This window comes from Haemorhous mexicanus, chromosome Z (genome assembly GCF_027477595.1).
Source record: "Haemorhous mexicanus isolate bHaeMex1 chromosome Z, bHaeMex1.pri, whole genome shotgun sequence".
Taxonomy (NCBI): Eukaryota; Metazoa; Chordata; class Aves; order Passeriformes; family Fringillidae; genus Haemorhous; species Haemorhous mexicanus.
This window is the reverse complement of record NC_082381.1, coordinates 29,920,300-29,991,054: the sequence shown is the minus strand read 5'-3', so window position 1 is coordinate 29,991,054 and position 70,755 is coordinate 29,920,300. Positions and strand designations below refer to the sequence as shown.

Below are 70,755 nucleotides of genomic sequence, written 5' to 3'. Positions count from 1 at the left end.
TGGTGCCTTAGAGCACCTAACTGCTCTTTGGAGCTACATCTTCAGAGTCCTGAATTCTCATTTCTGGCTGCCAGCAAATACCTCTGAAAGTTACTGGTAGCTCCCTAGCCACCTGCAGTGCTGCACTTGGGAACTGCACGTAGGGAGAGATCTGCAAGGCGTCCCTAAAAGCCCTAAGCCCTGCCCATAGCCCAAGATATATCCACAGAGTATTAAGGCATGGATTACATCTTCTGAATCCCAAACAAAGCAGCAGAGAGTGTGATCAGAGCTTTGGGGGTGATAGCTGAGACACCGCTGTTATCAAGTGGACAAGGCAAAACATCAATGGCCCCGTGTGTCCTGTAACTGCCCCCAAGGAAGCAGAGAAATGGCTGTTGGAATGTCAGTCCCTAATTACTGCAGTGCCTAATCACTAGGCAGTTTGGCACAGCCCAGCTGTGTCATTGCAAAATCACTTGCTCCATGTGCATTGTGGTCTCGTGCCACCAGCTTCTCAAGTTACTGATTTTCCATGTCATTTTAGGTGGCCATAAAGAAAATAAATCTAAAAGGGTGGAGGAAGAAGGAACTAAAAGTCAATGAACTCATGGTCATGAAAATTAATAGGAATCCCAACCTGATCAACTGTTTAGACAGGTGACTTTTTGTGACTGTTTCTTTACATATAGCAAACATGCAAGGTAAAATTCCACTTTGGTCACTGGCAGAAAATAGAGCTGTAATTATTGGCTAATTATTATTGCTGTGCTCATCTCTAATGGATGGGAAAAGAGTGCATCTTGCCTGCATGAGTCTTCCCTGGCATATATAGTTTGATAATTATTTTAAAACCTGGATCAGTCATATCTTTCTAAACCAATAGCCTGTAAATTCACAGCCACCACTGTGTTTTGGGGCTTGATTTTTTTCAAGTGTCTTTTTATGACCGGATAAACTAACATGGATTTCCCTTGAATTGTCCCCTCTTTTTCATTGCTTTGCATGCCAGGAAGACTGGGTGCTTATTTCCAGAAACACACAGTGAGACAGGTTTTTTGTCTGTTACTAAAGTGCATTTTTTACTTGCAGGCCATTTAAGACATCTCCTTTTTCACAGCTGTGCCTTTCTTCTTGAGACTGCACAGATTGCAAACAATGCACAGCTGAGAGGGAATGTCTATTTCTTTGATTCTGGCCTTGTCACAAAGGGATCTGGAAACAAGAATCAATCAAGAAAACAATCTAACCAGGCATGTTCATCTCCATGCCCTCGTTTCCTTTTTTCAGCTACCTTCTGGGTGAGGAACTCTGGCTGGTTATGGAGTACATGGATGGAGGCACTCTGAGCGACATCATCAGCAAGACCCATCTGTCTGAAGATGAGACAGGAGCCATCAGTCGGGAGGTCAGCAATCCCATCTGTGCTTCCGAGGGCTTGGGCAGGATTTTCTGGGAAACAAGGGCTCAAAACAGGAGAGGTTTCACGTGCCAAGCTTTGTTTCTGTGTTGCTGGTGTGCTATGGGCAAGTCAAAGCATCTCAAGTGAAATGCCTGCCAGTGCCCTTGCGCTCACTGTACTCAGTTCTTGTACTCTTATCTCCTGCTGTTGTACTCTTGCTCTGCCTCTTGTATTTGCTGTGGTCCACCTTGCCTCTCTAAATATTTGCCTGGAGCCTGTCTTCACTTTATTCCTTGCCTGTGAAAGCAAAGGTGCTGGTGGCAGGATTTGAAACGAACAGCAAAGAAAACAGACAGACTCATTTCTCACAGTCCTCAGCTGAAGAGGATAGTAGTGCAGCCAAAATGCTTTTTGCTTCGGGAAGGTGACTGATGTGATACTTCCAAGTCTGTGCTGAGGCCAGCAGTAAAACCTTTTTCATGCAGCCTCCCACCCAAAAGTGATCTGCTTCACACCAAAGGGAGGGACTTCTTCTTTCTTGGCAAAACCCCTTCTTTGTCTTCTGCATGGAGATAGCAGATCCACTGCAGCAGGAGTCATCCTGGCTGCTTTGCAGGGGACAGTCTACAAGAGCAGGTGCTGTTGCTCTTTCAAAAGCTGACATGCCTTTCCCTAGAAAGGTCCTGCTCTGCAAATGTTGGAGCAGCAAGCTCTTCCTCTCAGTGGCATTGTGTTCCGCCATTACTCCCCATTTCCCTGGGGAAAGGGAATGATTTAGATTCTTTGTTTCTTTTCTTGTGCGATGAAATCACATCACTTCTTTTTGCCCTCCTGTTTCTGTTTTCTCTCTCAGTGCCTGAGAGGACTGGATTTTCTCCACTCAAACCATGTGATCCACCGAGATATGAGGAGCCGCAACATCCTTCTCCGAACCAACGGCTCTGTCAAGCTGGGTCAGTATATTCTTGGTCAGGGGCAGCGTTCCAGGGATGTGGGCTGTGGCGCTGCTTTGAGTGACTGCCAGCTCCCCAGAAATGGTGCTGGTGGCAGTGCAGGGATCCCTGCTGTGAGCTGAGGGCACAGTTGCAATGTGCACGGAGGTATGACAAGGAACCCCAAGAAGTCAAGACTGCGGTTGGTTTGTGTGTGTCCCTTCCAGAGGGAGGCAGCTACAATCTAAAGCTGTAGGGGAATAAAGTCCACTGCTGTGAGTAGCGTTAAAACACCTGGGATTTTTTGGAAGTGGCCAATTCCATACTTCCTTGGCTAAAACCCCTAGGAAACTGAGCGTGGACAGTTCTCCAGGAGATTCAACAGCACATTCTTAGCCTGAGAGGGGGGAATTCTTTTGCTTGGTTTCCTAATTGGAGCTGGCTTTCATGGTTTGTTGTTTTCTCCACAGCTGACTTTGGCCTCTTTGCTCAGCTCACCCCTGAGCAGAGCAGGTGGAGCACCGTGGCCAGCACTCCTGGGTGGATGGCTCCTGAAGTGCTGACAGGTCAACCATATGGCCCCAAAGTGGACACATGGTCTTTTGGAATCATGGGCATCGAAATGGTGGAACGAGAAGTTCCTTACAGGAATACAACTCTTGTCTTGGTAAGGTGCAAATACTCACTGATTCCGCTGTCTTTTTCACCTGTCCCACGTTCTGTGTGCCATTGGACAAAATCCCATTGCCATCTGCTGGCACCACTTCCACCAAGGTCCCCTTCTAAAAATGTCCCGGCAGCACATAGGCATCCACTGTAGATTCAGTTGCATCAGAAGAGAAGTGGCAATTCAGAAACCTAACAAGTTGAACCAGTTCAGAAACTTGCCATTTTGGCCTCCAGCCATGCCTGACATTTCTCATTTGCTTTTTGAACCCTGTTGGAGCTCTGACTCTGAAGGACCAGAATTTTTCAGTGGAACGGTTCGATGTGTGATAAATATCCTCTAAAATGGAGGTTGAGTCTTCCCAGTTTCAATTTTATAGGAAAACAAAAAGCGAAAAAGAACAGCCACCAAAGCAATGCCCAAGTAGTCCTGCTTTCTTTTTCCTTTTTGAACCACAGCACATCAATTTTCCTCCATTCTGGAGCATCTTTTCCAAGTCCTGTGGGTTTTATAAACTTTCAGGTTTTTAAGTCATCTGTACATTGTTCAGTCATGTGTGTGGGTGGCCTGGATAAGTTTAGGATGTGTTTTTCTCCACCTGCAGTTAGAATTTTATGCTAAAGCCTTGGCTGTTTCTTGGTACTGTAACAAGATGATGAGCTTGCAGCCAGGTGCCTGGGCTGGGATCCAGCGTGGGCAGCGGACACCGGCGCTGTGTTCCTTCACCACAGGAGCAGGACCATCCCTGGCCTGCACAGTTCCAATGACAGTGAGGACTCCAGCTCCCCACCATGTCCAGTGGCTGAGCACAGCTGCAGAGGGACAGGATAAAACCCCCTTTGTGACCTCTGGTGGTGTGGGTAAAGGAAAGAAAAAGAAAGCTGCCATAATTATTTATACTCAAGTGGAGTGTGTTTGTTGTTATAGGCTTGGAAATTTTCCTTTGGGTTGAAGAGGATAAAAACAAAGTCTCTTTGGTCACCATCCATTTCAGTGCCACCCGCACAGAGCTGTTAGTATTGTGATGGGCATTTTTATGGAGACCAGGCTGCAGCCTGGGGTCATGGAGATCCTGCCAAACCTCCCATTTCTTACCCAACACTTTACACAATGGGCACACCATTAACGCATTGACTTGAGTATCCAAATGAGCAGAGGGTAACCATAGGGACGGCACTTCTTCTGATTTGACCATGAAAAGGTTTCCTTTTGCCACATAAAGCTGAAACTTACAGCTGAGAGACAGAGCTACAGGTGGCTCCTGTGCACCAAGGCAGGCATTTTTATCTCAATATATTTGTGCTTGCATCTTAAAGTGTCTGTGTTGGATATAAGATTCCAAATGTTTGCTTTCCTTTCCTGAGGAACAGCTGGTGGATTTCCTTTCTTTCCTTTCACTTACCACTGTTTTCTAGAAGAGGAAAAGAAGCTCAATGAGATTTGTTTTATGGCAGTTGTGCTTCAGGGACCAACAAGCACTGCAGAGATACCTTTCATGTACTAATCCTTGGAAATAGAGTTAGTATAGCAAAGACTCTCTTCCAAAAAGCCTCTCTAGATAGTATGAATCCTCAGGGAAGGAAATGTTCTTTGCTGATGTAGCTCCCACTAACTCGGCCAGTCAATGAAATCACCTGCCAAGGCAAGATGATGCCCAGCAGCCCGGCTCCCTCCCCCGGTGCCCAGAGCGCTGCACACACTGCTGACCTTTCCCAGGAGTTACAGGGCAGCCGGCAGAAGAGGAGGAATGCTCAGCCAGCCCAGCGGCCCTCGGCTGCCCTTCGCCTTGCTCTGCTCCTGGGCACACTCCAGACAGCCAAAGCCTCCAGTCCGGGCTGTGCCCAGCACGGCTGCGCTTCCCCTCGGGAGCAGCCAGCTGCCAGCCGGGCTCTGAGAGCGGAGCATTCGCCCGCTCCCAGGAAGAGGCACCCAGGGCCCGGCTGCTGCCTCTCGCAGCTACAAGGGCCTCCTTCCAGCCTGCCTCTGCCGAGGCTCAGGCTGCTCCGGCCTCTGCCGGGCTCTGCTGGGGCTCCGCCCCGGGCAAGGCAGGGCCGCTCTCACCTCACAGGCGCTGACAGCTCTGCGCCACAGGAGACCTTCCCGAGCACCCTCTCTGATCTTTCTGCTTTCTCACTTGAGCAAGGCTCTCCTTCCGCCAAAGACATTGCACTTAGGGATCCAAATCCAAGTGGTAAGAATCCACCAAATGCTCTTAAGTCATGACTGAAGGCCTGCATCTGCACAGGATGTCTTGGCTGCCCCTCTCCTCCTTTGGTCTTCCTGCAAATGCCATTGCCTTTTCTGCCTCATCTAGAAATGCCACACATGGGCAAAAATTGGCCCGGGAGCCATATTCTAAAGAGGCCATAAATTTCTCTTTGCATCTTTAAGAAAAAACTGACAATTCAGAAGGAAATGTTTAGCTTTCTCACAGGGTCAGAAGGAGAGGAATCTTCTCAAGGAGTTGAGGTTTCAGAAGTCTTATTTATTTGCAGTCCTACTCTACAATCCTACTCTAAACTGGTATTGGAGAAAATGGTCTCCTGAATGGTTTGTACTCCATCTTGTCTCCTCCTCCTTCCACTTCTTCAGTGGCAGGATCAATGGCATCAGGCTGGATGCAGGCTTGGCTGAGGTTACAAATTGATGCTGCACAAAGGGGGAAAAAAATCCAATAAAAGCAATAGAATGTGATTAAAGGGATGACAGGCACTGCCTTGGTATTTAAAATTATAAAGAGGGGGAGATGGGGTGTCCTCATGAGCTAAACCCTTATACGTCCTCAGTTTTTAAATTGCAATGAGACGGGAAAAACTGTGTGTGAAAGGCAGTATTCTTTTGACAGAAAGAATAAAACCTCCTGTGATGGTAAAGGACTTACTGACTGCAGAATGGAAAGGACCACTGGACTTGTTGACATGAGAAGAGGCTATGCCTGCATCTCCACAGGCCATCTTGGGAAGCGGATGCTGTCGTGGTCTTTGTGTGGCCTTCTGTCGCAGGGTCCTGAATCAATGTGTATATAGTTAATTTATTATAAGCCTATGTTACAGTTTTTGAAAAATTCTTCTAGTTATTATTGTCGTCACTGTTATTAATGTCTTAGGAGTTGTTTAGGTTTTTCCTAATAGGTTTTTGTTGCTTTTGAAAAAAAGAGGGGGTAGATGTAGGGTAGGGGTTTAAATTATTAGAATGGTTAAGGCTGATGCCACCCAGAATTCCCATGGGAAAGGCACAGCTGCGGGCTGGACAGGCAGAAATCGCTTGGGGGGCGAGAGGCGGTAAGGAGTGAGGAGAGAGACAGCGGAGTGACAGCTGGAAGTGGGATTGTGATTGGCTGGAGGCGCGCGTGGACAGCGTTTGAGCAGGAAGCTGATTGGATGGTAGGACGTGCAGACAGCAGCACTGCAGCTGAGCCAGCCAATGGGTGACTTCTTTCTGCTCAGTTCTGTTAGGTCTGGGTTTGGTTTCAGTTTTGTCAGGTTGAGATTAAAGGCATAAAAAGGGTGTGATTTTTACAAAAAGGGATCTCCTTTGCATGCATGAGGGGCTCCAAGTCGCTTTGTTCCCCACTGCTGCATGCAAATCTGCCTTTTGGGAGTGCTAATTCAATAAACAGTCACAATACATAAACAAAGCATGGGCCTTAATTCTCAAAAATCTTAGAATTGTCTCAAGGTATTTTGTTTTATGTGTGGGGTAGAGAGTTATATTTTACAGGCTACCTTAAAAGAAGAGATACTGCAACCCCAAAAAATCAGATCAACCAAAGCACTCCTAATCAATTAGTAAGAATTAACAAAGTCTGAACTTGTATTTTCTATCTCAAGGCTTTGTACATACATCCATCCACACAATACCGCTGTGATTAAGTACACTGACATACAGGTTTGCAAAAAATATAATTTTCCCAAATATATTGGAGCATGGTGGAGCAAAATAAAACATTGATTGCACTGTCTGAAGATAGTGCATGTAGTTAAATATTCAGTTTGTGTTCACAGCTTTAAATTACAATGAATAGCAATCTTTAAAAATAAAGGCACTAAAGGTATTATAAATAAAAGTTCTAGAGGTTCCCATGAACTCCATAGATCTTAGAGAGATGTTTAAAGGCTAGGTCTGTAGAAAGAGAGGTGTTTCATTAGCAGGTTTCAGTTGCAGAGTTTTCTGACTATTTGCCACCTCTCACTTCTGATTATAAAATGTCTATAAAATGTCAGATATATAAAATATAAAATGTCTATAAAATAATTTTCATGCTGAAAATCACTGACAACTACCTTCCGTATTAATTCATGGGTAAGCACTCATGCCAACTCATGACAATATTGAAGTCAATATTTTCTGATTTTTGAACCAAAATATGACCATGGCTTTTAACACTAGGGTTTTGCAGCTAAGTATGCAGATGCAGTAATCACAGAACTGAGATAATTTGAGATTACAGAAAGATTAAAACTATGCAAGGGAAGGTAATAACAGGAATTTCCAACTAACAAAAAATGGTTTGTCCTGCAGCCTTGAGGTCGTGTCATTTTACCCTTCCCAAAAGAAAACCCATTCACTGAAGATGCATCATCATCTCAAAAACATGTTTAAATTAATTGGAACTGTTGATTAGCCCATGTCAATTAGCATCTTCCTTTTTCTTTTCATTGACTAACTCTGACTCAATTTCAAATCATAAATCTTCAAGGAAAAAATATACCATGCAGAGGAAGACCCAAGGCACAGGCTTCTATACATGGTATTGCCAATCCCTGTGTGACAGCCTCCTGCTAGCTTCCTACATCAGACACGAGGCAACTTCGCTGCCACTTAGACTTTAATGTTGGTGACATTTGAAAAATCCAAAGCCACTGCTTGTTTTAAAAGTCCTAAATAGATCATTCTAAGCTCCTGAAAGCAAACATAGAGGCACTAATTTGGTTTAGGAGAGAAGGTGTTTGTGCAGTTGGATAACAGCTTGCTTGCTGACATGCTTGAGGCAATGAGCGCAATGTCACCTGTGCAAACCCATTACCGTGGTTCAAGACTATATGCCTTGAAGGTGCGATGCTTTATTCGTAATCAAAGAGGAAATGTGTCTAAACTTATTAGGATAAAAACTTTGCAAATAGACTGATCTAGAAATGTAGCAATTTTTAAGGAGTAAAATCCCAAAGTTATAAGGAAAGTGCAGAGAATTCACAGAATTCACAGAATTACTAGGTTGGAAGAGACCTTAAAGATCATCGAGTCCAACCCATGCCCTAACACCTCAACTAAACCATGGGACTGAGTGCCACATCCAGTCTTGTTTTAAACACATCCAGGGATGGTGACTCCAGCACCTCCCTGGGCAGACTAATCCAGAACTTTATCACCCTTTCGGTAAAAAACTTCTTCCTAATATCCAACCTATATTTCCCTTGACACAGCTTGAGATGCAAGCACATGAGCTTTTCATTGCTTTACAGAATTTCCTTTGACACAAATTGATTTTTCTGAAGCTTGACTTGTACATTCTAAGGCGCTTGTTAAATTTATTTCAAAGGTATTTCAAAGGTATTTCAGACAGCGGGAGTAGCAGTAACATTCTGCATTTCATTTCAACAATGCTTGTTTGTTTCTTTTGTAGATTAACTCCTAGGCTACTAATTTCCTTAAAATAGTATTTAATTTATACAGAGATATGTTATTGTTTTAGTCTACAGCTGTTACTCAAAATTGAGTTTTGCAAAATGAATGCTCATATAAGTGCTGATCTGACAATCTTAAGCACTGCAGCATTTAAAAGAGATAACTGTCTATTCCAATAGATGTGGAATAGAGACCCCATTACCTGTGACTTCCTTTCTCAGTTAAAAAGAAAAATAATGGAGAAATATCTGGGCTTTAGCTGTATGTCTGCATATGAAGCCACAGGAGATTTTTGAATGGCTCTACACAAGTTTTTCAAGTTTTCTCTAAGCCTCTAGGCTCCCCAGCCCCAGGACCACCACTGGCCGGTTTTGTTGGTTTTGCATGGCTTAATTTTTGGAGAGGAGGAAAGAAGGCAGCCACCAAAGTGGCATTTCTCTGAGGAGCTGCTATAAGCTTTCTCCGTGCAGGCAAAACCAATCACTGACTGGCTCTGAAAATAGGTCCTTAGCAAAAAATTGCTAAGCCAATTAGAAAAGCTGGTGACGCCTCTGGGGCAACATATTCAAGAGAGGAAAAAAGGTGCAGGAAGCTCTCTTTCTTTCTTTCTGCCTTCCGAGGGGGGTTGCAGGGACAGCTGATCCCCTTCCCGGTGGGGTGGGGAGCTCTTTCCCATCAGGGCCGCCAGGCCCTGCTGCCGGGCTCATCCCATCTGCAGACAAAGCCAGGAGTGAATGATTTTTTTGTAGGTGCACTGACATTTGGCCAGCATTAACCCCCAACGCCAGTGCAAGAGCCCACAAAGTGCAGTGGAGGGAGCAACTGGCCAAACTCAGGCTGTGGAATCTGGGAGACTGCACATTGTCCTAATGCAAATCCTCTGTGGGCATCAGACTGAAAGGCAGGACAGTTCACAAGAAATGCTTGACTAGATGCCTGGAACAATCAATTTGTTTGAAATTACAGGCATCACTTTTCCTGCTTATTAATGTCATCATCTCCAAAATTTAACTTTTCAGAGGGTGACCATGTTTTCCTCTAGATCAGGGATCAGGAATCAGTTTCAAACACAAAAAACACTCCCCGAAGCCCTGCTAAACACACTTCATCCTCCATTAGAAAATGAAGCTATTTCTTCAAAAGGAAGGAACTGAAAACTCTACCAATCCAGTTCCCACTAAAGAGTTTCCAAACCATTTCTTTTCTGTGCTTTCTTGGAGCAACCACATGTCCTACTTCGTAGCAAATGTGGTTGCTCCAAGCACAGTGACATGGAGACAGAACAGTCACTCATGAGGAACAACACAGCTTGGTGCTTCAGCCTGAAAGCTGGAACCTGGAGCCCACAAAACCCTGCTTTGAGGTGCAACTGACAGCAACCAGGGAATGCAGCCAGGGGTGACTGCTGGGGTCAGAGAAGGGCCCAAGGCATTGCACAGAACCAGGAGAAAAGGCAGTATTGGTTTAACAGCTGTAATGATTCCTAAGAAATCCTCCCACATTTTTGCATATTTATTGGACATTCCCAGGACTCCTGCTCATGTCAGTCTGCACCTCTGCCCCTCTGGAAGCAGTCAAACTGGCAGCATCTGCCTGCCAGCAGCAGCCACTCCAGGCTGGGAACGCAACTTGCAGTGCTGATTTCCAGAGGTTTCTGTGTCCCGGGGGAAGCCAAGGCAGGAGCGGTTGAACGGTGCTGGCGCTGCTGCTGCTCTGTGCCAGAGAGCCCCAGCTGGGCAGGGCACTCTAGTAAATCAAGGCAACCCTGATGAGGGGGAGAAATGGTGCATCTGATTCCATCGATATCAGAATGCTAATTTATTACTTTATTATACTATATTATTCTGTACTATATTACACTACATCTAAACTGAATCTGCACAAGCACCCAACTGCACACCATCTCGTGATTGTCTGCCAACAGTCCTGACACACACACCTGGATTCAATTGGTCAATGAATCAAAACACTCCCTCCAGAATCCAATCAAGCAAATTCCTTTAGGTAAATAATCTTCCACAATGCATTCCACTTCTGAAGAACAAGAGGAGCAGCAATTGAGATAAGAATTATTTTTTCTTTCTCTGAGGTTCAGAGAATGTGAATCCCAGAAATATCCTTGGGAAGTTGTGCCTTGCTTTTCTCTGTGAAGAGAAATGCAACTACAGGGCACGGTGCCCACTGCGCTGCAGGCCCTTTCTCCCACCAGAGCTGGGCACACCTGGGAACAAGGCATGGCAACTTGTGGGCAAACCAAGGGGTTTGTGGGGCTGCACTGCTCTGCACACACCTGGGCCACCTGTGGCACAGAGCTTTGGTGCCTAAAAAGGATAAAGCAGAGGAAAACAGTTGGAAACTGTTTCATTTTGACCTGTCTTACTTGCTCAACAGAAGTCACCAAAATGAAAGTTACCAAGCAAGGCCTGATCCCTTCTCCTGCAGGAGTGGCCCTGCACTGGCTCCTGCCCAGGGCTGGTGCCCTTGTGCTGACATCCAGCTGACTGGGAGCAGAGCTCCTGGGGCCCCACAGGGAAACACCAAGCCCAGCCCAGTTACCTGGTACTCGTGCAAATCTTGGGAAAGAAAAGATTAGAGTGAAGAAATGTAACTGTCATGATCATGATATTTTACTATGTTTACATGCTGCATCGGAATGCAGTTTTACATATTTGTAGTATTTTCACACATTTTAGTCTCTGAAATACTGTCAGATACAGTTTGATTCCTAATGGAAAGTCTTAAACTTTTAATTTTGCTTATAAAGTGAAGTTACTGATAGTAAATCATATGTACTTTGTAGTGTAGAAAGTTACAGTAATAATGTGAGTGATTATGATTGCTTAGGCACAATTGGCTTGGGTCTGTAAAGGAATGTGAATTTTGCAAGAGAACATTTTCCCTAAGTTTTGTAAAATATTTGAGAAACGCTTCTTGTTTGAAGTAATAAGTTGCAAACAACTTTTTATTTAAAAGCCTGAGGAAGGTTCTTACTTTTGAGAGCAGTACAATTTTACATTTTAGGAACAGAAAAATGTAGGCAGCTGATGAACTTCAGAATTAGTGCAGACCAAATTTAGTCTTTCAGAAAGTAATAGTGATATATATCTGATTTAATGCATCTTTTTGGCCAGGTTTATTTCATACATATCTTTTCTTTTTATTGGCTATTGAATTTATCTAGTATGCATCAGATAAATCAGGCAGATGCTAAATCCAAAGTTGCAGCTTCAAGCAGATTTTAACAGTACTAAGACACATGGTTTCCTGTGTAATGTAAAAAGTAGCTGAAGCCTTTAACTATGATTAACTTTGATATCATAACTTAATTGAATGTGATTTTGTTCTGGGAGCTGTTAAGTAGGTAAGTGGTTAAGTGGTTATTGAGCTAGTTAGATATGAAAATAACTGACTTGATGGCATGAAAGAAGTGGTTTTTTAAAGACACTGGAAATTGGAGACTGGAGGAGTGTAATCAAAGCCTCATTAGTAGAAAGCAACTGGTTTTATACCTTGCTTTCCTTTTTTTTGTTTTTATATCAGTTCCCTGTGGCCAACAGGCAAGAGAATCTAGATTTTGAAACTGGAGAAAATCCTCTCCTCCTGGGGCTGGTCCTGCTCTGCAGCGACAAACAGGCACAGAAGTGGGTTTGCTGGGAGCCCTGGTGGGGGTAGCCTCCCATGTGCCAGCTTCTTCCTGCATCTCTGCCACTGTACTGTGCAGGATGCTGCTCTCCATGGCCCTGCCAGCCACTACCAGCCCCAGTGTATTCCATCCTGCCTTTGTGTCAGCCAGGGCCACACAGTGTCTGGAAGATGCTGTTTTCAATGGATTAGTCCTTCCCAGCCCCTGGGCATGAGGCCACCTAGGAGCACTGGGCAATGAGGGCTGTTTTCAGGGCACTGACCCAGCCTGGCTGCTGGCCTCTGGCAACCCTCCCATGTCTGTCCCCATGGCGATGTCTGCCACTACTCCCAGACCCGTGTGCCGAGGTGTGAGGAAATGAAGGTGTGCCCTGATGTCCCATTGTGATGTCACTGGATGGTAGAGGATAACATCGCTGGGCGGTGGATCATGATGTCACATGGGAGTGGTTTGTGACCTTCCACTCCTTTCTGTTTATATTCACGTGCTAGATGTCCCTCTGTGGCATCCGCCATTGCATGGTGGATTGTGATATCACTGAGGGATGGATATGAGGTCTCATCCTTCACTACTTGAATTTTGGTGCAAGCCGAGCTTGGGTTCAGACTGGCTTGATCCTTGACTCCTGCCAAGCATGCCTGGTCCTCATCTCTCCCCTCCTGCTGTGACAGGCAGACATGGCGACGGAGACAGAGTGGAGTTGCCCCATCTGCCGGGACACTCAGAATGACGTGGCTTCTGCTCTGCCCTGTCACCACCAGTTCTGCCTGGGCTGTATCCTGCGGTGGTCCAAAAGAAATCCAGTGTGCCCTCTCTGCAGCAGTCCACTAGAGGCTGTCAGGTTTTCTGAGCGGGGGGGACAGGATTACATACAATTTGCCATCAGCTATCCTGAAGAGTCACCAGAGACCAACAGACAGGCAGGGAGAGCTCCTGGAGAGCTGTTGGAGACCAACAGACAGGCAGGGAGAGCTCCCGTCCACCTTGCCGGAAACAGCCTCCATGGCCCTTTCATGTCTCCTCCATCTTCCCCACAGGGAGCACTATCCCGAACTGAGCAGGGGGATGCAGAGCCAGAGCCTGTAGGTAGCCTTCTGCCCCAGGTGTGGGCAGGACTGTTCCAACAACAAGAGCACCTCCTGGAACCTGTGCAGCCCTGGCTTTGCCAGAGGCTGGCAGAAATCTATGGGGACCAGTGGTGGAGGGCAGAGGCTGCAGAGGCCTCCATCCTGCACAGCCTATGTACCCATGGTCCAAATGCAGAGGCCTTGGTGGAGGTGCTGCAGCCTCTCCTCAGCAGGCATACGGCACCACTGGTCCATGGCATCATCAGCGCCATTGTGGGCCAGTGCAGCGAGGAGGCCCAGAGGCTGCTGCGCTTCCATCACACCAGAAAGGACAACATGTCTGTAGCCAGCACCAGCTCCAGCAGCTCCAACTGCACTGGCTTGCAGGAGAGAACTCCTGCCACTGGCCCCGCAAGCTTCAACATGGATGAGGAAGCTGGAATGTCACAGGCCAGCCTCCGAGGGAGTCACAGCTGTCCCCAACACGTGCCTGACCCTGTAGAGTGGGACCAGCCCCAGGAAGACCTGGGGCAACCAGCAGTGGCAGGTCCATCTGCCCAGGGCAGCATCTGCAGCCTCTCTGCTCCTGGCCAGGCCAGGAACCACTCTCTCAGGGATTCCCAGCATGCCCAAAAGAGGAGAGCCCCGAGATCCCAGGATTCTCCTAAGCCAAGCAAGAGGCTGCCCTGATGGTGGCACTAGCAACATTCCAGGAACTCTTTAGCCAAGAAAAAGTAAATAAATTCTTTTTCTCTGACAAAATTCCTGCTTCCTCCTCCTTCTAATGCCTTTGCCTGACCCCCACACTCCACCATCAGCTGAGAGCCTCTGGAGCCCCAGTTCAATTTTGGCAACACCTCCTCACACAGGAAATCTTGCTGCAGCTGTGATGGTGGAAGAAAGTGGGTGCTGTGCACCACATGGTTATCCTGGAAGATGTGTCAGAGCTGTCTGCTGACTTACCTGGATTTCCACAAGTCTTTTGACACAGTTCCCCCCCAAGATCCCTCCCCTCAATGAGAGAGAAATGGATTCGGACAAAGCAGAAATCAAACTGACTAAGTAGATCTATAAGCCGAAATCCTGCTTAAAATAAGGAATCAAAATTCATTCTGAAAAGCAGGACCAGCCCCAAGAGCAGCCGTAGCCATGGAAATAGGCCTGGAAAGGTCACCAGAAGCCACCAGCTAGGCAGGGACAGCTGGCAATGCCCTGAAAACAGCTTCAGAGAGCTCAGTGTCTTCAGTTTGTCTGTTTGTGGGTTCTTTGGTTGGTTGGCTGGTTATTTGGTTGTTTAGTTATGTCTGGACTGGTTCATTCCACATGATTTTAATTTTCATTAGAATTTGTTAACTACTGACATTCTGCTTCAGATGTGTAAAAGAAACATTTTCAATAATATTTTCCTCAAAACAGTCATTTTAATCTTCTTTCTAATTAAATGTCTAAATGTTCATTTTAAAAGGTATAATCTCTCAACTACTGCTGAAGAGAGCAGAGTTTTTTGCATTGGAAAACAGCTGATGACACAGTCCCTGGTGAATAATTTCCAAATGTTATATACACTCACAACAAAGAAATCTATTATTATATTGCAACCAGTTCTAGCATCTGTGACTTTGCCATTTTTAAATCCTAAGGATATTGGTATATTTTAAATTGGCAAGTCAATGTGATCGGAGAATAATTTTTGCCCTCTGTCCTGTCACTGTAAGGCTAGCAACCTTTCTCTTTTAAGGTTTTTTTTTTTCTTTCTCTGTGGTTTTGTCTGTTCTTGAAGGACTTTGCAAATGAGACTCCACACTGCTTTTCCACGAGAATCTCATTGCAGCTCTACACTCACCATTTCAGCAGCACTGCGTCATACTTTGAACTTCATTAATAGTGACCACTCTCATTACTTTTCACACATTTTTATTTTGGTTCATAAATACTGTTTTTCCTGTTGTATTTTTCTACTCCCCTAACCCAAATCAATTAACATCAAATTCACTTTATAAAGTGATCACATCTTTGAAATCTGTGTTCACATTCACTACACTGAAGGTCCACCATTCTTCCTGCTCTCTGTTTAATAGCTTATTTGTTATGTTGATTTCAGAGATAGAAAGGTTGCATTAAAAAAAAAAAAAAACAGCAGGCAAAACTCTATGTACTTGCAGAACATTTTTGTCATTACTGCAGGTATTCAGAAACTGAAAGGAAAAATCCAAATTTAGTTCTCAGTGACCAACTGGTAGCTCTAACCCCCAAGATTCAGTTAATAAATGTGAGCTACATGTTGATGGACCAGAAGATAACTCTGTTACTGTAAAATGCTAAAAAGCTGATGTTATTTGGTTCTGGTTTGAAAGCAAAACCAGTGAAAGACTCCAACTCAAAAATACAATTTATTAGGAAAAGGGGGCAAAAATACATGCAATAATACAAAAGAAAAACCACTGACAGAATCAGAATACAACCTGACACCCTGCTAGTTATGGTGGTGGTAGCAGTCCAGATGAAATGGTCTTGTTGAAGTGGTGATGCCATAGAAAAGATCTGGTAGCTCTTGTGGTTCTGGAAACCAGTGGGTAAGGGCAGCTTGTTCTGTCCCAAACCCCAGGCTATATCCAGGAGGGGATGCTTAGCTCCTCTCCCCTGGGCAGAGCATCTCACAATGGGCTGATATCATTCTGAGTCATGTGGTGGGCCCCGATTGCCAAGGAGCATCCTCCTGCAAGCCTGACTCCCTACATCGAGTTCCTTTACTCTTGTGGGTAGTTAAGGACTCCGAAGGGCAGTCTAGGGGAATGGAACTGGCTGCTGTTAGACCAGACTTAGTGGAGTCTGCCGCTGTGCTAGGAACACTCAAACTGAAGTCATGAACTGGAATCACATAATAAGGTGGGAAAGAACCTCAGGAAGTCTTTATCCCAGCCTCCTCCTCAACACTGCATCAGCCATTGCTCAGGGCAGATTGCTCAGGGCTTTGTCCAGTTTCTTTTGGAAATGCAAAGCAAGGAGAATGCACAGCCTCTCTAGGTCTGCACAGGAACTCCCAGAATCTGGTTAGTTGCCGAAAATGTCTGGCCTGCTGAGCACTAGTTTCCCATCTTAAAATAAAAAAACAAACCAAAACCAACAAAACCCCAGCCAACCTCCAAACCAAACCAATGCTCTGATTGAATAGTGGCATTACAAAAAAATTAGACTAGTATTTTCTATCAAGAGTAATCACCACATGATCAACCTTTCTACCAGATGAAGAGCTGTTTGCACAGCTGGTGGGCTGATACAATGCTTATTCTTCAAAAATCACTGGCCTATGGAACTGCACAATGCTTATTCTAGGACCATGTTGAACTTTAAACAAGAAGAACAGGAGAGTAAACAGCCCAGTTATGCCAACTTTTCTGCTACTTTGGAAAGAAGTACCCAATTTTTGGGCAGTCAGTTATGACTTGGGGGTCACTGACCACCAGGGACCAAGAAAGAGATCCTTGGGACAGAAGATTACATGGAAAGAGTGGAAGAATCACATTAATGATTAGGGAAAAATTATTATGAGATATATGTTTATTCCAATAAAATCAATGATTATGTACATAAACTATAATATATTAACTGCTGTTTGCACAGAATTGGGATGAATTTAAACGGACAGAGCCATGAATGGGATGTCCAGCTTGTCATGAACACTCACGTGGCAAGACACAACATAGAGCTCTCAAATCACAATACCACAGGTCCTTTAATACAGTTTGGGCACTAAGGAACTCTAAAAAGCATCAAAGACACAGAAAAGAGGTGGAAAAAACTGGCATCACTGCTGCTATCCTCCTGGAGGAAAATCTCCTGGGTTTCTTAAGGTTGTAGCTTTCCAAAAACTAGAGGAGAAAACCTACTGCTCAGCACCAGTGGCCCTATTGTGAACGGTTTTCTTGACTTGGCAAAACTGGGCTGTTAACAATGGACTCTGTCCTCGGTTCAAATCACCTGCCCTTACCTGCAGACAAAAGCACCACCAGCAGCAGAAGCTACATCAGTCAATTTTCTCAAAAAGCTGTGTTAAATTTGGGAGAGGAAAGGAAAACACGTCAGACACTGTGGATTAATGACAAGACTCTGAGGAACAGTTCAAAACAAAGGGCAGCAGCTTCTCTCTGGGACACTCCTTGTGCTCCAAGTCAGCCGGGCTGCCCTGGCTGCCCAGGACCCTGTGCTCCACGGGCTCTGCAGAGCTGCACAGCGGGGAGGCAGCTTCGGGCACCTCAGCCCCCGGGCAGGAGTGGCTTCTTGCTCTGGAGGGCTGCCTGTGGGCAAATGCAGGGTGCTGGCCTTCTGCTCTTGGCCCTAGCCTGACCCAGCAGGGAAAATCCTGTTCCCTGTCTCAAATGTGCTAAAGACAGACTTGTTTGTTTCCAGCTCTGCACGGCATTGATTTGCACCACAAAATACTGAAGGACTGAGGCCTGAACAACAGACCCTGACTGAAGCCTCAACAACAAGACCTGAGCCAAAGCTGCCCTACAGATGATCTTTTCAACCAAATGTTCTATGTATCTGCTCCTTAACCAAGTATAACTATCAAAAGGATCGATGCATCCATTCACTGGTGAAACACATCTTCACCTTTCGGCATTAGGGAAATGGACAAGGCCACACCTGGCCTTGGTTCTTCCTTGAGCCCTGGGCAAGGTCAGAGAGAAAACCAAAAGAAGAATGAAACCAAATGTCCCCCAGAAGAAGCTCTGGCACATTGCTCATCCAGCACTATCAAAGCTGGGCTACTCTCACAGCGCAGTCGGAAGCCTCGAGGCCGGCAAAGGCGGAGGCACCGCAGGGTTTCCCGGTTCCCGGCCATGGCTCTGCGGGGCTTGGCTGGAACAGCTTCCTCCAGCTGATGTGCAGCTCTGGATGAAGGGCAAAGGATTGGGGTATCTGGTGATGTATCCTTCTTAATCACCAGAGGCAACCTTATGTAATAATGCTGAGGTGCATTGCTTAGCCTTTCCTTTCCTGACCCTTTTTTGCACTTTTGTATTACAGTAAATTACACTGTTCCTTCAGCTGGTGTCTGTGTCTGCATCTCTGACCCTCCCCACCAGCAAAACACACAGCCACTTTAGCACAAGACCTGCCTCTCTGCCAGCCCATCTCTTGGCAAACACCCCTGGTAGCCATCCCCAGAAATGAAATTCCCACTTTGCAACTTCCTTTTCTACAGATAGGTGAGAAAAGGAGCCACTCCAAGCTCTGGACACCTCCGGTAATCAACTGCTTTCAGCAGTCACAACCCTGGAATATCAACCTTCTTCCTTATCCTGCCACTGGGAGCTCACACCAAGAGGCTGTTTTTCCAAGGATACCCACAGAAGAGCTCGAGGAGGGAGCAGTTTGAAACACAACTGCTTCAGAGTTTAAACCTGCCTTTATCAAAGGAGCACACACCAACATGTCCCAAAGGGAAAGCAGGCAGGAAAGAGAAGCTCCTCTCAAACAACAGCAACCTCTGTGCTTCCTTCTGTTCCAGCTGGAGAGTGGAGGCCATGGGCTACATCTCAGTTTGGGAAAGAACCCTGGGAATTGGCCTGATCTGGGAGGGCAGCAAAAGGAATTCCCCAACAAGTAGGAAAAGATTCTCTGGAAGCAATAGTTGATGACAATATTTCTGAAGAAAAGCCAAAAAAAAAAAAAAAATTGAAACATTTCAAAAAGTCCCCGGACTGAAATTTGTTTGCCAGCACAACAACCCCAAAGTCTCTGTGGTGTGTCAGGAAGCTCAGCAATGAACCTGCAAGGCTTGGATAAACATCATTGGTGTCCATCCCCCAGAGCCCAAGCTGCTCCCCAACAAGACTTCAAGACTAAGGGACAAAGCTTCCCCCTTCAGCTCTCCACAGCACCTCTAGGGAGTCTCTCTCCACTGCAAGATCTCCCTTGGCAATCTACAGTGACAAGAGTTGGCTGCAGGAGGCATTTGCATGGAACTCTCCCCAGATGGGGGTAGAAAAAGAAGAGGTGATTCCCGAGGAAAGAAAAAGGCAATCCCATTTGGGAAGACACCAGCATGAGTTTGCTACAACTCTAGGCCAAAATCCCTTGAATGAAGCAACATCCATCCATGGGGCAGCACTTTAGCTTTGATATCAATGCTGACAAAATTGCTACCCCTTCCTGCTGCTGGAGCTGACTCCAAATCACCAGAAATGTGCCAACTCTGACAAAGACAGGCAGACATGGTGAGATGAAACCAGCTAGTCTGCTGAAAAGGAGACCAAATGAATGTTTTCTATCCCTCCTTTTCATCCTTTCCCCAGCCAAGACAAAGCAATGTCCTTCCTCTCTGTCACCACTGGAGCCCCAGGCAGTGTGGGGACAGAGCCCGTCACTGCTCCCAGTCCCCTGCCCTGCCCTTCCCTGCTTGTCCTGCCCTCACCAAGTCCAGCCGTAACGTGCCGCGCTGTGCCGAGCGGAGCCGAGCCCAGCCCGCGCCGGGGCCGCGCTGGGCGCGCGCGGGCCCGAGCGCAGCGCCCCCCTCAGGCCGGAACAGCCGCGGCCGTTGTGCCGCGGGCGTTGCGCCGACAGTCGGCGATCGACGCCATGGCGGAGCTGCCGCTGCCCGCCGGGCTCAGCGCCAGCACCTTCCCCGCCAAGCTCTGGCGCCTGGCCAACAGCCCCCACGTCCGCTCCGTGCGCTGGGACAGCCGGGCCACGGGGCTGCTCATCGACCGCTCCCTCTTCGAGCGAGAGCTGCTCAGCTCGGGCGACGCCCACGGGGCGGGCGCTGACGGGGCGGGGCCGATACCGGAGTCCTTCCAAGCCACGCACTTTGGCAGCTTTGTGCGGCAGCTCAACCTCTACGGCTTCCAAAAGGTGCCGGGCTGGGTTGGCTTAGATGAGCCGGCCGATACCGGGGGCTGGCTCCACTTCAGGAACCCCAACTTTCGGCGCGACCGCCCCGACCTCCTGCTCCGCATCAAGCGCCTGACCAGGGCCAACAGGCAGCGGCTGGCGGCGGGGCTGGAGGTGCGCAGCCGCCAGCCCAGCCGCTTCCAGCAGCTCCACACGGAGCGGGCAGCGCTCTCCTTCCCCATCGGGCAGCTCCCCAGAGCCGGTGAGACAGGGTGGGGCTGAGGGCGGCGTGGGCTGTGGCCGTGGGCACTGCCCGGCGGGGCAGGAGCGGGCCCTGCCCGTGCTGGGGCCGCTCAGCGCAGCTGCCCCGGCCGGCACAGGGGCTGTCCTTGGCCAAGGCAGCTGTGCCGGCAGGGCCCGGCAGCTGTGCCGCCTGTGCCGGGCTGCCGGGGCTGCGGGACGGTCCCGCCGCGGCTGCGCTCACCACAGCCTGCCCCGCTCGGCTGCAGCTGGCTCAGCCGTGCGCCGTGGCTGGCCCTGCTCCTTGCCTTTCTCTGGAATGCTTGGGGAGCTCTCCGTGTGTGCGTGAGCCGAGGGCTCGGTCCTGCTAACGCCCAGCTGGAGGGAGCCTCCTGTCTCTCTGGGGCAGTGGGGAAAAGGCCTGGCAGTTGGGTTTCTGGCAGTTGCCTCCTGTCGAGGAACAGCAGCAGGACAGGTTTCCCCAACAGTTGAATGAATAGGGGAGAGCTCAGTAGACAAGGAACTGCTAGTTGAATAGCCCCAGAACATGTTGGCTGTTTTTTTTCTTCTACTTTCTCATCCTGCTTGGGGTGATGGGAGCTTTTGTCTTGCCTGACAATTGCTACCAAGTGAAACACATCCAAAGACCAACAGTGACCCAGCCTTCCCTTTGCTTCCTTTTTCCTTCCCTCCCTGCTACACAGTGCTCTCATACCAGGACCTCAGTGCTGCCTCACCTGAGGGTTTAGAGCTGCCTCCAGGCCCTTCCAGGCTAAGTGCAGGTGCTCAGGACTCTGAGGTTTTCCTAGCTTCTCCCAAGAAGCTGTTTGCCTCATCTGCACTTCTTGGGGTTTCATCAGAAGAACCAGGCACAGGCAAATTTCATCTCAGCTGTGAGACCATCATTCCGCTGGTTCCCATGGAGCTTAAATGCCACCCTGAGCTCATCGTTCCTCTGGTTCCTGTAGACCATCGCAGCATTTCCATGGCCTCTCCAGAGAGAAGCAGCTGCACATCTTCAGAGCAGCAGTTGCCAGCCTGCAGCCCATCAGGTAGGAAAGGAGTTTCTACCCTTGCTTTCCAAGCAGGTCCTGGTTAATGACCCTTTAAAGAGTTTTCCTGCAGTGCTCTATCATGGGTAGATCTCAAGTGAGAATCAGGTAGAAAGTGTCAAGTCAACAAGGAAGAGAGTCCTTGAAAACAAAAAGATTCTCTGCCTGCTTTTCCTGTACTTGCTGCAGATTTAGGAGGGTGTTCTGGGCATTTTCCAGACAGCCTCTCTGTAAGGGTACAAGGGAAGGGTAAAAGATACTGCCTTACAAGTAGTCAGTGTTAGGTGTACTCTCCCCTTTCTTTGAATGAAGCCAAACTAGGATGGTGATAAGATATTGCAGATGTTTAAGACTGTCTGCCCTGCAAATCAAGCCGTGCCATTGAAATGAGCCCTGTGCGCCCCACAACAGCTGCAGCTGCAGAATATGGCCTCACAAATAAGGCTGGTTTTAGAATAAACTCACAGTACAAGTTTAGCATGCATGTCTGAAGATTCTTCTTGGGCTCTTCCTGGGCGAATCCACTTTCTGTGGTCTTTTGTGATGAGAAACCAAATGTAGCCAAATCCCAAAGCTACTGAGAAGATGCAAAAGGCTGTGATTATAACGTGTGTGTGTGCGTCTGTATCTATATCAGATTTACAATGTATGGTTTAATCTGTGTACATGACAATTAGGAGAAATATTTTTAAGAGGAAGAACTCACTCCTCCAATCCCCTGGGAAGTCTGAATATGTTTCTGAAACTGAGGTTGCTGTGCGCTTCCTGTGATGTTGGATCCAAGGCAGGACTAGAGCTCTGCATCCCAAAGACACATCGGTGAGCCTGACCAATGTGTTTGGATTCTTGCAGCCACCCCAGACACTTCAGCCCCCAGCACTCCAGCTGGCAGCACAGGTTTTGCAGCATGGACAGCCCCCAGCTGGCTGTGGAATACTCCTGGGGAAGAGGAATTGCCACCGCCGGATCTGGACATGGTGCTTGAGACGCTGGAGGAGATGTTTGCTCCCTCTTCTCAGGTAACTGCATTGGATAGGGAAGAAAGGGACTGGGCTGCAGCTGCTGCTGCTGCTATGTGAGCCCTGCCATGCCTGTAGGCGCTCCCAGAGCCGTGGCTGGGGCTGGGCTGCAGCTGCAGCTTTCTTGTCCTCTCAGTAAGCTGGTGCCTGCACTGCGGTTTCCTTCTGGGAAATCCTCAGCTGGGCAAACTGGCCAGTCTTGCTGTCCATGTTCCAGAGCTCAGTCTCCTTGCTCTTGGGCATCTCTGTGGGAAGAGATGTGTGCTCCCACACTGTCCCTGCCAAGCTGCAGCCTGGATGAGACTGCTCTGCTCAGGGCTGTGGAGGGAGACTGCTGTGCTCAGGGCTGTGGAGGGCAGAGCACAACCCTGTTCCAGGAGCTGGCAGGACTCCTTCCTTAGCAGCCATTCCATGTGTTCAGTGTCACCCCCACTTTCAACACTGTCAGCTTTGACAGCTTTTAGACTATGTTTGAGAAGTCAAATCTTTCTGACTGTTAAGAGCTTTGGGGCCAAGAGTTTTTGTTAGGAACAAGGGATTAAGAGTGTGAGCCATGGAGTTGTTGGACCAGGTGTTTTGTCTAAGTGGTGAGAAATGTTTCTTTCTTTCTGTTTCTCTTTCAAGGGGAATATTCATGTTGCCCCTGAGTCTTCAGGAGGAGAGCGTGTGGACAGAGCTGCAGCAGAGGGAGCTTTGCCTGGCACAGAGAGCTGCAGGAACAATTCCCAGGAGCCCGAGGAGCTTGGTAAGGACAGAGCCCCAATTGGTTTAGAGAGGTGTGAGATGGCTGCTCTGAGCCTGCCTCTGGCAGGAAGGGAAATGAGAAGAGTTGAGTTCCTGTCTGCAGGCTTGGTGCTTCCTGGTGCCTTTAGTTCAAATCCTGCACTGGCACACTCTGCCTGAGCCCTGCCCTCCACGCTTCTCCAGAGGCTGTGACACTGAGTCCTCTGCTGTGGCAAGAGAGCAGGGAATAAACCTGACCTTGTGGGACTTGTGTCACCAAGCCCAGTGTCCCAGCTTTGTGCTGATGTCCATGGATAAGTTTGCTGCAGGGTTTCAGTGCTCTGGAGGCAACACTAAGTGACTCTTGAAGCAAGAGAGGAAAAAGCCCAGAAAAAAGTCAGTGTAGAAGTCCGAGCTTTTTCTGTCCAAGCATTTAATCAATGTAGTGCCAGTCTGCTGATAGGTGTAGTGAGATAGATAAAAAATACAAGCAGCTGAAGCTCTGAGGCCAAGGAAATCATTAGTCACAAATCCAGCAGCTCAAGGAAATACTGAAATTTCCTCAAATTAGCGAGAGCTAAAGGAGAGAGAGAGCACTTTGGATCTGCATTCTTGAGCAAAGCTGGTGCAGCCTGCAGGCCTGGTAGGGAGCTCTTTCCCTCCCTGCTGTTCATCCCAGAGCTGGTGGGTGTTTTGGAGGAGCTGTTGCTCACTGCAGAGGGCAGGCTGTAGATGGCAGGGAACGGTGCTAGTTCATAACTCAGCTCCCAGCACCTTCAGCTTCAGCCATTTCAGTGAGGACTGAGGTCTCTCTGTCAGCACAGAGAAAGAACAAGGCTGGGCTTCTTTGAGGTGCCTGGCAGTGTCTGTGTTTCAGGCTCTTGTGGGTGCCCTTTGCACTGTGTGTGCTGTGAGTTTTTTGGGCTACTTCAAAACTTCAGAAGGTTTGAAAACTTGGAAGGATTATGGCTCTTTGAAGAGCAGGCTTTAAACTGCCAAGTGAGAGTCTGCCTTTCAGGCCATCTTTTCAGTCTTTGATAGAAGGACAGTTCCTTCCAAAGGCAAAGATGCACAGAGGCCAATATTGACCCAGTGTTCCCTTTGCTTTCCAGATATCCACCTGATCTACCTTGCCAGGAGGGCTGCCCTGCATGGGAAGAAGGATCAGAGGGAGAGCCTGTGACCATCGGGCAGGTGGAATCCCTCCATTTCTATATAGATTTATAAATTTCTATAATTCTATTTATATATCCATATAGTTGCATTTATAGATTTATACAGTCCTATTTATATATCCGCATAGTTATATTTATGGATTTATCGATGTGTGTTAACATGTGCATATATATATACATCTATATAGTTAAATCTGTATATATCATTATAGATGGGGTATAATTGTATTTATAGGTATGTAGGTACATTTATAGATTTTCAAGTGTACATTTATATATGTATAGAGTAATATATATATATTTATATATTTATATTTATAAATCTGGATTTTTACGTAGTTAGAAGTATATGGATTTTAAATGGATAGGCTCTTGTTGGTGTAGGCCTAGGCTGCATTTTTACCCCTTTTTCCCTCGGCTGCCTTTCTCATCTCTTTCTTTTCCCCCTGTGCCCCCTGTGTCCCCTCTCCCTGTGCTGAGTCCGAGCTGGCGGCCGGGCCGGCCGGAGCAGCACTTCCAGCCCCGGCTGTCCCTGGAGCGGTGGGAGCTGCCGCTGGCCCCAGGCACTGTCCCCTGAGGAGCTGCTGAAGGACGGTGAGACAGAGGGGGCTGAGGGGGCTGAGGGGGCGGTGGCGCTGAAGGGATGGGGAGCCTGAGCTGCTGCTGGGGCTGAGGGCTGTGGGGCAGCCGAGGCCGATATGGTGGCACTGAGGTGACAGGGAAGTGGCACAGGCTGAGGGGCTGCCAGGTCTAAGGGGGACAGGATGGGTCAGAAGGGACTGAGGGGATGAGAGGACTGTGAGGGGCTGAAGAAACTGAAGGGGGCTGGGGGTTCAGCAAGAGCATGGCGGGGCTGAGGGGATGGAGGGAGCCAGCAGGGAGCACAGAGCGCTCCGGGACTGCAGCTCTGCCAGGACTGGAACCAATTCCAGAGCCTCCACTTTTGCCACAGCTGCAAGGATGACCTTGAGGACAGCCAGAGACTGACAGGAGCCAGTAGGGAGAAGCTGAAGGCCAGCAGCAGGAACAGGGAATGGGGACCTGTTGCTGCCAGCCTGGAGAGAGCCCAGCTGAGGCCACAGGCCCGGGCAGGCAGGGTGGGGCTGAGGGCGGCGTGGGCTGTGGCCGTGGGCACTGCCCGGCGGGGCAGGAGCGGGCCCTGCCCGTGCTGGGGCCGCTCAGCGCAGCTGCCCCGGCCGGCACAGGGGCTGTCCTTGGCCAAGGCAGCTGTGCCGGCAGGGCCCGGCAGCTGTGCCGCCTGTGCCGGGCTGCCGGGGCTGCGGGACGGTCCCGCCGCGGCTGCGCTCACCACAGCCTGGCCCGCTCGCCTGCTTTTTCTTTCTGACCCTCCTGGGGAGGCTCTGAGATTTCCTCTTCCCTGATGGAAGTGCAGCTGCTGCCAAGTATGGGAGTCCCCGTACTCACTCAGTGTTCCCTTTGCTTGCCAGATGTCCCATCTGCTGTCCCTGTCCAGGAGAGCTGCTCTGCACGGGAGGCGGAGACCAAGGAAGAGGCTTTGAGGGTGGAGCAGCTGGGATCCCTCTTCTTGGAGCTCTATTTAAAGAAGTCTGGACTTGCACATAGAGAGGGATTATTATATGGATATGTTCATGTGTAGGCTTCTATTTGTATAGAAATATTTCTATATATTTGTTGTTGTATTTATTGATGTATTATATATATGTATGCATATATATACATATATGTTTACAATTACATGTATGTATATATTTGTATCTAAGTATACATGTATGTTGTTATATCTGTGTTTAGTTCTATTTCCTAGGTTTACAGCTGTTCAGTTATCTGTATTGATGCAGTTATAGGTATATGTCTCTTTAAATCTCTGTATTGGAAGTTGTATTGGTTGATATGTCTCTTTTAATATTTTTTAATGTTTATTGATCTATTTCTGTCTATATAATAATATTTACATATGTATCTAGATGTAAAGCTGTATATTTGTACTGATATAGTTGGGTGTATATTTAGATTGGTGATATTTGTATATTTATAGATAGGTTTTGGTTTATATATTTACTTATATATATATATTGTATGTAATATGTAATATGCGATGTTTAATTTATATTTACATCTGTAGATTGTTATATTTGTATATGTATTTATATATATGTTCATATATGTATGTATTTAATTCCATTTCAACATGTGTGGAGTGGTATAGTTGTATAATTCTATATACTGAATTCTTAGTGTAGGTCTGTTTAGAGAGGGAATGGTATTGTTGTGTTTCTGTGTGGGCTGTACGTTTGTAGTAATAGGTAATAAATTAAGTCCTTAAACACCTAATTGATCTTTGTGTATAGTGAGTTGTTGTAGAGGTTGGCAATAAATAAGTTTTTCTTATCTGAAGTTGGTATTTGTATATTTTTATACTGACTGGTTGTAATAATCTAATAAATTCCTGGTTTTACCCTAAATTGAGATTTGTGTAGTTCTGTATTGTCAGCGCGGCTGTAGCAATTTGTAATAAATGACATTTTCAACTGAAATTGATTGTCATGCATTTGTGGCTCAGCAGTGCGGCTGTAGCAATCTGCAAGAAATGCCATTTGTCAGCTGTGATGGGTGTTGTGTGATTTATGCTACCCAAAGCCATGAGCAGATGGAAATGCTGGAGGATTTTGGCCATGGAAATCTCCGGCCATGGCCAGCACATGCCCCACCTGCACTCAGGCTGGGCAAGGGAAGGGCAGATTTGGGCTGGCAGCAGAGCCACGCCTTGGCTCAGAACTCGCTGCAGAGGCCTGCTGAGAAAACTCCGGGACTCCGCTGAGCGCTCAACTCCTGCTCTGTGGATATGTGGGGAATTCAGTCCATGTTTGGTTCTTTACATACAGACACACACAGAGATATGTAGGCAGCACTTAGAAAGCTGTAACATACTCGATTTTGGGAACCGAAATGGACATTTGTCTGTTTATTATATAAGGTCAGCAGAGTTGTGATTCTGTAGCCACTTTGTAACAGGCAGTGGTCACTGTATCTAAGCAGTTCAGTTCTAGCAATCTGCAATGAATTTCCCTTTCAAACTGACATTGGCTTTGAGGGATTTCTCATTTCCATGATGAATGACCACATCAGTGTTTGTCCCTATTTCTTCACTGATTCTGAAGCTCTGATGCGTGTATGACAGCCGTGGCACCCAATTCCTCACAGGTCTGTCCAGCTGTGGGTAACAGACCTGTCTTGTCTGTGAAACATCCGTCTGAGATTATTTGTCTGAGAGCTGTCGTCCATCTCTAGAACCCCCTCAGGCACCGTGGATGGGGAGGGGAAAAATGTAACGGGATTCTGGCATTTATTCCCTTTTATCACATATTTGCACTCAGCTGTAGCCTGAACTTAGTGAGGAAAAGGATAGATTTTCCTTAGTCATGCAGTGTGGGATAAACGGCGTGGTAAGCAGGAGCAGCTTCTTCTTGGTCTTAACAGGACATTGTGTACAGGAAAGCACCACAATCTTAATGATTCACCTCTTAGTTAAAGCCACAATTGTTCACCCTGTAAACCTACCTGGGGATGGAAATGACAAACATCCCTGGGCTGGGGCAGAAGCCTGGGAGACAAATGCTTGGAAAAAGAAACCTGGCAAAAGCAGCCCCAGGCGTGGGCACGCATTTGGCTCCAGGCAAGAGGGAGCTTGTCCTGCCAGCACGGGAAGGGACTCCAGGCAGAGGAGCTGGCCGGCGGCAGGAAGCAGCTCCTGCTGTCACCGCCAGGGAAGGACTCGCAGGACGCAGGAGCAGCGGGCACATCGCAGATGGACAGCGGAGCCTCTCCTGAGCTGCCAGCTACCCCTCCTGGTGCTGCAGTCACAGCGCAGTCACCTGTCCTGCAGGATCTCTTTGGCTTCTTGAGCTGCAGTGTGTGTTGGCATTTTTCTTTCTCATGAACGGGACAGGATTGCTGGGATACGTTACTTGAGCTTTATTAGCAGCATCGGTCTCATTACACGGTTAGGACAATAGGAAGATGGCAAAGCTAACGTACAGACAGCAGCAGCCAAAGATTTCTTTGTTACAGAGCATCTTAAAAATTTTTTAGCCAATAGCATATTGCTAACGCTTACAGCCAGTTGTTTTAACTGATTACTAAAAGTACACATACACCTGCTTCACACAGTGCTTGCTTGTCTTCTTTCTATTAACAATACACAGTATTCCATTAATAAGCTTAAAACCTTCTACTACCTTGCTAAGCATATTTTCCTGCAGTCTTAAGCCTATCTTAGCCAAGCCTAGGACTCAAGCTATTGTTTGATGTCCTCGCTGGCTGTACTTTTTCTACTTTAAGACTTTGCAGCTGCAGCTAACTCTAAGTTTCTTGGCTCTTTCTGTTTCTAAGGCCTGCTTTCCCAGCTTTCTAAAAATCTTCTTATCTTTACTAATTCCTACACAACCCACTGCAGAAAGGAGACCTGATTATAAATTATAGCAGGTATAAGACCTCAGAACTAGTCAGACCACTGCTAATAGTGGATTTTTGATTTCTTTGACTATCTCTGCATTAATTACCATCTGTGCTTCCAAAAGGTAGTGCTCCAAATTTAGAATCATGCATTCTCTTCTTTAGCTGATTTATATATATATATATATATATATATATACACACACACTCACACATATATGTTTGTAATTGTATATGTTTGTAACATTTATCTGTGTGAAGAAAGGGTAACCTTAAGAATGTGTACTTGTTTTCCAGCAGCACGGTTCCACAGAAATTTATTTCAAATTCTTTTCTGAGGTTCCTACAGTAGAAAGCCACTTTGCTAAAACTATTAAGGATGAGAATTGCAGAGCTGGTTTAAAATTAATCCAAATTCTATTTTATTCTGTACAATATTTCCATTAAATCTGATTAACGCCCAGGAATAAAAAACTAGAGTAGTCTTTTTTCCCTTTTTTTCCCTAGGAAACAAGGCATGCGTATACTTTTAATTTTTATTTTAAAGACAGTAATCCACTAGACCAATTGATACCTTGCAACTTCTTTATCATTTATAACTACCCGTGGCTCTCAGGAACAGAAAGGTTAAAGGAAGGGAAGAGAGCAAATCTTTTAAAGCTTGAGAGTTATTTTACATCACTTTGTAATTGCCTGGTTAAATACACCATTACCTAAAAATCATGTATATATATATACTTGGTATGCAATATCAGCTGATTAAATGCTATACATAAACAAGTTCTCATCTACATTTTTGCTATCCTTGTGTTCTGTTCTTTCTCAGTAAAATCAGGAACAGAAACACAGCTGTTCTTTGAAAAATTAATCCATTAAAATATTGACAACCCTGAAGTTTGATTTAGGAGTGTGCAAACAATAATTTTAATTGTCACCAAAGAAAAACAAAATTGACGCCTCATCTGTGGTAAACACCAGACATTGTTACCAGTAGGGTTGCACAAACTACCTGTAGGATGTTGTCTAGCAGTTAATATGAAGATCTCATCAATGATGGGGATAAGAGATGCTGACCCTCGAGGATTCAAAGAATCATTTGATACAATAAAAAAAGCCTATCTAGCTCATCTTAGTTATACTTAAAATGTATTTTATATGGATTAGATTTATACTGATTGAAAACTCATCACTTCTTCTATGTTGCTCCATAATTAATCCTGATTATTTTAGTCCAGCCCACAGATTTAAAAGACAAACCCATTGCTACAGCTTGCAGCATGGAACCAGTATCGCTTGATTTGTCACTGAAGTATCAGAAAGTGCTGTAAATGACATCGACTGCCATCCGAAGAATTCCCTGGAGCTGTGCAACATTGCAAGTAAACACAGGTCTGATTTGCAGTCTGTCAGCAAATTTGCTGAGAGCAAAACAAATCTCTGAAATTGCCATGGCTATAAAGGAGAAAATGAGCCAGTAGAAAAAACCTGATTAACAGATTCTGTAAGCCATCATAAAAATGACAATTCAGCAACATGATGCAGAATTGTAAATACAAGTGGCCAGTATCATAATGTCCTGTTTAGAAAGGCAGGAAAAGTCAGTACATTACATAGTTAATTATTCTGCTTGTTCATCTGGGGGTTGCTGAGGCAGCAGCAATGCAGTTCAATATCAAAGATTTGTTATTGCTCAGACCACATTACAAAATTTCTTGATTATCCATGTGCAGCATGATTTATTCTTTCAGCTTATATTTGTACTCTTGGTAATAGGGTAGTGCAGCCATGGATTCTAAGAAACAGTTTAAATTACAGACTTTATAGTTTCCATCTAGGAAAAGTAATACTAAAAAAGCTTTAATATTCTTCACATTTTATTATTTTAAGCCATCTAAACCAAAAACCAATTTTACTTTGATGTTTGTCTTTGCTCTTCTGGGCTTCTGAGTCTCTGATAACCAGGTATCTAGAATTTAGTTCTGTGGTCTCAGCACAGATATCTAATACTGTTTTAAACACAAAATGTCCATGAAGAGCCTACAGATACCACCCAAGACCTGCAGAACACACATGTCCTTTTGCACAGCCAAATAAAAAATGGCATCTCCCCTCAAAAATGCTCTCAAACACTCTTAGGCAGCTACATAAAGTTTCTGCAGTAGGACTGCATGCTCTTCGCAGCCCTTATTTCCCTCAGTAAAAATGAGGTGGATTACAGTTGCTATTTAATAATTTCAGGCTGTACTTTAGTTTCCCATGTACCTGTGCCTGCTTGGGAGCTGGGTGTCCAAACTGCCTGTAGAGCTGGTGGAGATCTCATCCTCGGTTCAGGTGCCTTCATGAGGGCATCTTGATCAATTTCACCAGCCTGTGGGATCTGTTGTGCTTCACTGGCTGCTCCAGAAGGAAAAGGGTCTCCCATACACATATGGACCCTACAGACATGGGATGCAGGCCAGGGGTCTCAGGTACAGGAGATGAGCTGCTGAGGTGGAAGGTACACTCATCTTCTTTAGATATATCTATATCATCTCTATCTATATCTATATCATCTATATCTATATCTGTATCTGTATCTATATCTATATCTGTATCTGTATCTATATCTATATCTATATCTATATCTATATCTATATCTATATCTATTTCTATTTCTATTTCTATTTCTATTTCTATATCTATACATATCTAGATATGAAAATCTAGCTCAGCTCGGCGGCGTGAGGGGCTGCAGGAGATGTTGGCAGCTGCAGACGTGCTCAGCTGGCACTTCTGCTCGTAGCTCCCAGGATAAACCCAAGAGGTTTTGTTGAGGAGATCTCCATTGATGGGAACACAGCTTCATGAAGGGCACTGATTTTAGGAGTCTGACTTTTGAAACAAATTAATCCCTTTGCTGAATCGCACTGATATTTGGCAGGTATGAGTGGTTACAGTGATACTCACTGAAGGAGAGGGTCACACATGTATGTGATGTAGCAATAAAAACCAAAAAACCACACAAGTGGGATGCACTTTCTGACTCTTCTCTGTGAGCTGTCAGCACTTCTTGTCCCTACTCGTGTGACTGCTAGAAGAATAGAAAAGGGAACAGCAAATTCAATTTTAAGACTGGTGTGCAATACAAAATAAGTCTTAGAGAGCAGAGGAATGATTGTGATTTATAAGCATGTACCTCATTTTTATTGGAGAAAACAGAGACTGATTACAAAGGATATGGTGACCAGTTTAACGTTTTCTCTGTCACCTTTTCACAAAGCATGCAGTTTCCAGCCCACTGCAGTCAGCAAGAATCCTTTCACTGACATGAACAGGACAAACATTTTTATCATAATAGAAGACACTTATGCATGGATATTTATTAAAGATGTGATAGCCAGTCTTGTCTTTTTAACATTTTTTCTGCTGTTTCTACCATTCCTTTCAGTCAGTGACTCACCAGCGGACTTCAGATGCCTTCAGAAATTGCTTGACACTGTTTCATGCCATTTAATTCTGCCTGTATTTAACATCTCTCTTTGGACAGTATTACTGTACTTTGTGCTTTTCCTTACTTTATTTGTACAGTCTTACTTAAAAATAAATGTGAAAAAAAAAATAGATGAATACTTGTACAACTCAAAAAAAAAGTTACAGAGTCATTCAGTGTATCAAATGGGGTAATATTTGTAATATGTGTTTCTGTGTTTTTATTCTCAACTCTACTCTAAGTTTTGTTTTGATCCCTATATTGCTTCATCGCCTTCTCTGAAGTGCAACATTCTCAGGCAGGTCTAGGGAATTCCTCAATGTAAACACTCATTATCTCTATGGAAAACCAACATTTCTTCTTACCTGCAAATCACAGATAAGTCAGGAGAGGATGTTTTCCCAGTATCCCTTAACTGCTTTATTAAACACTGCTCGGAGTATGTAAGGGTTACCATCTAACACGTGAAGTGCAAGTTGGCCCCTTCAGGCTTTATTCATTTTGCAGCTCTTGAGGCTTAGAGAGGGATTATCCACCAGTTCCTGAGGAAAGCAGCTCCTGACCACACCACCTGCCACACCAAACAGCACTGTGTAAAATCATGTTCTCCTGTGTGTTTGGTACGTCTGCTTCCCCTGGAAGACACAAAATAAAAACTGATCTTTTAAGATTTAAGCTTTAATAGAATCGAAGAATTGTTTATATTGTTTATTGCTACTTTTGCCCATTCATTCAGGATGGTAAGAGGAAGGACTTGGAGCTACTGAGAGCCCTCAGCTGTTTATTGCAACTTGCAGAATGAGTCGTGAGATGAGAGAGCAAATGTGTTTATGTACACAGACAGGCCTTTGCTGCATTTTGTACCTTAATAACTCAGCTTACAACTATTTCCTGTGACATATTTTTTAGGCTGTGTTTAATGGAACCTGCAGAGAAAACATGGATTATTAATTCAGTTGTAATAATATTTGTAAGGTGTTTCCCTATAGAGAAAAGACAGTTGTCCTAGTTTGTAAGAGGTTTGTGTCCTCAAAAATTCGAATGCAAAAATTCATTTGGGATATAGGTAAGTTGTAATGTAACTGTTTAAAATTCTTACTCTAATTTTTAAGTTTTTAAACCTTAAAATCAATGACCGATTTACTGATTGACTGCAGAAACCTTCAATATGCCTATCAGGCTGGCTGAGAATTCCCAAGCACACTATTCTGCAATGGTGTACACCCACGGCTGCTGGGGCTGGTGGGAATGTTCAGGAGTTTTTCACAGGTGTGGGACTCCTCCTATCCGGCACAGGCGTCGGCACACAGGAATTCGGGAACAGACGTTTTGATGCCCGGTTTGCAGCAGCCCCCAGCCTGGATGAGCCCCGCTCCGACTGACAGCTCCCTGCCATGTGCCGATGCCTGCAGGCGGCGAGGAGAGACCCGGGCCCCTTTGGCAGCTCCGAAAAGGCCGCAGGACGAACGGGAAAGTGGCTGTGCCCCAGGCGGCCTTTCCCGTGGGCTCTGGGTTCGGGCATTGCAGGGATCACTGGAGCAGATCCCCCGCCCTTCTCACGGCCGGCACGCAGCTTTGCGGAGAGCTTTGCCCGGGGCTGAGCCAAGCCCTGCCCGGGCCGTGCCCCCGCAGCCCCCGAGGCTGCCCGGCTGCCGCAGCAGGAGCTGCTCCCCGCTGCCCGGGGCTGCTCCCGCCCCGCAGAAGCTCTCGGGAGCCCCGAGCGGAGCACACGGCACCGAGCCGAGCTGCTGAGCTTCCCTCCCTGCTCCTGACGCTCCGGGGCAGGCTCGGCTCGGCGGGCCGGAGTGAGCTGAGCGGGTGAGACGCCGCTTTGAGCCGCGCTTGGGGCACTCGGGACGGCAGGAAAAGCGCCGCCGGCAGCTGTCGTTTGTTTGGCCGTTTGTATGGTGAGGAAGGCATTTATATCTGAGTTCAGCCTTATTTGGCTGTGCCATTTCTGAGAGCACAAAAAAGTATTTTTCACGAAGGTAAGAAAATTTTGATTGATTTTTATCCATGTGCACATGATGCTAAATGTCAACAGTCTTTATTTTACATACCAGAGGCCTGCCTTAAAAAACCTATGACTTTGCAGATATTATTTCCATAATTTTGTATTGTTCAGGGGAAGCAGCACAGTTCATCTGTGTAGGAAAGACATTCTGTACTGTTCTTGTGAGCTAGCAAAGGCCTCCTGAAGATAAGGGGAAGCCCCACGGCTCTCCTGAGGAAGGCACTAAGGTTGTTCACCATGGAGACAGGATGAAAGAGAGAAAGTTAAGAGATATGGACTCTGGTTGGCTCGCAGAGTGACATGGCTCCCTGATCACCTACTGGGAACTTTGTTTCTCTCTTACAACCAATGGGCAGTGAATGTGTATGTTGGATGAATGTAAATATCTTGAAAAAGTATAAAAGCAAGGTTGCTGTAATAAATCTCTCTCATGCACCGTTCTGATGGAGTTGTGGGTACTTTGTGCAGTGTTGTGCTCTAGAACAACACATCTGAACTAAGTCCTTTCTTACACTTAAGAGAAAAAAGAGGTTGTGTGAGAGCTCTGCTAGCTGGGAATGCATGAATGGAAGAATTTTAGGACACTGCTATGAAAAGTGCAGACTGTTTAAACAGGCTTTAGGGAAGAGAGCTAATATATATGCTCATTTATGAAGGCAAGTACCAAAATCTGAATTTTTGCTGTATTATATTGAGCCCCCAATATGTTTTGCAATTGTATTTTTCTGAGTATTCTTCCATGCAGACGTCACTGGCCATGACATGCTCTGTGCTAAGGGCTGCATTGGGTGGTCGGCTCGGGGAGATGCCTTTAGTTTATGGCACACAGGGATCTAAGGAGGGTGTGTGGGTGTCCCTGTGCTCTGGCACCAGCTGAGGTGCAGGAGCACTTCCAGGGCTGCCTCTAGGCATGATGAGCTGGAGTTAAAGCTGTGCCTTCTGCTGAGCAGCTGATACGACCTCTGACCGTGAACAGCTGGGCCTGATATAATAAAGAGAGGTTTCTCCCTTTCTTACTAAGAGCCAGAGTCTGATCAAATGGGTTCTTCATCCTGCTGTGACCAGTGAATACCAGGGTTCGTTCCCACAAATTTCCTTTATAAAAAAGCTTTTTCTGTTTTATACCTGCCAGCTACATGAGCCATAATGTCCTGCTGCTCAACTTCCTGGAGAGAAGCTGGCATTTCTTTGGAAAAGGGCTCTTGACTAACAGTTAGACTCACAAGTGGCTCATTAATGTGCCTCTGATTCCCAAGTTGTTTCACATGTACAGTTGCCTTTTAGGGATAGACCCTGATGCTCCTCTGATTTCTGTGGGATCCTCTTTGCCTGCCACTTTCAGGAATGAGCTAGAAGAGGCAAGAAAAGGTTCAAGGGAAGGACTTGTGTTTCCTACTTCATCCTGGGTCATTTCATTTGAAAAGTTTTAGACTTGGATTTTCAACAGTGAATTGTGTTTGGCCCAGACTTCAAAATTTCTCAGCACACTTGTGTTTTCAACATGAAAGTATTTACACTCCAAAATAGTATCTTTCACTGAATTTTAGTAAAAAAATTAAATGGGTGGAGAGCTGTCCACTTAATGTTTTTGCTTAGAGAAAATTCCATATTGATCTGGAATAAAGAGTATTTGTTTGGATATTCCTGAAAACTCCATACCTTCCTTCTCCCCTTCCTTTCCTAAATGCAAGGAATACCAACATTTCTTATGTTGTGATATTTGTTGCCAATGTGGTTGTGTAAAGATCATGCATTTAGTAATGTCACGTTAAAATCATCTGATCTGAAATCCCTTCCCAACTTCACAACCCACACACTTCATTAGTGACCCCAGCTGCAGCAGACCTAGACATGTCTTTCACCTGCTTTCTCTGTCGTAATTGACCAGTCCTTTCTCGCTTGGATCACTGATTTGGTCAAATAAGACTGAAATGCAATGATCCCTTGAAACATGGTGATCTAGTCAGCATATTTTGTATTTTCCCATTTATCAGGCATCAAGACTTTATTCTGACAGGTAATAAATACAGACCTTCAGCTTTAAGAGGCAGAGGACAGGAATTCCATTCAAATTGGCTCCTTAGTATTTATTTTATCTTCAGAGTGACTCATGAACCCTTTCAAGTTCAGATAAGCAATTAATGTATCAGTGACTCTTACAGACAGGGAAAAGACAATTGTCAGCATGCAAAGAATGGCTTGTGTGGCCACACAGCAGGCCCTGCAGTTTCAAAAGAGAATTTCATTACATTTGGTGAGTTTTAAAGAAGCAAACGGAGAACAGAAATCTTTACATGTTTGCAAGTATCATAGATAATTATGCAAGTGCTAATGTGAGAATCTACAGAGTATCCTGCTTAATGATACATGCAGTTGTGCAGGTTTTTTATTTGTTCATGGGTATGTTTGAGTAAATAACCACACGTAAAGGAATTTTTCTAACACTTTGCAGGAATATTTCAATGGGATGTATATTCATGCTCCAAGCTCTGTGTGCTGTGGCAAGCACACTGATGCCTATATAGCAAGGTTTCCTTTTACAAAACTCCTTTTTCCTACTCATTTCCAACTTGTTTGCTGCTCTGCTTGGGTCAGCAGAGCAGCCCCACTCTGTCTCCACCTGGGATTTGTCCATCCCTTTCTTCTTCCTGTTCCAAAATCACCCTTAATCCCTGACTCTCACAGCCCTGCTCACTGACAAAGAAGTGCAGCACCAGTTCATGGTCTCCACACTTGGGCATTATTTGCTGCCCTTCTGCAGAACCCAGCGGAGATGTGTGGGCTGTGCAACCATGGGTGGATTTCTGTATTTTCACATCTCCATAATTGTCATGGATTTAATGCTGCTTCTGCTCCTGAAGTCTCTCTATGTCCATTTACCTACTGCTATTGCTCAGGGTACCCGGTGCTTTTCAGCTGGAGCAGAATTGTTTTAGCAAACATCTGTGTGAATGCTCCTGCAGATACAGTGTGATAGGGGCTTAAGAGAGCTGCATCATACAAAACAACCACAGTGGGCATTTTAAGGAGAATCTGAAGAAGAGGGGATGTCGTTCTTACACACTGGACAACAGCTCAAAGTGCCATACCAGTTACAGAGCACCCTGCAGATCATCCTGTGCTCCTTTGTGCTCAGCCTGAGGTGCCAGTGCTGCTCTCTGGGCTTGTGCATGGCCAAGGAGATCCCCGTGGAGGCCACTCTACTGCCTCATGAATGCACAGGAACTTTATGACACATTTAAGCCTCACACACATGCAAAAAAACCCCAAACCAAATGAAAACCCCACAGCTAACCAAAAACCCCCACGCAAACAAAAAACCTGTGGAAATCTGTTTACAAGTATAATCGATTGCCTTGTGTCACCTCTGAGAGGAATAGTGGATTTGTCTTTACAAACAAGCTGTGGGTCTGCTGGTAGATAAAACTAGCTCTGGAAGATAAAAGAAACAATGAGAAGGATTCCACTGATTGATGAATGGGAAAAGATATTTGCTTTCACAAATAAACTTTAGGTTTGCTGATAAATGAAATTAGACATTGAGACATGAAAGAAACAATGGAGAAGAAAAACTCCTAAATTCTGTAAGAATTAAAAATTAAAAGGGAGGGTTATACATTAGAGGGAAATCTTCGGTATCAGGCGTATTGGGGAGTCTGTACCTCTCAAGTACCTCAGCCAATGAGGAAAGAGAGAAGGAAATGGGGCCGGGAAATTAGGATAGAAAGGAGGCTGTGTCCTCCAGAAATTTGAGAGATCCCAGGGGAATGCCACATGGCCTCTCCCTTTATTCAAATAAAGCCAGAAAGGACTCCTCTGTCTCCTTTATGGACATAAACCTCTGGTGTTTGTGGATTAATTTTCCTGTTTGCCAAACCACTGACAGTGTTCAGACAGAAGGACAAAGGGAGGTTTTAGCAGGACTGACCAAGTTTTGGTATGGAAGGAGCCTGCTCTCCCCCATCAGAGCCCACTGGCACTGCCTTCCTGCTGGATGGATGGCACAGCCCCGGCCGTGGCAGAGCAGCCTCCTGTGCCCCCGCAGTGGGGCTCAGCTGCAGTTTAAGCCACTCTCACCCTGCACTGCCCAAGGGCTGCTCTGGCAGCGTCCTCAGCTCTCTCTTGCCCCCTTTCCCTCCGTGCTGCCCTGGCAGCTGAAAGCCGAGCTGGCCCAGGGCGTGTCTGAGCTCTCAGCCACAGTTGGCTTCTGCTGCTCCCAGCCTGGAGCTGCCACGCTGGGGAACCCAGAGCTGAGAGCTTCACTGCAGTGCAGCAAACGGAGGGGCTGACAGGAGGGGAAAGGGCCCTGAGGTCAGGCAAGAGATGAAGGACAAGGAGAATGGAAAAGGAGAGAAGAGAGAATTCACAGGGCTTGATAGCTGAATCTTCCCTGCATTGTTCTGGATTCCCAAAAGATCAATGGTGTCTGAGTTTATTATGAAATAAAAGAGGTGAAAAAGAATATTGATTACTTGTCCACTGGCTATTCTGACCACTGATGATTTTGGGATCTGAAGGAAAATGCACTATGTCACCATGATAAAAAAAGATACATATGCATATAAAAATATGGGAATCAGAAACACAAGATAAAAAACCAAAGATCAAAAAAACTCCGGCATTTCCTCATTTTGAAAGGAAGGAATCTGTGCTACAGGTTTCCCAAAATTCTTGTAGGTACCTCTAGATGTAATACAAGCATATAAAACTTCCGAATGAGATTTTCAAAAGCACTACGTCTTCACCGTGTTCTACCAGTTTTCCAAGCAGTTGGAGACAATAAAAATATCAAAATTCTGAAAGCTATTAAATAGTTTCATCTCAGTCTAATCCTGAAAGAAAATCTAAGTTATGTGTCTTCTGAAAAATAGGCATATTTACATTCCATTAAGGAGATTTTTGTCATTTTTTGTTGTTGTTTGTTGGGTTTTTTTCTTTCATCAGCTGTCTAATACTGGAAAGAAAGCAAGATCTTTTTTGTGGCATGGAATGGTAGCAGAAAGAAGAATTTAATAGACTATATTTAGAGCTTCATTTTTCTTACTGGCTATTTTTGCTGGAATTGCCTAGCTAGAAACACTCAGCATTGGTCTAATAGACTGATTTCTTCCAAGAGAGTAAGAAGGACAGAGTCAGCTCTGACCCCCAGGGGCTGATGCTGGGGCAGATACTCTTTAATGTCTGCATTCATGGCCGGCCTGGAGGAGCAGTTTACCCTCAGCAAGTCTGCAGAGAACACAAAACTGGCAGGAGCAGCTGACAGCCCAAATGCTCCTGCCATTCAGAGGAGACCTCGGCGGGCTAAAGAATTGGCCTGAGGGGAATCTGATGGAGTTGAAGGAAGGGAAATGAGAAGTCTTGGAACTGGGCAGGAATAGCCCCGGGCATCAAGAGCTGCAGGAGGATGACTGCCTGGGAAGCAGCTTTTTTATTTTCCTTGTCTTGGTGCTTTGGGGTTGTGCTGCAAAATGTTATAAATAAGAAGCTTGACTAGGCCAATATTCAAGCAGCCATCAATTTATTCATTAATATGGTAAATTATGAGCAATACAGAGCTGGGTACAGTGGGGAAATTTTCCATCCAACTGCACACCGATAGTTGAGGATTACAGGTATTTATAGCGGTACTCATAAGATTTCTCAGCAGTTTCTATTCCCAATTTTTACGTCACAATTCTATATACCATCATGATTTAGTTTCTCTCAGGATGTACATCACGAAAGGAGTATCCCAGGTGGTGGTGGTGGTGGTCTGGTTTCCGAAAGAAGAAAGCAGTATTTAATCTGGTGAAGTCCACCTTCCAGTTATGGGTGCACCTTTTGATTGCAAGGACTATAAATCTCGTAACAGTGATGTCCCGCTTCCCTTGATTGAAACTATTATTCCTTGAATTGATGTCCATCTTCCTTTCTCAAGCTGCATGTTTCCTTTTTATATATTCTAAAGCTATAGTTTCAAAAGATCCTTACTACAAGCAATATTCTAAAATTGTACTTCAAAAGCTTATTAGTGCAAAACTCTTTAAGGCCTGACTACCAGCAGAAAGTTCTTGTCAAAAAGTAACATCCTTAAAGCCTTAATTCAAATGCTACTAAATCAACCTAAGACTTGTAAAGGTTAATTGCAAACAAAAGAACAGGTTCAAAGGCCTTCTCCCATGCTTTTTTTTTTCCTCAGTTATTATTAGAATTTGTCTTTATAAGTGTCCCATGGTCGGTTTCCACACATATTACAATCACAAAAAAACACATTGCCTGTATGTGCCTGACACAAAACACAGCTTTACATTTCACAAAAGCAAAGGCAGAAGGATGATTGCAGCCAGAAAAAGAGAGGGTTTGCACATGGCTGTGCGGAGCCGAGCCCGGCCGGCCCCGGAGCCGCCCCGCCCGCGCTGTGCCCGCAGCCCCGGCTCTGCCGCGCTCGTCCCCGCCAAGTCCGGCCCGCGCCGGGGCCGCGCTGGGCGCGCGCGGGCCCGAGCGCAGCGCCCCACTCAGGCCGCGCGCCGCCGGAACAGCCGCGGGCGTTGCGCCGACAGTCGGCGATCGACGCCATGGCGGAGCTGCCGCTGCCCGCCGGGCTCAGCGCCAGCACCTTCCCCGCCAAGCTCTGGCGCCTGGCCAACAGCCCCCACGTCCGCTCCGTGCGCTGGGACAGCCGGGCCACGGGGCTGCTCATCGACCGCTCCCTCTTCGAGCGAGAGCTGCTCAGCTCGGGCGACGCCCACGGGGCGGGCGCTGACGGGGCGGGGCCGATACCGGAGTCCTTCCAAGCCACGCACTTTGGCAGCTTTGTGCGGCAGCTCAACCTCTACGGCTTCCAAAAGGTGCCGGGCTGGGTTGGCTTAGATGAGCTGGCCGATACCGGGGGCTGGCTCCACTTCGGGAACCCCAACTTTCGGCGCGACCCCCCCGACCTCCTGCTCCGCATCAAGCGCCTGACCAGGGCCGACAGGCAGCGGCTGGCGGCGGGGCTGGAGGTGCGCAGCCGCCAGCCCAGCCGCTTCCAGCAGCTCCACACGGAGCGAACAGCGCTCTCCTTCCCCATCGGGCAGCTCCCCAGAGCCGGTGAGACAGGGTGGGGCTGAGGGCGGCGTGGGCTGTGGCTGTGGGCACTGCCCGGCGGGGCAGGAGCAGGCCCTGCCCGTGCTGGGGCTGCTCAGCGCAGCTGCCCCGGCCGGCACAGGGGCTGTCCTTGGCCAAGGCAGCTGTGCCGGCAGGGCCCGGCAGCTGTGCCGCCTGTGCCGGGCTGCCGGGGCTGCGGGACGGTCCCGCCGCGGCTGCGCTCACCACAGCCTGCCCCGCTCGGCTGCAGCTGGCCCAGCCGTGCACCATGGCTGGCCCTGCTCCTTGCCCTACCCTTGGATGCTCCGTGAGTGCGTGAGCCGAGTGCTCGGTCCTGCTAACGCCCAGCTAGAGGGAGCCTCCTGTCTCTCTGGGGCAGTGGGGAAAAGGCCTGGCAGTTGGGTTTCTGGCAGTTGCCTCCTGTCAAGGAACAGCAGCAGGACAGGTTTCCCCAACAGTTGAATGAATAGGGGAGAGCTCAGTAGACAAGGAACTGCTAGTTGAATAGCCCCAGAACATGTTGGCTGTTTTTTTTCTTCTACTTTCTCATCCTGCTTGGGGTGATAGGAGCTTTTGTCTTCCCTGACAGAAGTGCCGTTGCTGCCAAGGGAAGCCCACCCAAAGACCAATGGAGACCCAGCCTTCCCTTTGCTTCCTTTCTTCTGCACTCAATACTGCACAGCTCCCTCATGTGAGAAGCTCACCTGCCTCACCTGAGGGTTTAAAGCTGCCTCCAGGCCCTTCCAGGCAAAGTGTAGGTGCTCAGGATTCAGAGACTTCTCCAGTACCTCCCAAGAATGTCTTTGTCACCTCCAGACTTCTTGGGGTTTCACCAGTCGAGCCATCAAGGGAACTCATCCGGAAAGCTAATCTCTGCAAGGTCACCATTCCTCTGGTTCACATGGACCTCAAACGCCACCCTGAGCTCATGGTTCGCCTGACTCACATCGACCCTGAGGCCACCTGCAGGGCCCTTCAAGAGAGCAGCAGCTGCGCAGCTGCAGAGCAGCACACCCCAGCCAACAATCCATCAGGCAGGGAAAGAATTTCTACCCTTCCTTTTCAAACAGGTCCTTGAAATTGACTCTTTGAAGTCTGGGGAGATAGGAAAGGCTGTGATCATGAAGTCTTCGCATCGCTTTGGAGCAGAGGGGAAAGCACCTGGCAGTTGGGTTTCTGGTGGTTGCCTCCTGCTACGGAGGACCAGTGGGACAGTTTTCTCTGTGTGCTCTCATGGATAGATCTCAAGTGAGAATCAGGTAGAAAGTGTCAAGTCAGCTCGGAAGGAGGACCTTGAAAACATAAAGATTCTCTGCCTGCTTTTCCTCTCCTTGCTGAAGATTTGGAGGGTGTTCTGGGCATTTTCCAGACAGCCTCTCTGTAATGGTACAAGGGTAAGGTGAAAGATACTGCCTAACAAGTAGTCAGTGTTAGGTGTACTCTCCCCTTTCTTTGAAGGAAGCCAAACTAGGATGGTGATAGGATATTGCAGATGTTTAAGACTGTCTGCCCTGCAAATCAAGCCGTGCTATTGAAATGAGCCCTGTGTGCCCCACAACAGCTGCAGCTGCAGAATACAGCCGCACCCACAAGGTAGTTTTTAGAATAAACTGGCTGTATAATTTCAGTGTGTGCGTCTGCAGATCTGGGCTCTTCCTGGGTGAATCAATTTCTGTGGTCTTTTGTGATGAGAAACACAAAGTAGCCAAGTCCAAAAGCTGCTGGGGAGATAGGAGAGGGTGGGATTGTAAAGTTTCTTTATTCCTTTGGAGCAGATGGGAAGAGACCTGGCAGCTGGGTTTCTGGCTGTTGCCTCCTTCCAAGGAATGGCAGTGGGACAGTTTTCCCAGACAGATGAACAAGTAGGGGAGAACTCACTAGACAAGGAATTGGTTGTTGCAAAGCCCCAGAACACGTGGGGATTTTTTTTTCCCTCACCCTGCTTGGGAGGATGGGAGCTTTTGTTTTCCCTGACAGAAGTACAGTTGCTGCCAAGGGAAACACACCCAAAGACCAACAGTAACCCAGCCTTCCCTCTGCTTCTTTTTTTCTTCCCTCGCTGCTGCACAGCTCCCTCACACCAGAACCTTGCTGCTGCCTCACCTGAGGATTCAGAGCTGCCTCCAGGCCCTTCCAGGACAAGTCCAGGTCCTCAAGAGCATGAGGCTTCCCCAGCACCTCCCAAGAAAGTGTCTGCCACCTCCGGACCTCTTGGGGTTCCATCAGCCAGGCACACAGAGATTTCAACTCCAGTCTGAGCTCATAATTCCACCAGTTCCTGTGGACCAGCAAAACACTTCTGTGGCCTCTACAGAGATCAGTAGTTGCACATCTCCAGAGCAGCACTTGCCAGCCTACAGCCCATCAGGTAGGGAAAGAGTTTTCTACCCTTGCTTTTCAGAAAGATCACGGAAAATGACCCTTTGAAGTATTTTCCCACAGTGATCTGTCATGAGTACATCTCAAGTGAAAATAAGTAGAGGGTGTCAAGTGTACTAGGAAGGGGAACTGTGGAAATAAAAACAATTTCTGCCAGCTTTTCCTGTCCTTGCTGTGGATTTGGAGGGTGTTCTAGGCATTTTCCAGACAGCCTCTCTGTAGGGGTACAAGGGCAAGGTGAAAACCATTTGTCCACAACTGCTCAGTGTCAGGGGAACTCCCATATTTCTTTGAATGAAGCCAGACCAGGACCCTGATAGAATACTGCAGATGTTTACAGATTGTCTCTCCTTCCACTAATGCTATTAAATTTCAGTGAGCTCTGTGTGCCCCAGAACAATTGCAGGTGCAGAATACAGCCTCACCCACAAGGCTGCTTTATACAATAAACTCATAGTTAAAGTTTAGCATGCATGTCTGCAGATCTGGGCTCTTCCTGGGTGAATCCACTTTCTGTGGTCTCTTGTGATGAGAAAGTGAGAAGCCACCAAATCCAAAAGCCACTGGGGAGATAGGAAAGGCTGTGATTATAAGGTGGTTTTGTGTAAGTGTAGACCAATTTTACAATCCGTATTATCATATACATACACATTATTTAGAATAAATACATTTTCCTTCCAATCCCCCGGGAAGTCAGAACACATTTCTGGAACTGAGGTTGCTGTGTGCTTCCTGTGATGTTTGATCCAAGGCAGCACTAGAGCTCTGCGTCCCAAAGACACATCGGTGAGCCTGACCAATGTGTTTGGATTCTTGCAGCCACCCCAGACACTTCAGCCCCCAGCACTCCAGCTGGCAGCACAGGTTTTGCAGCATGGACAGCCCCCAGCTGGCTGTGGAATAGTCCTGGGGAAGAGGAATTGCTGCTGCCAGATCTTGATATGGTGCTTGAGACACTGGAAGAGATGTTTGCTCCCTCTGCTCAGGTAACTGCATTGGACAGGGAAGAAAGGGACTGGACTGAGAGCTTGTGAATGTTGTTGCATGGCTGAGAAGGAAAAGCTTCTTGAGTTCAGCTGGGAATGGACAGGGGAGGATTTGCTTGCTGGAAGATTTTCACAAGAAGAAGAAATGAAAAAAGATGATAGTCCTTAAATGAGGTTGAAAGGTGATGGCCAAGTTTGGGTGCTTGTTTTCCTGGGAAGAATCCCTGGTGCAGGGGCATTTGTGGTGAGGAGGGGGAAGCTTTGTAGGTTCTAAGAGGCTTTGTTTGATGGGAAAGAAGAGTGTTTGGAGAACGGGCACGGAAGGCCAAGTGTCCCGTGCAGGGAGGGGCATGCCAGAGGTGCCTCTGTTCCAGCAGCAGATGTGGGCTGTGCCTCTTTGGGTGGGAAGGCCAAGGCAAAGCAAGGGCTGGGCTGCAGCTGCTGCTGCTGTGTGAGCCCTGCCGTGCCTGTAGGCGCTCCCAGAGCCGTGGCTGGGGCTGGGCTGGAGCTGCAGCTTTCTTGTCCTCTCAGTAAGCTGGTGCCTGCACTGCAGTTTCCTTCTGGGAAATCCTCAGCTGGGCAAACTGGCCAGTCTTGCTGTCCATGTTCCAGAGCTCAGTCTCCTTGCTCTTGGGCATCTCTGTGGGAAGAGATGTGTGCTCCCACACTGTCCCTGCCAAGCTGCAGCCTGGATGAGACTGCTGTGCTCAGGGCTGTGGAGGGAGGAGCACATCCCTGTGCCAGGAGCTGGCAGGACTCCTTCCTTAGCAGCCATTCCATGTGTTCAGTGTTACCCCCACATTCAACACTGTCAGCTTTGACAGCTTTTGGACTATGTTTTAGAAGTCAAATATTTTTGACTATTCAGAGAAGAATTCTGAAGTGCTTTGGCATGGGTGATGTGTGTGGGAGAATTGGCACGGGGATGCCATAGGAGAGTTCTGTTGTTGAAGTTAGACTGAGTTGCTGTAGTAATTTCCCATAGTTCTCTACAACTGGTATGCTAACATGTATGAAAATGACAAGTGTTGTACACACCCCTATCTAGAACATTCTCTGTTCTTCGATCTCCAATTGGTTGTTGCCTTGAAACCACTCCCTCCTCATTCCCCATTGGACTGTTCTCCATTACCTCATACTTGCCCCTCCTCCTGTACCTTCTCCCATTGGATCATTTGTATTGTGACCCCTCCCACCCATATGCATTTATATACCCTGGACCCTCCCTCAGCAGTTGGATTCTCTCCCCACTGCCCTCCTTCACAGTTGTCTCCCTGCTCCTTTCAGTCCACCACCTTTTCTCTTTAACTTTTTCTGCACCTTGGAAAAGTTGAAAGGTGCAGGAAAAGTTAAACTCATTGGAACTATCTGAGGTTGAGTCACCTCCTTCTACCCTGGTGAGCAGAGAATATACATCTGGGACTGGGTGGAAGGTGGGCTGAGGGGTAGCGCTGTTGGGCAAAGGCACCCTCTTTGTCCCTCTGGTGTCCTGCCAGCACTGGCCCAGAGTTTTCCTCCCGCAGACGGAGAAGAAAACCGGTCTCCCTGCCTCAGTTGGCGCCCAAACAGGGACCCTGGGTGTCATCCTCATCGTCCCAAAGAGTGTCCCTTGGATTCCATTGCATCTGTGATGCCTGGTCTCTGAGGATTTTGCACCGTTCGGAGCCGACTCCGAGGAGTGAGTCGCTTTCATTGTTTGGAAGCCCTTTCTTCTCAGAACATGTGACAACCGGAGGGATTGTGAGTCTCCACAGCGACCTGATTGAAGAGGTCTCCACATTCCTGCAAATCACAGGCATCTCACCAGCCTCTCTGAAGCAATTTCTGATCACCCGTGGTTTCTTCATGTGGTAAGTGCTTTGCAGCTGTGGGCTGCCTTTGTACCTTGAATACTTCGGGTACCCCACGTGTGTCTGTTTGCTTTTCGTTCATGTTATACTTCAGAGAAGGGAAGGTTGAGTGTGTGGAAAGCATGGGTAATAAGCTTTTCCCCACTCAAAAGGAGTTTTATATCCTATTAAAGAGGCTTTCACAGTGTTTACCAACAGGTCTGGCAGATCCCACAAATCGGTATTTATCCGGAAAGATCTGAAAACACAGAAACGGCAGTCGGATGTCTAACTTGATGCAGGTTCTCCCCCGACTGCAGAATTATTTGCAGTCGTGAGGGTGTTCCGGAAATTCCAACAACCTCTTAATTTAGTAACGGATTCGGCATACATTGCTGGGATAGCTGAAAGAGCAGAACACTCTATGCTCAAACATGTCCAGAATCCAGATTTATTCCGCTTGCTCTCAGAATTAATCTGGCTCATTTCTCAATGAGAGCAGCCGCATCATATCCTGCATGTGAGATCCCACGCTCACATGCCTGTTTTCTTAATAGAAGGAAATAGGAGAGCAGATGCGCTGGCAATGATAGTCATAAATTCAGTTGCAACACCGAACCTACCAGAGACCTTTAAACAAACTCAAATGAGCCACATGTTTTGTCATCAAAATGCCCCAGCTCCAGCGTGACAGTTTAAATTAACTCATGAAAAAGCTTGTGGCATTGTAGCCACTTGCCCAATATGCCAGTCACGTGCGTTGCCATCCGTTGTGGCAGGTGTCAACCCCAGAGGCTTGGAAGCACTTGAACTGTGGCAGTCTGATGTAACCCATTACCTGGCGTTTGGAAGGTTGAAATATATGCATGTATCAGTTGATACATTTTCAGGTGCTGTATTCGCATCATTGCATGCGGGTGGAAAATCCAAAGACGTGATAAAACATTTTTATATGGCCTTTGCCACCCTGTGAACCCCAAAAAAGATTAAAAGAGATAATGGCCCGTGTTATACATCTAAAACTTTTCAAAACTTTGTATCCACTTGGGGAATCACCCATTCCACTGGCATTCCCCATAACCCTCAAGGACAGTCAATAATAGAACGTACTCATAAAGAAATAAAGAGATTGTTAGATTTACATTCTGGGCCAACACTGCTAGTATCTCCTCAACAATGTTTGTGTAAAGCACTATATGTGCACAATTTTTTACACTGTTCCCAGAAGGAGCTGAACCCTCCCATCCTCCAGCATTTTCATGACAGTACCTTCACCCATTTGAAAGAACGCCCTCCAGTACTTATGTGAGACCCTGAGTCCCATCAAATTAAAGGCCCATTCCCACTTAAAACCTGGGGGCAAGAGTATGGTTGTATTTCAACAGATACAGGGCCATGATGGATTCCCAGATGATTTATTAAGCCATACCTCGATGCTGACCCACCACACATCCCCAAAAAAGAATACCGTGCTTCAGATCAACAAACTACCATTACCACAGATGCTTTCGCCTGGAAGTGTGAGAAGAAAAAGATGAAAGCACCAAACATCATTGCTCGAACCCTCATCACAGCAAGATACTTTCCCCTATCAAACATGATTGCAGAACCCCTTCTTTCCTCCCCAGCCATCCGTATCCATTTTCCCTCATACCTTTCCCATAAACTGCAATTCTAGCCTCATTTTCAGTTATTAACAGGAAAGGGGGGCATGAGGAAGGGGAGAGTGCAAGAAAATAACATCATTATGTTTTTATTATTTAATGCAGAAAATTCCAGCATGTACGCCCAGGGATCAGAGATACCCCTGAGAGTGCTGTGTGTAGCAATCGTCATCTGGTACCATCACCTCACAGCAGATGCGTGGATGGTGCAACAACCTGCTGAAAACATATGGTTGATGTTGGTGAAGACTCTAAAACAAGACAATTTATGCATGTCAGTGGGAGCGGTAGACAACCCTTTGTCGACGTGTCTGGTGAGGATGCCTCTGTCATCAAATGAATATCTATATGCAGGTAAGGAACCGAATCCGGTAGATACATGGGACAACTGGACAAGGATCCTCCCACATGCCACGCAGGAACTACAAGAATTAGATCTCTTGGGCTCCACTCCAGCAACATACTGCATTAGATTTTATTATAAACAAAAGACACAAGACTGGCATGATTCTACAGTACTGCAAAAACAATTCAGAAAGACGTTACACCACACAATAAAAAATAAAATTTGGCCTTGTGGTGCAATTATACAGCTAAAACACCATCCAAGTCCAGTGATGTTACCAGGGTATTCCCGCAAGGAGTATTCCTTATCTGTGGTGACAGAGTGTGGGCAGGGATCTCATAAAAAACCCAAGGGGGTCCTTGCAGCCTTGGCCAATTGACTGTCCTCACCCCAAATAAAACTCAAATTGTTAATTGGCAAAAAGAGAAGCAAATGACAAGGAAATGAAGATCATATACACCATTTGACTCAAATTGTGATAACAAAATTTATTACTGGAGTCAAAGTAAAAGAATTGCAGTATCTGTCTTCCTCCCGTGGGTGGCAGCTGCGAAAGCTTTAGGCAGGATTTCCCACTTGGGGTGTTGGCTCAGCCAACAAGCCAACGCAGCTCCGCTGCATTGTCAGATTTAGAAGAAGAAGAAAGCACCAGGCATGCCACATTTCAAAACAGGGCAGCCATTGATTTCCTTCTCCTCTCACATAGTCACAGTTGTAAAGATTTTGATGGCCTATGCTGCTTTAACGTCAAAAAGCACCTCCGTCCATGCAAACATTGAACAAATACAAACTCAAGTCCAAAACCTACTAACAGAGACAAAGCTATCAATATAGTAGACAAAACTCTCAGCCAATGGGGCCTTCCCGGGTGGTTCATTCCAATTGTAAAAAAATCTACTCCGGTTCTTAATCGTCATCTTTATGATAATGACAGCAATAGGTTGCTTCAAAAGAGCAATTGAAAAATCCTGGAGAACCATCTACTTAATAAACAAAGAAGGGGGAGATGTGAGTGATGGGTGTGGGAGAATTGGCATGGGGATGCCGTAGGAGAGTTCTGTTGTTTAAGTTAGACTGAGTTGCTGTAGTAATTTCCCATAGTTCTCTACAACTGTTATGCTAACATGTTGTCATGGTTTGAGCCTGGCGCAATGCCAGTGCCCCCATGAGAATACATCTTTCCCTGGTATCTACTGTGAGATGTGATCAGAGACAGAGCAGAGCAGGCTCCAACTTAAGAATGAAAGGAAAAAAAACTTTATTAACCTAAAACTACAAGAGAAACACACAGAACACAGGATGAAAACCTTCTAAATTTCCTCCTCCTCCCCCCACTGAATTTCCAATCCAGCTACCACCCCTTAGATCACCCACTCTCAGTCCATCACTACCCTTTAGATAATCAATTCTCAATTCTTTGAGAAGAGAGGAGTCCCTCTTGCACCACAGACTTCCCCAGAAAACAGTTGAAACTTCTTGTGTTTCCGTGTCACGTGTGGCACTGCCCGGAGAACATTTGCCATCGTGACCTCTTCCTTCCATGTCCAGTGCTTCCACCACTGCACATGGACCAGAGTTGCTTCTAGAGTTTTTCCCTTTAAGGATGCTTTGTCCAGTTCCAAAAAGAGCACAGTCTCTCTCCTTTGGGACACCTGTCCCGCCCCCCCCCCCCCCCCCCCCCCAAATTTCACCCCCTGGGCTGAGGGGTCTCTTGAACAGAGATCATCTTCCTCTTCTTCTTCTCTGAAGACGGAGGGCACCACCACCACCACCCTCCTCACCCGTCGTCTCTGTTCACACACCTTCACATTACCGCACTCTCCTGGCTCTGAGCCATTGCCTACCCCTAGAATGCAGTCTCTGTGTCACAGGAACACAAGTGGTTCTGCCATGACTATACCAGAAAAGTCCAGCCAAATGCCACTCCATCATCTCCTCCCGCCTAGGATTCTTCTGAGCCTCTCTCAACGCCTTTCACTAACTCCAGGAAGATCAGCATTTGGCAGGTTTCCATCATCCACAAGAAGGGTTGAAAGTCCCAGGCTCTGCCTGTCCAGAACTCCCACGGCTGGCTGCCCTGCCGGGCACCCCCCCTTCTCCTTCACGCCGGCCGTGCTATCACAGGCACAGGTTCTCTCCCTCTCTCTCTCTCCGGAGAGGGGGAAATGGTGGGGGATGGGGGATGGCTGCACGAAGCCTCACAGTGCTCTTCCACCCTTCGAATCTCGCTTCTGTCCCAGGCCTGGCTTACCTCTGGCCGCATGGCCTCCCCACCCCACCCCGCCCGCCCCCGGCCAGCTTGGAGCTGGGCAGGGGGAAGGTTTGTTCTCTTCCAGGACCGGAACACAAAGAGAATTTCCCCTGGAGTTCACAGCTTTTAAACCCCCTGTGTTCTCAGAGGCGTATCCATGCCCTCAGTGGACAAACCAGGTGCCAATATTAAAATCTGAACACCCATTGGTCTGACTACACCATCCCAAAAAAACTCATTTCCTCTCACACCACGACACATATATGAAAATGACAAGTGTTGTACACACCCCTATCTAGAACATTCTCTGTTCTTCGATCCTTCATTGGTTGTTCCCTTGAAACCATCCCCTCCTCATTCCCTGTTGGACTGTTCTCCATCACCTCATACTTGCCCCTCCTCCTGTACCTTCTCCCATTGGATCGTTTGTATTGTGACCCCTCCCACCCATATGCATTTATATACCCTGGACCCTCCCTCAACAGTTGGATTTTCTCCCCACTGCCCTCCTTCACAGTTGTCTCCCTGCTCTTTTCAGTCCACCACCTTTTCTCTTTAACTTTTCCTGCACCTTGGATCCTACAATAAACTCATTGGAACTATCTGAGGTTGAGTCACCTCCTTCTACCCTGGTGAGCAGAGAATATACATCTGGGACTGGGCGGAAGGTGGACTGAGGGGTAGCACTGTTGGGCAAGGGCACCCTCTTCGTCCCTCTGGTGTCCTGCCAGCACTGGCCCAGGGTTTTCCTCCCACAGATGGAGAAGAAAACCGGTCTCCCCGTGGCACTTTAGGGCGCAGAGTTCTTGTTAGGAGCAAGGGATTAAGAGTGTGAGCCGTGGAGTTGTTGGACCAGGTGTTTTGTGTAAGTGGTGAGAATGGTTTCTTCCTTTCTGTTTCTCTTTCAAGGGGAATGTTCATGTTGCCCCTGAGTCTTCAGGAGGGAAGCCTGTGGACAGAGCTGCAGCAGAGAGAACTTTGCCTGGCACTGAAAGCTGCGGGAAGAATTCCCAGGAGTCCGAGGAGCTTGGTAAGGACAGAGCCCCAATTGGTTTAGAGAGGTGTGAGATGGCTGCTCTGAGCCTGCCTCTGGCAGGAAGGGAGATGAGAAGAGTTGAGTTCCTGTCTGCAGGCTTGGTGCTTCCTGGTGCCTTTAGTTCAAATCCTGCACTGGCACACTCTGCCTGAGCCCTGCCCTCCACGCTTCTCTAGAGGCTGTGACACTGAGTCCTCTGCTGTGGCAAGAGAGCAGGGAATAAACCTGATCTTGTGGGAGCTGTGTCACCAACTCAGGTGTCCCAAATTGGTTCATATCTCAGTTCCCAGCACCCCTCAGCTTCAGCCCTTTTAGTGAGGATTGAGGTCTGTCTGTCAGCACAGAGAAAAGAACAAGGCTGGGCTTCTTTGTGGCAGCTTATACCGGTAGCCGGCTGGGCAGATCTGCCCCCGGGCAGCCTAGCATGGGCCGGATAGCACAGTCCTTTGGAGACTGAATGTCTGAATACCCAAGCTGCCCTTAGCCGCAGGCAACCTTAGCAGGCCTAAGTGGTATCAGCTCTTAGTGATTATTCAGCTCTTTTATGGTTTCAGCTCTTTTGCTTGCTAAGGTGCCCTGGTGGGCCATGGCTGACCGGTCAGGCAGACGCAAAGAGAGGAGAAGAAACGTCCTGGCATTTCACAGCGATGGTTTATTGGGGGGTCTGTGAAGGGTTCCAGCGGTGGCTCTTCTAACCAGAATGGGCTAAAGCAGCCCATTATATAGGGCTAGAAGGGATCAGAAATTGTCCAATAGCAGGGGTTAAGGAGAAGTAACCTATGGGCTCACAGAGAGATAAGAAAGGTGAAAGAGAGGGGCTTCTGGCCTTTTCACCATGACTTGGCTTTTCCTCTCTTTAGGCCTCAGCCCTCCATGGAGCTTTAGCAAGGCCTGGGCCTGCTACAACTTCACTTTCTGTTTTTAGAAAAAAGATGTTCCCTATAGTTCTTTTGAAACAGTTAACAAGGCATGAGAACATAGCTAATACAATAACAACTACAAGGAGAATCCACAACATTCCTTTAACCAAAGATGCAACCCCTCCTGTCAATCCCCATTGACCGAAAAGGTCATTGACCCAGTCTGGAGTTTTTTCTACTTTCACGTCCTTCACGTGTTCTTTCAGTTTCTGGATGTTTGCGTGGATGGATTCCGAGTGTGAAGAGAGATTGAAGCAGCACATCCCTTCGAAGTCTTCACAGCCGTGTCCGTGGGCAAGCAGCAGGAAGTCAATTGCAGCTCGGTTTTGGAGCCACGCATGTCTTGTGATTTCTTCTTCCTTTAAGAGATCGCTCTGGGCAGCAGATGTAGCATTAGCTTGTTTTCTGAGCCAGCACCCGAGGTGATTTATTTCACCAAGGAGTTTAGCTGCAGCTCCCCATGGTAAGAATAGGAGACAGCAATCTTTTTTGGTTTGTTCCAGTCGTATAATTTGGGATCACAATTTTCATCAAATTCAGTGTAGGACATTTTGTGGTGTTTTAATTCACTTTCTTTTGTCCAATTATGCAACAGGCTGATATTTGGCGTGAGGGTAGAAAGTTTTCCAAGGGTACAGGGACCTCCCTGGAGTCAGGAGGGGATAGCAGCCCATACTCGGTCACCACAGATGAGAAACGTTCCCTTGGGTATACTTCGGGGTGAAGAGAGGACACAGAGATCACACAAGCAGTGTAATTACACCAGTTGGGATAGTTATAAGCTTTGTTAATTGGTGATTTGTCTTTTCGGTATGTGTTTTTTATCTGGTCAATTTCTGACCAATTGTTTTTTTGGGCGACTAAAGTAAAATTTGACGCAGTATGTGGCCTTGGAGGACCCCAACAGGTCCAATTTTTGGGGTTCCTCCAGAGCATTGGGCAGTATTTTTGTCCATTTGTCCCAAGTATCTGCCAGGTTGGCTCTCTTACCTGTGGTGTGGAGGAGCTCTGAGTTATAGACAGGCCAATCATCTGCTACAAAGGGAATTCCTACTAGACGTGTAGAAAGTGGGTTATCAATGCTTCCCATGGATAAGCACATGTTATCCTGTTTTAGTGTCTTTGCTAAGGTTACCCAAACATTTTGGCTAGGCTGTGGGCTAATCCAGCCGAAGGCACGTAGTATGGTGAAGAACATCCAGGCAGCAGTGAGGACAGCACCAACAGAGATATTTTTCATCTTTGGACAGGAATGGGGCTTCTGATAGGGAATATAAGAAAAATTTGTTATCTTTGTGATGGGAGGGGAGGGTTTACTCCCTTGTTCTTTTCTCTGTTCCTTCCCTTCCTCCCCCCTTTTTTTATTTTCTAAGCTAAGGGAGGGGGATAAGGTTAAGGGGTTTTGAAAAAGAGTTAGGAAAAGGGGATAATAGGGGTTTTTTGAGGTAGAAAAGGGGTAACAACATATAATTCAGAGAACACTTTTATGTTCAGGCTATCTATGGTTTGATGCAGCAGAATGTTATTCAGCTTTCTGTTTTGTCTGCTGTCGCATGGTGGGGCGGTCTGTTCTTCTGTTTGTGGGTATTCGGCGACATCTTCGTCTCCAGGCAGAACTGGTTTGGTTTTGAAGAGGTTTTGTGTTTGACTCAGGAGAATTCTTGTCACCTTTTGTACTGTTTGCAGTGCCTAGGTATGGTTTTATGTTTTTTCCTGGGTACCATCTTGGACCAGAGGGTAGTAATACGCACACATACCCTCTGCCCCAGGTAATCAGTTGGAAAGGCCCAGAAACTTGGTGTGTTTCAGGCTCCTTCACGAGCATGGGTGGTTTCTCAGTGAGCTTTGCTTGGGTGGTATTTGCAAAATGGTGAAGTATTGGTGAGTCAGGCTTTAACAAAAAAACCATGAATTTATAAGGGAAAATTTGTTCCATATTTGTTCCAAATTTGTTCTAGAAGTGAGAAATACTAGAGCAAGGCCAAGCTGGAATTATTCATAACCTCGATGTTTAGCTGCTGATAATTAGCTGCAAGGATGTGGGACATCTCTGTATTTTGCATTGCAAAATACATGCAAATGCCTTTTTTTCAAAATTAAAAAAAGCAATCATTGCAGAAATACGTGTGAAAAAGAGGTGAGGATGAGCTTCCAGCCATTACAGGGAGTTGCACCATGTCAAATTTCCTGGGAATTTTGCTATTTGTCAGTAACAGCGAAGTATGGCTACAATAAACCATGGTACAAATGGTGAAAAAATACTCCCAAAGTTACAATTAGACAAAAATTGCTCTTTCTGTATTTAATTTTTTTTCTGGAAGTTAATGGAAGAGGAGCTGTAGCCTGGTTTGTCAGGGACACAGTAGCAGGGGTAAGCAGCAAGCGCACGACAGCCCTTGTAAGAGAAACTCACTCATCAATAAGTGAGATGACTGGGAGAAGGCAGCATTGAGTGCTCACCTTGGGAAATCAGTGTCAGGTTTATTACAAACAGAGGAGGGCATTTAAAATTAAACACAGACCTGCTGATTCTGGGTTTTTTCTGCCCATCTCAGTGGGCCATCACTAGAGGCTTCCATCAGAAGAATTAATTATCCTTCTCCATTCAATGATTTTTAGCAAAGACTCCTGCAAACTGAAGCCCCTGAACCAAAAGTCTCTCTAATATGGGGATGGAGAACTGTGCCTCCAAGTGCTGCCACTCCCAGATGGTGAGAGTCAAGCACAGAGCAAATCACCCTCTGCAGAGGTGGCGATCCCTACTGTGGAGGGCTGCTCCTTTTGCAGTGCTCTGCAGCACAACATTTAGTATAGTCATGGCTTCAGCTGGGGTTTTTTCCCTGATATTTCAGCTGAGGTCTTGGAAGACGCTGGTTTGCATCTCTGTGAGTCTGTGTATCAGGCTGCCTTTCCTTACATCTAGTGGTTTGCCTGTTACTGTGAGATCAGAGGCTCTGCAGCGATGGTTTATCACAGACAAACCACTCCATCTGCTCCTTCCTCTTCCTGCAGACAAAGCAGACACAACAGGTTTGGCGCTGTCCAGTGAAGTATTAAAATTCAAACAAACAAGCAAACAAAAAAGGAATTTGTAGTTAGGAACCACAATGAAAATGTACAGCCCCCTCTCTCTCACACATGCTGAAACCTGTTTACTGTGCATTCTCCAGGATAACACACTCATCAGAATATGAGACTGTTTTTTTCTTCTTTTTTTTTTTCAACAGGCATCTGATGTTAAAAACATTCTTTGTGATTAAATTTTTTATTATTTAGCAGTATCCCAGCTCTAAAATTCAGCAAGTGTAGAAGACACTTGATATTTAGGAGTTGCCGGCTGGCCTGTGCTTCTCTGCTTTTCTCATTCTTTTCCAGGAATAAGACGCAGTGAAAACATAGGAACGGTGCTTATGAACATTTACTAATGATTTAGGAATTTAAGATCATTTAGTGCAAGGTATTTTTAAGTTCTCATTAAGTTGTAATTGAAACATCAACCTTGTGGATATTCTGTGAATTTAATATTCATATCCTGTCAGTTGAGGCAAACTTACAGAGTTAAAGATTGCTCAAGATCTTATTCCTTTGTGAGCAATATTCTCAACTATTAAAGGCATTAGGAAGAAATTGTTTAATTTTAAAACCACAACAAAATCCAACAGACCTTTCTAGTTAAATTAAAGCTTTTCAAGAAGACTTGATTAATGATACACTGCATTAATTAATTTAAAATCTATAATCTTTGCATTTCTAAAAAAGACCCTTAAATATGCTTAGTCTTCTTAAGAAGAACAGAAGAATATTTGCAAGAAACCTAAAACCCTGTAGGGGGTTTTTTGTGCAAATGGACAAAAGAGATGTGAGAGAAGTCTTCCCACATCTTTTTTTCCCATCAAAGTTCTTCTGCCTTGTCACCCTTTGTGTCTCAGATCCTCAACTATCACATGAGGAAAAGAAGGCAATTATGTCTTTGTCATGCATTTGAATTGCTTTATTTCTGTATCAGTGCAGGCAATAAAAAGCACTTAGAGAAACATGAAGTCTCTACCAGAATGGTAAAGTGTGAGGAGCTATTAGCCCCATGCCATTTAGCTATAAACATGAATACAGCTTTAACAAAAATCTCAGGGGGCTTGGTAGAGGTGATTCCTATAGGCTTCCTCCTTTATTTGATCACAGTTTTCAATTTCACAGGGTAAAGGTTCTTCCTAGTCTGTGAAGGTCCAGCCTCCACTCCTGGCAAGGTCCCACAAGGGCTGTGAGAAGCCTCCCAGTCCCAAGACAGGGCTGATTAGGGACTATCTTCTCTCTGACACAGGAGGCTGAATCCCTCAATTAAGGGTTGAGGCAGTAAGTGCTAAAAAGTGCTGCTGTTCAATCAACTTGTGCCCACGTTGCCTCCTCTTCTTCTGCCTTGCTTCTGCTGGATCCTGCAGTCACACTGCACTTGCTGGGCAGCCTCTGCTCAGCAAAGCTTCTGCCTGCCCTCTCCACAAAGGAATTTAGGGCAGCTCCTTGCAGCCTGGGAGGCTCCCTGGACAAAGACTGGCAGATCTGCCTGTACAGCCATCCACAACCCAGACAACAGGCAAGAAAGTTGCAGGAATGTTTAATTTCATCCCAAAACGGGCACCTTCATCTGTCCCTGTGAGTCATCTCACATTCTCCTTTGACTGACTTGATGGATGCCCACCAAGCACATGGTACTCCAAGGAGCCACTCACACGGACACCTCTGCAGGGACCTGTGATCCATTGAGTGAAAACCCTGCTTGGGATGAGCCAGTTTGACTCTGTTTCACAGAGACTGCCAGAAAGGAACACCCTGTCCTTACCAGCTGGGTTTTAGTATTTCTTTTTATTCCATCCACCAGAAGGACATAGACATTTTTCTTGCCAAAGATTTCATCGGAGTACCCCAAACACAGGAACTGGCCTGAATTAGCCTGGATTCATTATCCTGAAATATCCCCAAAGATTTCCCCAAGGAAAGTTAGGAGGAAAAAAAAGAAAGTAAGCAGAAGGATTGTGATCTTTGTTTGTATTTATCATCCTGTTATGTAAATTGCATTTAGCTGAAAATGCTTTGACTAGCTTTGGCTTTCCTCATTAAGTGGTTCTCGATTTGCTACCACCACCACAACACCCAGGCAGGTCATACTGGTGTTCATTGTCATAAAGTTCATCACAAGTTACATTCTCCTCCTCCTCCTCCTCCCCATTCTGCATGCCCACCATGAGGACTGAGAGCCATATGCCTTCAGGAAATTGCCCTCCTTGCTGGACTGTGGTTCTGCTATAAGTTCCTAAAGCAAATCAATAAACAGTTGCTGGCAACAGGGAATTCTAGAAAGTGTGGGATAAAACAGAATTATTATTTCCAGTTCATGACATTACCTCATTTTCTTATTAAAAAAAAAGTGTTGTTATGTTTGTTTGATTATACTACTTTAACTCTCTTTTCTTCCACACAGTAAAACGTGGTAGATAATATTCTGATAGAAGTGAAACAGGAGGCCCTGGGTGAGCTGTGGTTGCCCAAGGCCGGAGCCGCCGCCTTTGCCCAGGAGCCACCAGAGCCAACTTCTGGGCGGCCCAGGGAGCGCTTGGCAGCTCCGAGACGGCAGAATTTTGGCTGGTGCCCTGTGCTGGCTGCCAGCAGAGCCCCGGCGGGGGGTGCTGGGATGCGGGGTCCCCCTGCAGAGGGGACTGGAGTGCCTGGACAGGTCCTGCATTGTCTGCCCAGAGCCACGTGGGGATCACCAGTACCAGCGGGGCCGGGCTTGGGAGAGCGGAGAGTGGTGGTACTCGAGGGACACAGAGGGACACTCGGCAGCCTGCAGGGAGGTGTCCGGATAGGAGGGAACCCCGGGACCCTGAAAAGTGGCCCCAAAGAGGGGGGAACTCTGGCAGCCTGGAGATACTGGGAGCATGGACAAGGGGACCCATGGGTAACCCAGAGCCCTGAAACAGGGACCCCGACAGGCGAGACCCTGGAGTCGCTCTGACACCAAACTGGGGAGTCCAGGGAAGGGGAAACTCTGGAATTCCAGAACCTCCGGCAGCCCAGACCGGGTGTATCCCACACAGGAGACCCCAAAGAGGAGAGACCAGCGTGGGGGAACGCCTGAGTGGGTGTTGTGGGTGTTGTGCTGGTTTGTTCTGTTCCCCCTCAGTTTGTGTGTTGGAATGTTCCCCTCAGTTTGCTGTACTTCAGGCTTGACTCACTCCGCCCTCCTCCTCACTGCCCGTCATCCCCACTCCTCCCAAATCCCCAGGTATCTTTCCCTTGATCCCTCCCAGGTGCCCTGTCTGTCACTCAGCGCTCCCTCCCTTCCCTCTAGAAACTTCTAGCTGGAGCGTCGAGTGATTGGCTCAGGGGCAAGGGTCCCACCCTCAAGGTACTCCTATTAGTCTACCCTCAATATCAATCCCATGTATACCACTCCCTTCTCCCTTCTCTTTTGTCCAGAGGTTGTCTCCTCCCCTCTTTCCTTAGCACTTTATAAACTGTTGCAAGAGTGTGTTGAGGCTTCAGCCCTGCGAGTCCCCTCAGCTACATTAAAGGCAGTTTTAACCCTTGGCTGGAGTCACTCTCTTTTTCCTGTTAGATTGCTGCTGCGAGCCCCGTCCGTGACAGGAAGCTGTTACCACTATAACGTAGAGCAGTTCTCCCTAGGCGCCCTCCTGGGAAACCAGCCCTAGGAGAGTGCCCCCAGCTGCAAGCAGTGCTGTTGGCTTGCCGGGCAACTGGAAGGGACGAGCCTTCCTTTGGCAACTCGCTGCTTCAAGTGGGAGTTTGTTGTGGTGTGTTTGTTAAGTTGGACTGTTCTGTTCCCCCTTTGTTTTCTATTGGCTCTGCCCGGGTTCTTTCCTCCCCTTCCTGTTACTGTCTGTTACTCTTAACTCCACCCTAGTTGCTATTGTGACCAGCCCCAAGAGTGATCCCCTCCTCGGTGCCCTGCCAGTCACTCCCTGCCACCACCTTTTTCTCTAGAAACTTCTGCTTAGCGCTCAGAGTGATTGGTTTGGGAGCCGAGGCCCCTCCTCCAAGTTGTTTTCATTGGTGTTTTCCATATGTCCGTTCTTTGCCTCCCACTCCCCCTTGCAACCCCATTTGTCCAAGCCCTGACTCCTCCCTTGGATTCCCTTCCCTTTATAGCCAGATGTAACCCCACCTTTGCTCTCTTTGTTTGTCTGCTTCCCTTGGACCAACAATAAATCCAAACTTGTTACAGCTAAAGAGCGCTCTCATCATTCCTGTTGGCCGCAGCTTCTAACCGGTCTCGTCCTGCACAAGGCATCATCTGCAGCTATAACGCTGGGTGGTGTCCTTAGGCGCTGTCCCGTAGCCTGGCTATTTGGACGAGTGCCCCACGTGCTGCTAGGGGTTGATGGCCAGCTAGCTGGACGCCTCTCTCACCGGACCACTGCAGGAGTATTTCTGAATCTTGGTGTTTCGGACGTTTTTATGGACACAAGATACCTGGTAACTTCTACAGATAGATTTGGGCAGGAGGAACTCCCAACCCAATATACTCTCATCTTGCTTCCCCCCAAAAGAGGATTTCCCTTTCCCAAACCTTGTCTGGATGAGATAGCAGGCAGAAAGGAAAAGGAAGATGCCCCAGAACACCCAGGCGGGTGAGGAGGAAGTCACTGCCCCTTTCCCCCTCTATCTCCCAGCCCAGCATCGCCCCTGGCTGCAGGACAGCCCCACTGCCGACATCGTCCTTCCAGGGACGGATTAGGGAGATCTCCTTCCCCTTCCTCTGGCATGGAGACAAATCCCATCCTGTCCTTGTCCTTCCTCCCCCAGACAAGGAGCTGGGCATGGAGACCAGGAGGACAAATCCCCATGGCAGAACCTCATGGAAGAGGCTGTTTTGAGCAGCTCCACAGTGCAGGAATCCAATGGGGAGGAAGAACCCCAGAGATTTCGCACAAGGAGGGGCTCCGAACCCAGCCCAGGGTGTTCCAAGGAGAAAAGACCCATCCTATGCCAGGATGGCAGCCAGAGATCCAGCTGGAGCTTGAGCTGGTGATGTATGAGCAGCTTCCTGATGGAGAGAAGCTCTACAAGTGCTTAGAATGTGAGAAGAGCTTTAGCTGGAGCTCCAGCCTGACCCACCATCACATTGGGGAATGGCCCTGTGAGTGTGGGGAATGGAGGAAGAGCTTCATCCAGAGCTCCAATCTGATCTGTCACCAGATGATCCAGTGGGGAATAGCCCTACATGTGCCTGGAATGTGGGAAGAGCTTCAATAACAGCTCTGTCCTCATTAGGCACCGGCACATTCACAGTGGTGAACTGCCCTTGGAGTGTCAGGAATATGGGAAGAGCTTAAGCACGAGCTCCTGCCTGATCTGCTGCCAGGGGATCCACACTGAGGAGGGGCCCTATGAGTGTCCTGAGTGTGGGAAGAGGTTTCAGACAAGCTCCAATCTCCTCCTGCACCAGCGGATTCACACGAAGCAGAGCACTTCTGCTGCCCTGACTGCAGGAAGGGCTTCTACGTCAACTGCAACCTCATCACCCACTGGTGCATCCATACTAGGAGAGACTCTACAATGTCTGGAGTGTGGGAAGAGCTTCTCCTGGCAGTCATCCTTGACCCAACACCAACGAAACCATAAATAAGGGAAGCCCCGTGAGTGGCCCCACTGCTCAAAGAGCTTTGTCCTCTGCTCCAACTTCATCCCCCATCACAGGACCCCTGTTGGGCAGAGACCTGGTGACCCACATTTCCCAAGATCCACATTGGGAAGACACCTGTCCCTTTGCTTGCACCTGGCAATGACATGAGGTGGGACCAAAGAACAAGAGAGTCTGGCCATGTCCCCGTCATTATCTTCAATCCCACCTCAGGCCATTGCCAGACACAGAGAAAGGAACTCTCTCCCTCTCCCAAGGAGAAGGTGTCTTTTCCAGGTGGGAGAAAATACGTGGTCCGGAAGAGCCGGGTCAGTGTTGTCGCAGTTTTCCCTGTAAATCGTTTCTTTGTCTTATCCCTTCTGTTGCCAATATTGTTGTGGTTCCCGGTAACTTGTTCTTATATCCCAGCCGGGATCTTTGCCTTCTGTGCTTTCACACAGGGCCACTGTTTACACAGCTGGAGCCATGATCAGTCTCCAGGAAGCATTTCTGCTCATCCACACTGTAGTACTGTGGACTCCCTTGAAATTTTGGTATTACTGCAGCTGAATGAGGCTTTCCCACTGTTTGTGCCTGGGCTGATTGCTATCCTTTCCTTTTCATAATTCACCAAACAACAACAAAAGTAAAGTAAAAATGGCAGCTGAAAATAATTTAAGAAGGAAAAAACATTTCCCCTAGAAATAACATTGTCAAACCAGAAACAGAATCAACCTTACCCAAGGATATGCTGCAAATTCCACCAACAGGCATGAATATAAAACATGTCTGACACCATCAATGTGTGTGGGTTCACTGCAAAGTGATTTCAGCTTCATTTGAGGAGTGAAACAAATTCGTGCTCTAGCATCTGGTGCATGGGGTGGGTGCACCAGGCAGCTGAGCTACTTTGTGCAGCCAGCAGTAAGGCAAACTTTCTCAGCAGTAGCTGCTTTGCTTTCTCTTTAATTTCTTCTCATGCAAGAGGAGACAGACTTCAGGCTTATGGCTTCAAGAATATTTGAGTTTTAACCACCTCATAATTTGCCTCATCTGCCTTTTTATACAACCTGGTCTCATAAAACAGATGGATTTTGATCTGTTTACTGTGGGACATAACAGCTCAACAACTGCCCCAGCATTTCATTTCTTCAAACAAAATTGTATACAAAACAAGTTCCATCAGAGTCAAAGCAAGTTGCTGCATGGTTCAGTTAAAATAAGCTAATTTTCAGAACTGAACCACAAAGTTGGGAATGTAAATAAAGGTGTGAAATTGCTATAAAATGAACTGGCAAATTCCATAACTTCATGATTAAGCATTACAGATGGATCGTCTCCAAAGTTCAAAAGAAGGATTTCTTTAATTATCATCACCATATGATCAAAAGATGTTTAAGTCCTAGGTTTCCAATGTATTTTTTTTAAAAGTTACATTTAGCATCATGCTTCAGGGGAAAATAAGAACTGTCATGTTTCCAATTTAGGTAAAGTATACTTTGAAACTACACTTTACAGTGCTATTTCTTTAGTTTTTAAACTAGTATTCTAACTCTCAGATACTGCTATTTCACAGCTCTTAAGTCACAGTATTTTACTCTAATAGAAGTAAGTTTGATTTGAGACTCTAAGACCATTAGCTATTACAGTTTGTTGTTTTGGGTTTTTGTTGAACACATTTCTAATAAAGCCTCTTTTCTTTGCAACTTCTTGCTGTTATTCTGACACTTCTACCACGTCCCCTCCTGCAGATGCACAAACACATGCACAGATGTAAGGCAATCCAAAATTCAAACCCCAGTTAAGGAATTACAGATTTTGGGGCAGAATGTGGAAGCACTACATCATAGCCCTGCAAACATAAACATGAATGTGTGTTGTAAACTCCATATCCACAGATGTGTGACTCTTAGGCAAGAATGATGTTTATATTGAATTTTCTAGAATTTATGGAGCAATGACTTTAATGTGGGAAGTAGCTAAGGAGGACGTTCTGATAGGCTTGAGATAAGGAGCCTCGATCCACAATTGCAGAAAGAAATTTTGTTCTAAATATGCCTGAAAGTGAGATTAAAACACAAACGAGGTTACATGTTGGGACTCCAAAGCGATAATGCAACTTTTTTTTTCATGAAAGATGAAAGAAATAGAAAATGGGGGAAATGCTAAGAAAAAATAGGAGAAGCATACAAAAGGGGTTACTACCACCATGGGTCCAGCCCTGGTTTCTCTGTCAGGTGTGACCCCAGGCAGCCAGACAAGCAAGGTGGGGCAGGAGAAGCCTCATAGGAGCAGCCAGGACAGCAAAAGGACAGCAGTGACAATAAAGACTCCTGACACATTGCAGACACTGTGCCACATTGGGCCTTGTTTATTTAGGGGTGTCTTGCTTTAGGAGAGATGTTAGCAGAGGCACACGCAGCAGGAGCACCCTCAGGCACCCAATGGCACGTCCAACATGCCCCTCACGAACTCTTTCATAATCTATGTTCTCTTGAGGAGTCCCTGAGGTCCATCATATTTCCAGCTCTGCTGGACAGCTGAACAAACTACCCAGAGCTGGTGAAAAATGCTGTGAACAGCACCAGCACCAGTTCCCTTGGAACAGGAGGAACACCTGTAGCTGATGCTGAGTCAGTGCAATGTGCTCATGGGTGCTTTGGCAGCAGAGCCTTGACTCGGCACCGTGCAGGAGACGTCCCCTTGTCCGGTTTTGTTTTGTTTGCTTTTTGCTCCCACTGCTAACACTGCTCTGCTGTGGCTGAGGCTGAGACATCCCTCCTACCCTGTCAGCAGCAGCCCCTGTCCAGAACTGGCTATAAAATATGAGCAAAGCAGCTGGGAACAGCAATGCATTGAATCCCATGGCTCAGGAGCTCTTATGTCAGAGCCCTGCATGTGCCTTATGCTTGTCAGCACCTTGTTCTCTGTGCACAAAATAGTGATTGGTGGAGGTTTTTTGCCTAAGAGCTCTTGAGAAGCAAACGTTCTGCTGGGATTCTCATGAGTGTATCCATTAAGTTCATTGCTGGGAAACAGAAAGTAAGGCCAGTGTAGCAGATGAGCTGGGAGCTGGTCACTCCCTCCAAAGGGCTCATGTATGATGTGGGAACACCATGTTCCAGGATGGGCGAGAAGGGTAAATGTGCTCAAGGTGCAGCAGGTGAGGTCTGGGTTCACCCAAAGGGCAGTCAGGAGTGGTGAGCACTGGAAGATCCAGCTGCAGTCCCCATCCATGTCCCTTTCAGTGGTGGCTTTAGGTGTCTGCAGCCTGGATCCAGAGTGCCCTGGGGACTCCTGTGGCTGGCTTTGCACTCAGGGTGAGGATGCCCTGGAACTGCTGAGGCCAGCAGTGGGGAGCAAGGCTGGGGCTTGTGGCCTGGCAGGTGTGGCTCTGGGGGCTGTGACATGCCAGGGCATGGGTCATAGTGGGAGCTGTGAGCAGGGGCACGGCCAGCTTGGCAGCTGAGTGACATGGTTCAGCTGGCTGTGACATCACAGAGGACAGGTCATGCTGGCATCTGTGTCCAGGGGCAGCACTGGGCAGTTGGATTCTGGCAGCCAGTGAGTGCACATGGAGGGGGAAAGCTGGGCTGGATAGGGGCAGGGAAAGGTGCCCTGGGGGTTTAAAGCCAGAGTGAGAGCGGGGACCCTCAGGGCAGGGCGCTGTCCTCAGGGCTGGGGGAAGTGGGGCCGGGGGCTCTCAGCATGGCAGGTGCCCAGAGAGTCTCTGGGGACACTGCAGGTGTTGTCAGCCCCCTGCTCCCTCCCAGCCAGACGAGCTGAGCCCCCTTTCTTCCACCAGGCCATGTTTCCAACACTGGCCTTCATTCTGGCCCTGTTAGGCACCCACGCTGGGCTGAAGGTGGAACTTTCAGTTGATAAGCATGAAGTGAAACGGATGCTGGAGCGTGAGAAATATTTGCACCAAGAGATGGTGCGGCTCCTGCAGGAGATTGAGGGCAGCAGTGGGACCATGGAAGGCCTGCTCTGTTCTGCACTGAAAAGCAGTGGCTTCTTTGGATCAGTGCAGCAGCCCTGGTTCTGGTTCTCACTATGGCCTGCTGGCTGGTCAGGAGAGGAAAGCGTGGCTCTGCCAGCAGGAGGAGGCAGGAGGGATCCAGCAGCAAGGAGAAGGTCAGTGAGCATGAGAAGGTCAAGGGTGCAGACTAGGGTGGCAGCACTTTGGCTGTGCCCAGCCCATCACCACTGGGCACATCCAGGATAAGGCTGGAGGGGGCTGTCAGCAACCTGATCTAGGTGAGAATGTCCCTGCTCATTGCTGTGGGGTCACACTGGACAGCCTTTAAAGGTCACTCCCAAGCCCAGCTGTTCTGTGATTCTGCTGCAGGGCCTGCCCAGCATGGAGGTGCTGCAGGAGCTGGTGGACGAGCTCCTCGGTGTCTGTCGAGTGCTGTTCCGGAGGAGCTTCATGCCGGAGCTGCACCCAGCTGTTGGGACGGACACCAGCCCTGCAGCCTGCGGCGTCCAGGAGAACAGCAGCACCTACCGCACACTGGTCATCCTGCGGCCACCCCCCAGCCACTCCTTCAGCCTGGAGAGCAGGAAGCGGCCGCCAGCCAGGCGCATCCGTGTGGTGCTGGAGTGCCTGTGCTCCGGGGAGCGGCTGCTGGGGCACATGTGCTTTCTGCACGCCCCTGGTGGCCAGCGGCCCACGGATCAGGACGGGCACCTGATGGACACCCTCTGCACGGGCTCGTACTTGGACATGGAGAAAGTCACCCGCTGGGTGCAAACACTGGTGCTGTCAGCCTGGCTGCTCCTGCCGCAGTCGCGCCACTGCCAGCTCACGGCGCTGCCCTGCGGCAAGTCCTCCTCCTGCAGTTTCCGGCTGAGCGGCGCCTCTGGCCTGCACTGCAGCATCGAGATGGCTCTGGCCGTGCAGCAAGGCAGCTCAGGTGCCTGCCCTGGGCCTTGAGTAGGCAGCAGCCGGCTCTGCCAGCAGCACCGTGTGGGCCAGAGAGCTGCCGCCTTTCAGACTCACTGCTGCGATGGCACTGCTGCTGAGGTGACAACTTTGCAGCCAAAAAGGAGTTGAGGGAGGTGAAGTCAACCATTCCTCATGGGACAATTCTTTGTGTTGTTAGGATTCTTTAGTTCCTTTATTATGAACTCTGAAAACATATAGCCGGGTGATAATACTTCTAAAACCTCCCAAGGCAGAGCTGGGAAGGTTAACGTGAATTCAAATATGTAGAAGTTTTTGTTAAGAAAACTTACACATCCATAGAAGGCTTTCCTACAGATTTTTTTCCTTTAAAAAAATAAAATTCAAATATTTTACAAATATTCGGTCTACCATCAAGTCAGGAAGAGGAAGGAGGAGCTGGTTCATAAGAGTGCCACGTGCATGAGCGTGGGGAGGGTCGGCTTACCAGGCTGGTGTGGCAATAAGCGTATTCAAGGATTGTTGCGGGTGCGGGCCTTGTGAACAGGCCCACTGGACAGCCAGTTCTGTCCCTTCTTCTTTATGCAGTTCCTTGTTGTGGTTCAAGAAATCGTTTAAAATTTTAATAAGTGAGACATCGTTTCTCACAATGCATAAAGGTGATCCAATATCAAGGGTATTAAAAGGCGGAGCCGCCATTTTCTCTACAAGCCTCTGGCATTTTGTCAGGCACCCAGAGCTGTCCCTTTTGCATTATTGATTTTTTTTATTGTTCTCAATAAAAGATTTATAACTCATTCCCACTTGGAGTCTGGGTCGTTTATAATAAGCCTGGGCTCGTGGAGAGCTGCTCCTGGTGTTGGGCTGAGCCTGCTGTGCCGAGCAGCCACGGCCATGGAGGCACAGGTGGGAGCTGTGCCCAAGGCCGGCAGGCGGCCGGGGCCGGCTCGCAGCTGCGAGGACGCCGGCAGCCTGTGCCCCGAGGCCGAGGCCGAGGCTGGCGGTTCGCGGGCAGGGCATTTCCGAGCCGGCCGCAATGTGCTGCCTCCCGTGGGGGCCCGGCTGCGCCAGAGGCAGGCAGGAGCGCGGCGGGGCCGGCAGCAATGGGCAGAGGCCACAGAGAGCAGCAGCCCGGCCGGGCCCACTGCGGACCGGCAGGGAGCTCCCGGGCAGCCCTCGGCCGTGTCTGTGCGCATAGGGCAAGAGCAGAGCCCGCAGCAGAGGCAGGAGCTCGCCGTGCCCAGGGCGGCAGCCACAGCCCCTCCCTTCGCAGCCAGAGCAGCAGCCGCTCGCCTCCGAGGTTCCAGCGCTTCCCGAAGAGGAGGGCCCGGCCCCCAGCACGCCCTGGAGCCCCGCAGCGAGAGGAGCCGCCTGCGCCGCAGATGGCAGCGCAGAGGGTGCAGGTTGAGGAGGAGGAGGAGATGAGGCTCTTTCCTGGGCCACGCTGGGGCAGCTCTGCCCTGTCGGCCTTCGCCTTGAGCCCTTTGGTTCTTTTCCATGAGCCCGGATCCCCGTCCTTAGCCAAGGGCCCCCCGCAGCCCTTTCCAGGGCTGCAGGAAATCTCCCTCAGTCACAGAATCACAGAATCACAGGCTCGGAAGACACCTTCAAGATCATCGAGTCCAAGCCATGCCCTAACACCTCAACTAAACCATGGCACCGAGTGCCACATCCAGTCTTCTTTTAAAGGCTTGCAGGGATGGTGAGTCCACCAGCTCCCCGGAGGGGTCTGTCCCAGGAAGAACGAAGATAACACTGGGACCTTCTACTCCCCGCACTTGGAGCTCTGGAAGTTTGTCTTTCTGCTTAGGCAAAGGCCATGGAAAAGTACTGGGAAAGCTAGTCACAAATAGAGTAGACTAAAGAGCTATAAATAGATGTGCAAAGAATACAAAAAACATAAGAAAGAAAAAAAAAGGCAAAACCCAAATGGAATCAGTAAGATCTTGGGCATGAACATATATGTCCAGATGGCCTTCTCAGCCCTATTTCAGTGTATTTCTGGGAACCAGAGGAATCCTGCTTGACCCTCTGGGGAGATGCATTTGGGAGGTAAAAGTTCATTTCCTTTTTTCTCCTTGGGGCAGCTCCTGTTCCTAACATCAGCAATTCATGGCAGACAGAAGACACTGACACTTGGAATATGGCCCACTGGGCAGTTTTTGCCCAGCCATGGTACTTGTGGATAAGAAAGCAAGGGCAATGGTATTTGCAGCCAAAACCCAACAAAGCTTGGCTCAGCCAAAATATCTCCTGGGGAGATACAGGCCTCCAGCTGTTCCTAGAAATCAGCAGAGTTCCCGCCAAATGGTTCTGTAGCACCAATTGCAATCCCTGTGCCTGGATCAGAGCCTTGCTCAACTGAAAAAGCAGAAAAATCAGCAAGGAGTTCCCAAAGGCCCATGACATCGTTTTTATTCTGGTCATCTGGCTTAAGTTTGCAACTAAATGTGTGTCTGCAGTTAAACTGATGAGAGAGGGAAAAAGAAAAAACAACAAAAATTAAAAAAACCCCATGAAAACAAAAACACACACACCAAAAAAAAAAAAAAAAAGCAACCCAAAAACAGGCTCATGGCAGGGCCATGACATTCAACAAGAGAAATCACTGGTGTACATTTCATGGACCCCCCTCAATCCTCTTAAAGCACTGTAGTCCTGGTTTAAAATAGACAGGGATGAAACAACTTTGAGAGACAGAGACTAAAATGGCTTGTGGATATTTTTTTAAGAATGAGGAAAATGACCCAAAAGGTCTTTTTTTATAACATTTTAAAATATACTACATAAAAAATAACAATTGCAATAAGTAAGAATTTAAAAAACAAGTGCTTTGGTATACAAATATCTAGAAACACAAAAAAGTGGAAATATGAATGCACGTTTTCATAAAAGTATGAAAGTACTGAAATTACAGACAGAACATACATATACTGAACTACTACACAAAGGCAGGTAGAAGTGTACTTGCATTAGCTCTTTTTACATTGCTGGAGTTTTTTTCTTGTGAAGAGGAGCTAGGGTATTGCTGAAGAAAAGTGACACAACCAGGACGGGGCAGCGAGCCGTGCTCCATGCAGACGGCTGCCAGGGGCTGCCCGAAGAGCGCCCTGCTGCAGCCAGAGCCCTCCTGGCCTGGGGCCCGGGAGCAAAGGGCCAGGGCAGCCACCTCCTCCTGGTCCTGACCCTGCCACCCGTCCCTGCTGCTGCTGCTGAGGGAAAGGGAACCAAAGGCTGTCGGTGGAGAACACCAGGGCAGCGCTGCCGCAGCCTGTCCTGCCCTGCCCAGCCTTCAGCGCCCTGCGGAGCCACATGGCATGCTGGGCAAGGAGCAGCAGCTGGCGTGTGCCTGTGGGGCTCCTGAGAGCTGGCGTGTAGCTGGGAAAAGCTGCCCCAGCCCTGGCCCTGCCCTCTCCAAGCTGTGGCAGCAGCACAGACTCTGTCTCTGCACAACCACCTCCAGTGCCCACGGTCCACTGGGTGCCCTTGCCTGCCCAGGGGACGCCCTCCCTCAGGGTGCCACAGCCGCATGGCCACACTTGGGGGAACAAGTGAGCACAGCTTGGCCAGAAGAAGAGGTCACCTTTGCTTCCCAAAGCCACCTGGTGAGAGTTCAATTCCTTGTCAATTGCCGGATGAGGCCATAGCAGGCTCTTGCTTGGTGTCAGCTTGCAAGAAGCCAGCTGCACTCACAGAGCAGCCCCACAGCACAAAGGGCCACCAGCCACCCAGCCCCAGCAGCCTGAGTGTGGCTGAGCTGGGAGTCTCTGCCCTGCTGGACTCTTTTTCCTGGCTGAGGAGCTGTGCTGCCTGTGCAGCTGCTGTGGGAGCATCCATCCCCCTGCAGCAGCAGCAGCAGAGCAGCAGCAGAGCAGCAGCAGCTAACCCCTGCAGTGTGCCCACACACAGCTCCTTCAGCGCTGTGCAGAGAGGAGAACCAGCATCGTGCCCTGCTGCCTCCTCAGCCCCTGGGCAGACACGTTTGCCCACACAGCCCTGCCCCATGGTCAGGGACACAAGGGCAGGACAAAGGCCTGTGGTGTGGGCAGGATGGAGATGCTGCCCAAGCCCTGGCTCTCTCTTCACTGCCAGAGCAGTGGCTGTTGCCCCTTCCTTCTGGTGTCTTGCTTTAGGGTAAATTTCTTAAATACTTTTATTGTTGTGTTATTTTACACAATGATGTTATTGATGTACTGTAGATGTTTCAGAATATTAATAAACTATTAAAAATGCTTTTCTACTTTCAGGAGTTTTATTGTAGATGGGTTCTTTGACAGTTTAGGTAAAGTGTTTGTTTGTTGCCCTTTGATTTTACAGGTGTTATCTCAAACGATTACTTGAGTCTCTTTGGGTCTTTCAAATACCCACTTTGGAGGAAGTTTATGTCTAAAATGTATGGGGATTCTGAGCTAGTCACAATAGGGTGGGGTTTTTATTCATTTCTAGTTAGGCTCACC

The 70,755-nt window shown here is 47.5% G+C and overlaps 1 protein-coding gene and 2 long non-coding RNA genes across 4 annotated transcripts; all 3 read left to right on the top strand.

Moving 5' to 3' along the window:
* Positions 1-19,900: 19,900 nt before the first annotated feature.
* LOC132322472 (uncharacterized) lies at positions 19,901-26,805 on the top strand. The gene is made up of 6 exons (XM_059836958.1): positions 19,901-20,414; positions 21,097-21,444; positions 22,297-22,463; positions 23,088-23,208; positions 24,299-24,955; positions 25,810-26,805. The coding sequence occupies exons 1-5, from the start codon at positions 19,901-19,903 to the stop codon at positions 24,367-24,369; spliced, it is 1,221 nt and encodes a 406-aa protein (XP_059692941.1). The 3' UTR covers positions 24,370-24,955; positions 25,810-26,805.
* Positions 26,806-41,214: 14,409 nt separating this feature from the next.
* LOC132342028 (uncharacterized) lies at positions 41,215-43,551 on the top strand. Its single transcript, XR_009490373.1, has 3 exons — positions 41,215-41,346; positions 41,933-42,737; positions 43,414-43,551. It is a non-coding gene; the product is annotated as an uncharacterized LOC132342028 (long non-coding RNA).
* A 993-nt stretch (positions 43,552-44,544) lies between these two features.
* Positions 44,545-58,141, top strand: LOC132342027 (uncharacterized). 2 transcript variants are annotated; one of them, XR_009490372.1, is made up of 6 exons: positions 44,545-44,708; positions 46,232-46,558; positions 48,307-48,555; positions 51,708-51,828; positions 52,961-53,217; positions 56,949-58,141. It is a non-coding gene; the product is annotated as an uncharacterized LOC132342027 (long non-coding RNA). The 2 variants fall into 2 exon arrangements; XR_009490371.1 differs by having other exon boundaries at positions 44,545-46,558.
* Positions 58,142-70,755: the final 12,614 nt, after the last annotated feature.

Coding starts and splice junctions, on each gene's coding strand:
- LOC132322472 (XM_059836958.1), top strand. CDS start 19,901: ATGGCGGAGCTGCCGCTGCCCGCCGGGCTCAGCGCCAGCACCTTCCCC. Junction 20,415..21,096: donor CGGGCAGCTCCCCAGAGCCG/GTGAGACAGGGT, acceptor CCTGCTACACAG/TGCTCTCATACCAGGACCTC. Junction 21,445..22,296: donor GCCAGCCTGCAGCCCATCAG/GTAGGAAAGGAG, acceptor GGATTCTTGCAG/CCACCCCAGACACTTCAGCC.